The sequence below is a fragment of the Bufo bufo genome, chromosome 6 (genome assembly GCF_905171765.1).
Source record: "Bufo bufo chromosome 6, aBufBuf1.1, whole genome shotgun sequence".
Taxonomy (NCBI): domain Eukaryota; kingdom Metazoa; phylum Chordata; class Amphibia; order Anura; family Bufonidae; genus Bufo; species Bufo bufo.
Window position 1 is genome coordinate 329,991,290 of NC_053394.1, and position 72,089 is coordinate 330,063,378.

Consider the following 72,089-nt stretch of genomic DNA (forward strand, 5'->3'; position numbering starts at 1 on the left):
CTAATTTATTAAGAGGAAGATGCTTCTTAATAAATTAGGCACATATCTGGCAGTCTGTGCACCAGAAACTTAAAGGGGTTGTTTCACTTCAGCAAATAGCATTTATTATGTAGGGAAAGTTAATACAAGCCACTTACCAATGTATTATTATCCATATTGCCTCCTTTTTCCTATAGTCTAAAAATAAATCACATTGTTAATTTTTTTACAAATCTCGTTGAATCCTGGTGAATGATTCCTCCTATTGTTCCTTACTCCAAATAACACATACGCTATAATTGAAGAGAATATCCGAGTTTTTATATTTTACCACTTGTTTTTTACAAGGAGCTGGCACAGACTGGCCAGTTTTAGGAGTAAGTTATATTAAATTAAGCCCTTCCCTTCCCACTAAGCCCCACCCCTTTAGAAAAGTGTAAAGAACCTCTAAAAGTTGCAAATTATGGTGGCGCAAATATGGCGTGCACAATAATTTGCGACTTTTACACCACAATAGTGGCGTAAAGACATTCATGACTGTCCCCTATTGTATTACTGTATGTCTATTACACAGAGGCAGCGAGTTTATCCATCCACACAGTTCACAAACGTAAGCTGATAAAAAATGCAAAAGCAATGCTATCATGTAATTATGGCCATTAATTATTCATCTGCAATGTAAATAAAAAGTGAATCTTCTCATTATACCAGTCTTCCAGTACCTACTTTCTGATTACTTTGTGATACTGATGATTTATTCTCTTGATTCTCATGCATTCATGGGCCCCTTTCTCTGCGATAGCTCATCATGGAGCACTCTTTAATGTCTCTCTTATAAACCACTAGAAATTGTAGCCGATAAAATTCTTTAGCACAGTCACTTAAAGGGGTTCTCTAGGTTATTTTTCTATGTAGGAAGATTCCAGGGAGCCTGATAAAATAATAAATACATTTAAAAGGGTATTTTCGGTCTTTAGATGATGACCTATCTTCAGGATAGGTCATCAAAATCAGATTGGTAGGGGTCCAAAACCCAGCCACCCCATCGATCAGCTGTTTTTGGCAGCTGCTGATGCTGGAAACAACACAGTGGATGGAGCTGTAAGCAGAGACCTCTGTCCACTGTGAAGTAGACATGCTAGGTTACTGCAGCTCAGCTCTTGTTCCATCCCCCACTGATCCAGTACTGATAATTGATCCTGAGAATAGCTCATCAATATATTAAGACTGAATAATCTCTATAAACTTACCTTCCCAGCCTCCTCTGATCCACTGCTGCCGCTCTTTCTTCTGTTGCCAGTGACATCCCATATGCTGCTGCAGCCAGTCATTTGTCACAGGAACAGGGGAAGGGAAAACATCAAATACACACCACAACGAATACAGGGGAAGGGAAAACACCAAATACACACCACAACGAATAGGCAACAATCTAGGCCTCAAAAGCTAAGGAAGAGGGATAGTGACCTCCTAGTAATCTCTAGTCCTTTCCCTAACTTCTGCCAGTTTGAGCAGATCCTGATGGTGGAAATACTCATACACCGGATACCTAAAGCCCTGCTAAAACTGATGAGCCCTAGGAAAGGTAGCAGGGGATGAGACAGCTAGTTCCTTCCAGAATGAAGGAAACTGCGTCTCCCTGAGGCTTAGAAACAACACACACCAGATAATAAGAAACAGCGAAGGCAACAAGTACTTAGCTTAGAGATGTATGGAGAAGCAGGAGATCCAAGACAAACCAGCACTAGCAACTCTAAGTAGAAACTATCAACCGCATGGTCAGCAGTGTGAGGCGGATCTAAATAGAGCCTCATCACTGATAACGAGCGGCACCTGAGGAGAGGTGAGATCCTGCCAAACAACAACATACATAGAGGAAAACAGAGAAACCTGTCAGATAGCCTCACGTGCAGCAAGTCTATCTGATCTTCTCACCTCTCTCACAGGAGGGACCGTGAAATCACTGCTCCCAGGGTGATACGGTATGAGACTGCTGAAGCCAGTGATTGGCTGCAGCAGTGTACAGTACGTCACCACTGCAACTAAAACAATACATCACAGGTTGAAGTCTAGAGTACAGGATGACAACCCCTTTAGACGTAATCTAATAGGCAGCGGGAAGCAGGGCTGCACAGTCACCCCTGACTCCTTCCAACTGGTGTACAGTTTACTTCATGCAGGACGAGACTGCTAAATGGTTCTCCACTTATACGTATTAAATACAATAATAAACTGTGTTTCACCCTACATATGAAAATGAAGATCATTATAACCTGTTTGGTATAACCGGTTAATTATACCCTTGACTATAATTCTACAAAATCCATGACTTTGTACAAAAGAACTGATGGGTGGTCACACCAAATATTGATTGGATTTAGGTTTCTCTTTGGTTCTATCACTTTTGCATTTTGTAAATTAAAGGAGTTGTCAGATCGGCGGGGTCTGACTCCCGGCACCCCCGGTGATCAGCTGTTTGAAGAGGAGGCAGCTATCCACTGCCTCTTCATTACACTGCCCGTCACCTTGGAAGCTCGGTATAATAAGTACTTACTCCATTCACTTGAATAGATTGAGAACTTGTAACTGCACTATGCCACTGCTGCAAGGGAGACGAGGGGCAATATAATGAAGAGGAAGCAGCGCTCACATGGAGCACCACCTCCTCCACCACTCCTTTAACACTACTATTTTTGAAAGCATTCCTAATTTGATTTTTTTTCCCACACATGCCTAAAACTTTTACACAGTACTGTATCTATTTATTTATCTATCATATCTATCTATCTATCTATCTATCTATCTATCTATCTATCTATGCTGTTGTATTGTGTTTGCTTTTTCTTTTGTATTTTCAGTCATGGCAACACGCACCTGCACATTCATTTCATATTACAGCATATGCCAACTGTGTCTACAATTTTTGCAGTATGCATATGGAGGTGTGGCTGCCTTCATGTTGGTCGTACACTCCTAACAACCCTATATTTTCCACGGGCTGATTTTAATTAATACAGTGTACATAGCTGAAGCCTAAGTTCCTTGTAAGTAGTGGGTGCAATGACAGGGTGCGGCGATTGCGCTGCGCCCCCCCCCCCCCCCGCCATTGCACCCCTCAGATACCGCGTTCATACCTTATTGCGGCATCTGGCGTCAATATTACAGTGTAAAATACAAAAAATAAATAAATAATAATAATATCATACTTACCCTCATACATCTTCATTGAAGATCTAGTGTGAAATCTCGTGCGGCCTGTGATGACATCTTCACGTCAGCCAGCATGGTGATGTCATATGTCACCGCGCACTGGATTTTGCGTGGAATCTTCAATCATGATGGCTGCGGACAGCTCTTCATGCTCAAACTGATGAGGTAAGTATGACTTTTTTAAAAGTTTTTTTTACCGCCATTCAGAGAAAATTAATTCGTCACCATGAAGCAAGAGGAAACTCGTCTTTGACGCGAATTTAATTTTCCCTGAAATTCGGATCAAAGTTCACTTTGATTTGCTCAACACTAATTGGCACAAATGATTTTGATCAAAATGTATTTGCTGAATACCTCATGTTCATTGATATAGTGAATATAGCATTAGTTCACATGTTCTGTTTGGAGATTGCTGTTGCATTGTGTTTGCTATTATCTATCTATCTATCTATCTATCTATCTATCTATCTATCTATCTATCTACAGTGCTGCCCATAATTTTTCATACCCCTGTCAAATTTTGACTTAAAGTTACTTTTATTCAACTAGCAAGTAATTTTTTGACGGGAAATGACATAGGTTTCTCCCGTAAAGATAATAAGACAATGTACAAGAGGCATTATTGTGGGAAAAAAAAAAACTTTCTCAGCTTTTATTTACATTTGAACAAAAAGTGTCCAGTCCAAAATTATTCATACCCTTCACAAACTGTCACAGTCTGTGGGAAAATCAAAAGTTCTATACTATTCCAAATAGTCCAAGCTGTTCTAAAGCATCCTAATTACCCTGATTAATTGGGAACAGCTGTTTTAATCAACTCAGCAGGTGAAAAACAGCAGCTCTCTGCAGTTGGTTTATGGACAGTCATGGTGCAGTACGCAGCCCTGCAGGGTATTGCGATGTGAGGTCACGGTTACTTAGGCAAATGAGGGTTGCTCTGGGTTACTCACAGTTTGTAGGGGGACCCTGGGCAGGCGTACAGCAGTGATAGAGAGGCTGGCACAGGGGTCCTCTGGGGCACTCTCTGTATATAGGGACCAGGCCTGATAGTGGGTGAGGTGCCCTGGATGTTGCAGATGTTTAATGTGCCGGGGGCAAGGTCCCTTTAAGGTTCGTGACGCCAGTGCCTGTAACGGTGGCACACCGATTGGTAGTGGTAATAAGTGAGGAACACGTTGTTGTGATGAACCAAAACTTTCTTTACTGGAAGCATTTAACTTTATACAGTCTTTTGTAAGTTCCAGGTACAGCAGCAGTAATAAGCAGGCTTTATATATGTATATGGCAGGCACAATGTTCTTGCAAGTTACACAGAGGGTAAAACACAATCACAGACCAGGCTGCACTTTTCCTGAGAAATCCTGTGCACTATTCCTCAGAACTCCTGGCTGTCTTTATCCCAAGGCCCGTATGCCCTAATGCTGGCTTTATCCTTGGTAGCAAACTTCCTCAGGTATATATCCTTGCCTTAGGTAAAATCCTTCTGCCCTTCAGCTCTCTTGTCTAGCTGGAATACTGGCTCTGCTCTGCTTGGTTATGGGGACTTGGTTTCTCAGGAGGCAACTCTTCCCCTGGTGACAAATCTTCTGAGCTAACTCTGGCTCAATATCCTCAGGCTGGCTGGTCCACTCTCCCTGGGCTGTCTAGTTGCATGTCAGAAGGTCCCTTTAGCTGTTGCCTAGCTAAAGTCCTCACTACTTCTGACTCCACACTACTTTCCCTGAACAGGATCTGACTATTTATATTAGGGGTTCCCTAGCTCCCTCTACTGTCTAGGAGGTAGAACTACACCCTAACAGGCCTGATACTCAGATAAACAGGGAAAATGAACATAAATAACATGAATAAAATGACATTATGCATATTAAACACAATGGCCCTGTTCCACAGGAGGTGGAGTACAACGTGGCCCAATTGACCCTTTTGTAGTGCCCACATTTACCTAGTGGGACACTACAATGGCTAAGACAAAGGAGCTCAGTGAGGACCTGCGGCTGCGCATTGTGGCTGCTCACAAGTCAGGAAAGGGCTACAAGGCCATTTCTAAGTGTTTTCAAGTTCCAGTGGCTACAGTGCAAAGTATTATAAAAAAAAATGCAAGATGTTCCGCACTGTGGAAAATCTCAGAGGAGGTGGTCGGAAGCCAAAAGTGACACCTGTGCTGGCCAGGAGGATAGTTAGAGAGGTGAAAAAGAATCCAAGGATCACCACCAAGGCCATTCTGGTGAATCTGGGCTCTGCTGGTGGCAATGTCTCAAGGCAGACAATCCAACGGATACTGCACACTGCTGGGTTCAACGGATGCAGACCAAGGAGGACGCCACTTCTCCAGATAAGGCACACAAAAGCTTGCTTGGCCTTTGTAAAAGCTCATCTGGACAAAGAAGAAGACTTCTGGTCTCCTGTGTTATGGTCAGATGAAACGAAAATTTAATTGTTTGGTCTCAATGATGTTTCCTTCATTTGGCGTAAAAAAGGAGAAGCCTTCAACCCAAAGAACACCATCCCCACTGTCAAACATGGTGGAGGGAACCTAATGCTTTGGACCAGGGAACCTAATCACAGTAAATGGCACCATGAAAAAAGAGAAATACATGAGGATTCTCAACGAGAACATCAAGCAGTCTGCAGAGAAACTTGGCCTTGGGCACCAGTGGACATTGTAGCATGACAATGACCCAAAGCACACAGCAAAAGTGGTGAAGAAATGGTTAGCAGACAACAACATTAACGTTTTGGAGTGGCCCAGCCAGAGTCCAGACTTGAATCCAATTGAGAATCTGTGGAGGGCGCTAAAGATCAGGGTGATGGCAAGAAGACCCTCCAACCTGAAAGATTTGGAGCTCATTGCTAAAGATGAATGGGCAAAAATACCTGTGGAGACATGCAAAAAGCTGGTCTGCAATTATAGGAAGCGTTTGATTGCTGTAATAGCCAATAAAGGCTTTTCTATTGATTATTAAGAAGGGTATGAATAATTTTGTATTGGACACTTTTTGCTTAAATGGAAATAAAAGCTGAGAAAGTTTATTTTTTTCCCACAATAATGCCTCTTGTACATCGTCTTATTATCTTTTGGGAGACACCTATGTCATTTCCCGTCAAAAAATTACTTGCTGGTTGAATAAATGTAAATAAGTCAAAATTTGCCAGAGGTATGAATAATTATGGGCAGCACTGTATCTCATATCTATCTATCTCATATCTATCTATCTATCTATCTATCTATCTATCTATCTATCTATCTATCTATCTATCTATCTATCTACCTCTACCTATTTTTCTATCGCTGCATTATATTTACATTTATGTATAGCCAAGTAATGATATACATTGAAGTATCTAAATGGATTGCCATTTTCTAAACCTTTTGTTGCAGCCTCCTGCTTTGATCAATGTACAACTTCATCCATAGATGTAAAATCGTGAAAATACAGTACAACCCCTACACAAATAGCAGACATAAAACTGCTGCAAGGTTTGGAAACAGTGCAATGTTCTTAATGCTAAATAGGTCACATGGAGGATATACATTCCTCCAGATTTCATTTCTATGTAAATTCACTTTCTAAACCAAATTGAACCTGCATGTTACAATCTGATTTGTTTATGTATTTCATCACATAAAGAACTCATTATTCTGAGGTCTGCTCTATATTGTATATTGCACATTGCCTTCCTGCCAGATATGCAAACATATTACTAAGTAAATTCCAGGAACAGAAAAAGATACTGCATCAAGAAACAGAAATCTGATTTGTATCTTTGGAATAACTTCACTTTTATGTTCTTAGATTTCTAGATGGCTGTAGAAGCTATAATATTAAATAATGACTTTCGGTAGAATTCGGGATAGTACTTATACAGCTTTATACTGGTTGACGACAAAGGCTGGAGAGCTGTAACTTTGATCTAGAAGAACTTCTACCACTGTGACCTGTATTAGATATGATTGGGAATAATGAGGCACAGTTCTCTGACTGCCAGGGACAAACTCTCTCTCTCTCTTCTGGCATCTTTCCGCCCTCTTTTAAACATTTTAGTATAAACCCAATGCTAAAAAAACAATCCGTGCCGCTAACTACAGACCTGTCTCTAACTTCCACCTCATCTCTAAACTCCACGTCTGGTCTACTCTCACCTAATAAGCTACCTTTCTGCACATGTAACACCCCAGAGTTGTGTTACTACACCCCCCTCTACCCCGCTACTATCTTCTAAGAGCCTTTATACTGTCATCAGATATGATTTTGCTCATGTCTTCCACAAATGCGCATATAAATCTATGTTAAATGCAATTGTTCATGTAATTAGCCTGGTTACCAGCAGGTGGCAGCAACTCATTGGCAGTTACAGTTTAGTGTATCTAAGCTGGAATGGATTATTCCAGCTTAGCTCCCCCTCTGTGGAGAGGTGGGCTGGACCCACATCCTGCAGTATGGGTGGAGAAGGAAGTTAGTGGGAATGTTAGTGGAGAAGGCTGTGTGATAGTGTTCAGGAGAACCTCTTAGGGAGGACAACAAGGAAATAGTCTTGGCTGAGACATGTCCATATATATCCCAGTTAGAGCACCTTCAGCTCTTTTTGATGAAGAGAGCAGAAGCTGTTGACTATGCCCTTCTAGAAGAGAGATGTTGACTATGCCCTTCTAGAAGAGAAAAACCTAAATCCTGCCCACCAAGAAATTTGCAACGTGAGCCAAGGGAGTGAAGACTCCTCCCCACAGTCTCCACCCTCTCTTCCTGCATCCAGAATGACTGAGGGGCAAAGGAAGATGGCGCTCCCCAAAACTCTTGTTGTTGCCTAGATTCATTCTTGTCTTGACTACTGTGTAACTCATTACTAATCTGTCTTCCCCTCAATAAACTCTCCCCCCCTTCAGTCTGCACTAAATGCTCATCTATCTGTCCACCCGCTACAGCAATGCCTTTAAAAATACTTCATAGAAATGTATTCTTATTGTTAACTGCTTGTTAGGTGGGCGGCGGCGGGGGCTATTTTATGCAAGCTCAGTGCACCAGCACTGCATCTGAGCTTTTGTGACATTCAAATCCAAGCTTGAAATACTGCACTAATAATCTGGTTTTAAAAAAACACCCTTTTTTGGCAATATACAACATCTGGTGCATTTGCAGGATTAGTCAGTGTGCAATTTAAGCTAGAAATACAGCCATAATTTTCAGAGTTTTTACAAACACCCTTTTTTTTTGCAAAATACACTATTTTACAGATCTGCACGTGTAAAATTCAAGCATTATATACAGCTTTCATATTCTGTTACTAAAAAAACACACTTTTTTGGCAATATCCAACATCTGGATTAGTCAGTGTGCAATTTAAGCTAGAAATACAGCCATAATTTTCTGGGTTTTTAAAATTTAAGGGTTATATACTGCTGTCATATTCAGTTATTAAACGAACACCCGTTTTGGCCAAAAAAGTTAATTTTGCAGCCTTTGCTGCATATGTCACAGTTATTTAAAAAACAGCCATTTAGTGCAAAAATCTTAAATTTTGGCCTAGTCTGTATCAGGAACGTGTGACATACACCCTTTAGATACTGTGGTTATATTCAGTTATTTGAATAACCACCATTTTGGGCCAAAAACTTAATTTTGCAGCCTTTGCTGCATATTTCATTGTGAGATACACCCTTTAGATACTGTGGTTCTATACAGATATTTGCAAAACAGCCATTTTGTGCAAAAAACTTAAATTGCGGCCTAGTCTGGATCAGTCCGTGTAAAATACACCCTTTAGATACTGTGGTTATTTTCTTCTATTAATAAAACACCCTTTTTGGGCAAAATACACAATTTTACAGTCCTAGCTGCACACTTTAGATACTGTGGTTATATTCAGTTATTTTGAAAACAGCCATTTTGTGCAAGAAGCTTAAATTCCGGCCTAGTCTGGATCAGTACGTGTGAGATACACACTTTAGATACTGTGGTTCTATTCAATAATTTAAAAAACAGCCATTTTGGGCAAAAAACTTAAATTGCGGCCTAGTCTGGATCTGTACGTGTGAGATACACACTTTAGATACTGTGGTTATATTCTTTTATTAATAAAACACCCTTTTTGGGCAAAATACACAATTTTTCAGCCCATGCTGCATCAGCACATGTGAAATTCAAGGGTTATATACTGCTGTCATATTCAGTTATTAAACAAACACCCATTTTGGGTAAAAAACTTTAATTGCAGCCTAGTCTGCATCTGTAAGTGTGAGATATACCCTTTACATACTGTGGTTATATTCTTCTATTAATCAAACACTCTTTTTGGGCCAAATCCACAATTTTACAGCACTTGCTGCATCCAAACGTGTGAAATTCAAGGTTTATATACTGCTGATATATACTGTTATTAAATAAACACCCATTTTGGGCCCAAAAAAATTATTGCAGCCTAGTCTGGCTCAGTACGTGTGAGATACACCCTTTACGTACTGTGGTTCTATTCAGTTATTTGAAAAACAGCCATTTTGGGCAAAAAAATTTAAATTCCGGCCTAGTCTGGATCAGGGCGTGTGAGATACACGCTTTTGATACTGTGGTTATATTCAGTTATTTGAAAAAAAATAATTTTGGGCAAAAATCTTTAATTGTGGCCTAGTCTGCATTTGTACGTGTGATATACACCCTTTAGATACTGTGGTTATATTCTTCTATTAATAAAACACCCTTTTTTGGGCAAAATACACAATTTTACAGCCCTTGCTGCATCTGAATGTGTGAAATTCAAGGGTTATATACTGCTGTCATATTCTGTTATTAAACAAACACCCATTTGGGGCCAAAAACTTCATTTTGCAACCTTTGCTGCATGTCATTGTGAGATACACCCTTTACATCAGGAATGCACAACCTGCGACCCGCGGGCTGCATGCGGCCCCCAGAGCCATGGTTTGCAGCCCCCGACCTGCTAGGCAGAAACACAGCTGATCCTGCAATCAGCTGTGTTTCTGCACAGAGCACCACACAGAAGCGCTTTATTAACACCCTTTTTGGGCAAAATACACAATTTTACAGCCCTTGCTGCATCCGAACGTGGGAAATTCAAGCGTTATATACTGCTGTCATATTCTGTTATTAAACAAACACCCATTTTGGGCCAAAAACGTTATTTTGCAGCCTTTTCTGCATATATCGGGCGGGCGGTGATTGGAATCCGGTGCCTGCTCAAATCATTGAGCAGGCACCTTGGCTCAATGCACCGGGGGGTCCTGTGCCCCCCCCCCCCCATGTCGGCGATCGCAGCAAACAGCAGGTCAATTCAGACCTGCGGTTTGCTGCGTTTCAGGGTTATTCGGGTCTCTGGGTTATTCGGGTCTCCACCAATCACCATCCTGTGATCCTGAGAGGTGATGGTGACACCACCTCTCAGGTTCGCTCTCATTGGTCGGCTGCAGGGGCGGGAGGTTCAAATTACCGCAGCGCTCCTGTCCTCCTCCTTTTGTGTCCGGGGAGCCGAGGAGAGTTGAGCGGTGCACGTCAGATCGCTGCACGGATCTCCAGCCAGCACCCCAGCACCCCCATCTGTGCCCCAGCACCCCCATCTGTGCCCCAGCACCCAGGTAATTAGGGAAAGGCTAGGGACAGGTTAGATTAGGCAGGGATATTTTAGGGAAAGTTAGTGAGAAGAAAAAAAATCGGGTATCTGGGGTCCACAGCACAGCTGTGTGACCCTAAACCCCGAAAAGGGGCTGCAGCTTGGGTGCAAGCAGTTTTTTTGTGCGTACGCTGACTCTGGCAGGCACTCTTAGCGTCCAGCCACTGTTAGCGCATCGCACACCCCACCGCTGATCAACTTCAGACGGTTGATCAGCGATTTTAATTTTTAATTGTAATTTTTTTTCAAATTTTTTGCCCTTTTTTTAGCTATTTTTTTTTTGTTTTGTCTGTTAGGTTTACGGTGAGTTCGCGAACACCCGTGCCCCCACACACACGCACACCAAATAAAGTTTTTCACGCACGCACACACACACGCACACACACCCCTATGGCCCGCCGGATGTTTTCGGCCGAGGAGGCATGCGCCCAGCTTGCCTCCGAGTCCGAGAGTCCCAGTGAGGACGAGGATGACCCCACTTTCCTTTTGTCATCCGCGTCCTCCTCATCATCTAACGATGATGATGAGCCCCTAAGGCGACGGAGACGCCACCAGGCGGAGCAAGGGGACCGCCATGCTAGGGACCCTGTGGCCCACCCTAGTATAAGCAGCTCTGGGGCTCGTACTAGTTTTCCGGCCCACCAGTTAAATCCACCGGAGCCCCCTGCCGGTGAACTTGTCTGGTATACCCCAGAGCGTTATGAGCCCGTGATTCTTGATTTTGTAGGCCAACCAGGAATCCAGATTTCCACAGTGGGCTTCACTGAATACGACAATTTTAGTCTTTTTTTCAGTGACCACATTGTAAATCTGATAGTGGAGCAGACGAATCTGTGCGCCCAACAGTTTATTGCTCAACATCCGGGCTCCCAGTGGCTGGACTCCGGTCAGTGCAGCCGAGATGAGGACATTTTGGGGCCTCGTGCTGCACATGGGCCTAGTCAAGAAACCTAGTGTCAGGCATTACTGGAGTGGGGATGTCCTCTACCAGACCCCACTTTAAAGTACGGCCATGACACGCTCCCGGTTTGAGGCCATCCGGAAATGCCTGCATTATGCAGATAATACAGCATGCCCCCCCCAAGGTGATCCTGCCTATGACTGCCTGTACAAAATCAGGCCGGTCATCGATCACTTTCGGGCCAAATTTGTACAGGCCTATGTACCTGGAAGGGAGGTCGCGGTTGATGAGTCTCTCATTGCTTTCAAGGGGAGATTCCTTTTCCGCCAGTATGTTCCCTCTAAGCGGGCGAGGTATGGCGTGAAGCTGTACAAACTTTGTCAGAGTACCTCAGGGTACACTTACAAGTTTCGTGTGTACAAGGGGCGAGATTCCCGTATTCAACCCCCAGAATGTCCCCCCACTCTGAGTGTTAGCGGGAAACTTGTGTGGGACCTTATGCACCCACTGCTAGATAAGGGTTACCACCTGTATGTGGATAACTTTTATACTAGTATCCCCTTGTTCCAGTCCCTCGCCGCCAGATCCACGTCCGCTTGTGGGACCGTGCGGAAAAATCAACTCGGCCTCCCTACCCACTCCCTCAGGTACTTATTCCAAGGAGTGAGACCCGTGCCCTTACCAGTGGAAACCTGTTGCTGGTCAGATATAAGGACAAGAGGGATGTCCTTGTACTGTCCACAATTCATAGCAACGGCATCACCCCTGTCCCTGTGTGAGGTACCGCGGCAACGGTCCTCAAGCCTGATTGCATCGTCGACTACAATCGGTATATGGGAGGAGTTGATCTATCTGATAACGCCATGCGCAAAACCTGTACATGGTACAAAAAAGTTGCGGTCTACTTGGTGTAGGTTGCCTTGTACAACTCTTTTGTGCTGTCCCGGAGCGCTGGCAACACAGGGACATTCCTTAAGTTCTATGAGGCAGTCCTCAAGGCCCTGATCTTTTCGGACCTGGAAAGAGCAGGCCGGAGTACCTCAAGAACTGGAGGCGCCCTGATCGTCCATGGCCAACACTTTCCAGGTGTGGTCCCCCATACTGGAAAGAATGGACGGACCCAAAAAAGGTGCAGAGTGTGTCACAGGAGGGGGATACGGAAGGACACCACTACTCAGTGTGACACGTGCCCCGATCATCCGGGCCTCTGCATTATTGGTTGCTTCAGGGAGTACCACACTTCCATGGAGTACTAAATTAATATCCCAATTTAGCCACTGACAATCGGATAAAAAAACTGGTTCTCAGACTTGAGACACTAAAACGAAAAAGATATTTTTTTAAAAATATTATTTAGTAAAAGTAAAATAAATAAAAAAAGTAGACATATTAGGTATCGCGCGTCCGTAAGAATCTGCTCTATAAAAATACCCCCCCTAACTCCTCAGGTGAACACAGTAAAAAAAAAAAAAAAAACGGTGCAAAAAAAAGGTATTTTTTTGTCACCTTACATCACAAAAATTGTAATAGCAAGCGATCAAAAAGTCATATGCCCCCCCAAAATAGTGCCAATAAAACCATCCTCTCATCCCACAAAAAATTAGCCCCTACTTAAGATAATCGGCTAAAAACTAAAAAAAAAATTACTCTTAGACTATGGAGATACTAAAATATATATATTTTTGTTTATAAAAAGATAATATAGTGTAAAACATAAATAAATAAAAAAAAGTAGACATATTAGGTATCGCCGCTTCTGTAAGAATCTGCTCAATAAAAATACCCTCCTTAACCCCTCAGATGAACACTGTAAAAAAATTATTTAAAAAACGGTGATTAAAAAAGCAATTTTTTGGCAAATTTTCCATTTTAACCCATTTTTTTCAATAACAAAGCAAGGGTTAACAGCCAAACAAAACTTAATATTTATTACCCTCATACTGCTTTTTACAGAAACACCCCATATGTGGTCATAAACTGCTGTATGACCAAACGGCAGGGCGTAGAAGGAAAGGAACACCGTATGGTTTCTGGAAGGCAGATTTTGATGGCCTTTTTTATTTGCCACCATGGCCCATTTGAAGCCCCCCTGATGCACCCCTAGAGTAAAAACTCCATAAAAGCGACCCCATCTAAGAAACTACATCCCTCAAGATATTCAAAACTAATTTTACAAACTTTGTTAACCCTTTAGATGTTGCACAAGAGTTATTGGCCATTGGAGATGAAATTTCAGAATTTCTATTTTAGGTAACCTTGCCTATAGATAAACCAAAAATCATATTTACCCTAAAAATAGTCCCAACAAAACTGACACCTTATCCCATAGTTTCCAAAATGGGGTCATTTTATGGAGTTTCTACTCTAGGGGTGCATCAGGGGGGCTTCAAATGGGACATGGTGTAAATAAACCAGTCTAGCAAAGTCTGCCTTCCAAAAACCATACGGCGCACCTTTCTCTCTACACCCTACTGTGTGCCCGTACAGTAGTTTACGCCACATATTGGGTGTTTATGCTAACTACAGAATAGGGGCAATAAATATAGCATTTTGTTTGTCTGTTAACCCTTGCTTTGTTACTGGAAAAAATGGATTAAAATGAAATTTGAGAATTTAAATTTTTGGGCAAATTTTCCATCTCCATTTGCTAATAACTCTTGTGCAACACCTAAAGGGTTAACAAAGTTTGTAAAATCAGTTTTGAATACCTTGAGGGGTGTAGTTTCTTAGATGGGGTCACTTTTATGGATTTTTTACTCTAGGGGTGCATCAGGGGGGCTTCAAATGGGACATGGTGTAAATAAACCAGCGCAGAGCTCACAGCCTGGGAGGTTATTTTCTCCCAGGCTGTGAGCTCTGCAATGCGATTGGCCAGCGCTACAGCAGAACAAGGGCAGACTCCGCCTACCATAAGTTAGTGAACGGAGATACCGGAGAGCATAGCAGGAGAATGGAGCGCCGCCCAGGGATTATAGTAAGTGCAGGGAGATCCCCGGGCGCCGCTCTCCATGTCTGTATAGTTAGTTCATAGTGTAATAATCGGTGAAAGGTCCTCTTTAAGGAGTTAAACAAAAAACAGTTTTGGGCAAAAAAGTAAATTTTGCAGCCTGTGCTGCATATGTCATTGTGAGATACACACTCTAGATACTGTGGTTATATTCAGTTATTTTGAAAACAGCCATTTTGTGCACACAACTTAAATTCCGGCCTACTCTGGATCAGTACGTGTGAGACTCACTTTAGATACTTTTGTTGTATTCGATAATTTGAAAAACAGCAATTTTTGGCAAAAAACTTTAATTGCGGCCTAGTCTGTATCAGGGCGTGTGAGATACACCCTTTAGATACTGTGGTTATATTCAGTTATTTGAATAAAACACATTGCGGGCAAAACACTTTAATTGCGGCCTAGTCTGCATCTGTACGTGTGAGATACAACCTTTATATACTGTCGTTCTATTCTGCTATTAATTAAACACCGAATTAGGGCAAGATCCTAAATTTGAGAAATATGAGAGCGTCAAATAAGGGACGTGGCCCAGGTCGTGGTGCTGCTGGTGGAGCTCCTGTTGCTCCTGTGACAGTACCCCCCTTTCTACGAGGGGCCCCTGGACCCTCAAGACCAGGCCTCTCCGGATGGGAGCTATGAAAAGCCCGAATGAGTCTGTCCGCTTTTATCTCTGATGCTGGAACCCACATTCTCTCTTCGGAACCATAACCCTTCCAGTGCACCAGGTACTGAAGATAGCGGCGAACATATCGTGAATTAACAATCTTTTCTACCTGAAACTCAAGACTGCCATCAACAACCACCGGAGGAGGCGGTAGTGGCAATGGTTCAGGAGGTTCTACATATCTCTTAAGCAGAGATCTGTGGAAGACATTATGGATCCTTAGAGTCTGAGGTAGCTCCAGATGAAAAGCCACCGGGTTAATGACCTTAATTACCCTATAAGGACCAATAAATCTCGGACCTAATTTCCACGAGGGAACCTTCAACTTGATATTTCTGGTAGACAACCACACCAAGTCATTCACCCCAAGGTCCGGACCTTCAGAGCGCTATCAGCCGCACGTTTGTATCTACCACCAATTCTCTTCAAACTTTCTTGCACACTCTGCCACACTGAAGAAAGTCAAGACGCAAATCGTTCCTCCTCGGGAATCCCAGACGGCCCCCCCTCACTAAACGTACAAAACTGAGGTTGGAAACCATACGCACCAAAAAATGGTGACTTATCGGTGGATTCTTGACGACGATTATTAATGGCAAACTCGGCTAACGGTAAATAAGATGACCATTCCTCCTGATTTTCGGAAACAAAGCATCTCAAATATGTCTCTAGGTTTTGATTAGTACGTTCAGTCTGACCGTTGGAATGTGGATGGAAAGATGAAGAAAACGACAGATGAACCCCTAAACGAGAACAAAAAGCTTTCCAAAATTTAGAAACGAATTGGGTACCACGATCCGAAACAATATCGGAAGGGACCCCGTGAAGCTTCACGATGTGGTCAATAAAAACCTGAGCCAGTGTGTTAGCATTAGGCAATGCGGCAAGAGCAATAAAGTGCACCATTTTACTGAATCTGTCAACAACTACAAGAATAACAGTCTTCCCCGCTGATACTGGTAGATCCGTAATGAAATCCATTGACAGGTGCGTCCAAGGCCTGTTGGGGATGGCCAGAGGTAAAAGACGCCCTGCCGGACGAGTATGATCTACCTTAGAACGAGCACAAGTAGCACATGCAGACACAAAATTCAACACCTCCTGGCTCCATTTAGGCCACCAGAACCGACGAGACACTAACTCAGAGGTTGCCCTACTACCTGGGTGTCCTGCCAGTGTGGAGTTATGGTGTTCTTTTAGTATCTCCAGTCGTAAATTTTCTGGCACAAACAGTTTACCCGAGGGGCAGAAGGCCGGGGCGTCCCCCTGAGCTTCCAACACCCTCCCCTCCAAACCTGAGTATAATGCAGAGACCACCACCCCCTTTTGAAAAATGGGCTCTGGTACCTCAACATCACCCCCTCCAGGAAAACTTCGAGACAATGCATCCGCCTTAGTATTTTTTGCCCCCGGGCGATAGGTTATTACAAAATTAAACCTAGTAAAAAATAACGACCACCGAGCCTGTCTAGGGGTGAGACGTTTAGCAGACTCCAGATATAATAAGTTTTTGTGATCAGTAATCACCGTGACGGGATGAACCGCCCCCCTCCAAAAAATGACGCCACTCCTCAAAAGCCAACTTAATAGCCAAAAGTTCCCTGTTGCCAATATCATAGTTCCTTTCTGCAGTAGACAATTTCTTCGAAAAGAAAGCACACGGACGCCATTCACCAGGGGACGGGCCCTGAGATAGTACCGCTCCCACCCCCACCTCTGATGCGTCAACCTCTACAATAAAAGTAAGCGAGACATCTGGCTGTACGAGAATAGGGGCCGAGGTGAATCTCTCCTTCAGAGATGCAAAGGCAGTTTTGGCTGCATGTGACCATTTGGAAAAATCGGATCCCTTACGGGTCATGTCCGTCAGTGGTTTGACCACCAAGGAATAGTTCTTTATAAACTTTCTATAAAAATTGGCAAACCCCAGGAAGCGTTGCAATGCCTTCAGGTTCTCAGGCAGATCCCAGACTTTCTCTGGATCCATGCGGAAACCTGAATCTGACAACACATACCCCAGAAATGGCAGTTCTTTTACGGCGAACACACATTTTTCTAACTTAGCAAACAATTTGTTGGCCCTTAATATCTGCAGCACTTGTCTCACATGGATCTTATGTGTATCCAGATCCGGGGAATAGACCAGGATGTCATCAAGATATATCACAACAAATCTCCCGATAAGGTGACTAAAAATATCGTTGACAAAATGTTGGAATACCTCTGAGATCCATTTTGGAGAACCATTTAGCACCAGCAACCTGATTAAAGAGGTCGGGAATGAGAGGAAGAGGATAGGGATCTCGGATAGTTATCCGGTTTAATTCCCGGAAATCCAGGCAAGGACGTAGGCCCCCATCTTTCTTTTTAACGAAAAAGAACCCTGCAGCCACAGGTGAAGAAGAGGGTCTGATGTGTCCCTTAGCCAAACTGTCCGAAATATAATCTTTCATAGCCTTCCTCTCCGGGCCGGAAAGATTGTATAACCGGGTTTTAGGTAGTTTGGCCCCAGGTAGTAGATTAATCGGGCAATCATATGGACAACCCTTCTCAGAGAACACATCCATAAAATCCGACAGAAAGGCAGGTAAAGATGTTACAGAGAGTGTAGAGCACCTACTACTCAAGCAGTTGTCCTTACAATGTTCACTCCACTCCACAATCTCCCCGGCCTGCCAATCCACCACTGGATTGTGAGTCACCAGCCAGGGAAGCCCCAATACCATAGGAGCCGGAAGACCGTCCAGGACATAACACGAGATATGCTCTTTATGGAGGTCCCCTACCTGCAGATGGATATTATGAATGATCTGAGTTAACTCTTTCTGAGTAAGAGGGGAGGAGTCGATGGCAAAAACAGGAATAGTTCTGCGTATCGGTTCTGGAGTAAAACCCAGAGCCTGAGCAAACCATGAATCCACCAAGTTGATCCCCGCCCCACTGTCCAAAAAGACGGAACAGATCTCAGTCTTATTGCCCGCCTCAACGGTAGCGGACAACAAAAACTGAGACATGCGTATGGAGGAAACGAATACGCCCAGACTGTTATCCTCCGCACAATCTGGGGACTCTAGTTTTCCCGGCGGCTACTTTGTTTGTGGTCTCTTGGGTTCTGAGGGACAAACCTTTACAAAATGACTTTTCCCCCCACAATGAAAACAAACCTCTGACCTACAGCGGAACTTAGGAGGATTCACGCATCTAGTGGCGCCCCCCTATTTGCATTGGTTCGACTGGATCATAACAAACCGATCCCTGCCCTATAGAGGCCTCCGTAAAATTTAATAGTCTCTCCCTGAGTCGTCTGTCGATTCTTATGGACAGAGACATAGCAGCCTCCAGAGACCCAGGGACCTCGTATACCGCCAGCGCATCTTTTAATTTTTCAGACAACCCCTGGCAGAACTGACTCCTAATGGCCGAGTCGTTCCATAACGTATCAGTAGCCCACCTACGGAATTCGGAACAATATAGTTCAGCAGACCGGTTCTCTTGCCGAAGTCTACGTAGCTTAGACTCAGCCAGTGAGACCCTGTCCGGGTCATCATATACGAGACCCAGGGCTTCAAAAAACTCCTCCACTGATCGTAAGGCCAGAGAGTCTGATGGTAGGGAGAAAGCCCAAGCCTGCGGATCTCCTTGCAGGAGAGAAATTACAATACCCACCCGTTGTTCCTCACCACCGGAGGATCTAGGGCGTAACCTGAAGAACAATTTGCAAGCTTCTCTGAAGGTTACAAATTGGTCTCTCCCTCCTGAGAACCTATCAGGTAAAGCCACTTTTGGCTCAGGAGTACCTTGGTTTCCCGTAGCAACGGTGGAACCCAAGGATGGCTGCTGCTGCTGCAGCACTGTTGGTTTTAATCCTGCCACTTCAAGGGATAATCCCTGAAATTGTTTCGCCAAAACCGTAACCGGATCCATAGTGAAACAGAAAAAGCAAAACAGCAAGCAAAAAAAATAAAAATAAAAAATAAATGTCACATTTTTTTTTTAATATTATTTTTTTTAAAAGGCCAGATATACTGTCACGACCGCTACCCCAGCAGCAGTCGTGTCGACGGAGGGGAAGGGGGACCCTTATCTACGGATGGGAATAGTATGGCCACCCCTGACTAACCCTAAGCTGGCACCTGTCTGCCCTGATACCCTAGACGGGGTGTGAACCCGTGCGGCGAGCAGGATGCCTAAACCCTCAGTCACCCTAAAGCCTAGAGTGGGGAAAGGCCGATGGGAGCACTAGTCACCATCACTCATGTCTAGGAGAACAGCAGGGGAAGACAGCAACAAACAAACTATATTAGAGATAGACTTATCCAGTCACGAGCAGAGAAGGCGATCCCAATCACGACAGTCAACGCCGGACAAGAGCTCCACAGCAACACCATCAAACGATCTCCTTCAAAGGTCAGAATAGAACTGGAAGTAAGGACTATATCTGGCAATGACTGCAAGTGAAAGTGAAACTAATATAGTAGCTGGGAGTGGCAGACAGGACTCACCTGAGAAGGATGCCTACAAACTCCCAGTCAGGACAAAAAGGTTCACAAGGCAAAACCCAGATAACATACCCTGAACCACGGAGCAAACTCACAAGCTATCGCGAGTAGCAAGTCGCTGCGACCTTCTCCTCCCAGACCTGTCTGGATCAGTCACAGTCGTGACAACGCACAAGTGAAACCCCCTTCCTCAGGTGCAAGTAGGCAACAGAACCTGCAGCGGTATTTGGTCGGGCCTAATGCGGCTCTACAGATGCTGAGGCCAGAACAAGTACAGGCGATAGTAGATTGGGTTGCTGACGGTGCCTCCAGTTCCTTCACATTGTCTCCCACCCAGTCTCCTGCTGAAAGATCAGAGTTGGCACCTGCAGCCCATGTCCATCAGTCTTTCACCTCACCCCCTTGCAGTCTGAGCCCCAAGTCATGCAGCAGTCTCTTCTGCTTTTTGATGACTCTGTTAGCAGGGTTTCCCAGGGCCATCCACCTATCCTTGCCCCAGAAGTGGAAGAGATTGAGTGCACCGATGCCCAACCACTTATGTTTCAAGATGAGTACATGGGAGGACCATCGCAGCACGTCTCGGATGATGATGACACAGGTGCCAACTGCTAGGGCTTTTGAAAGTGTGCAGACCGACAAGGAGGGCAGGGGTGAAGACTGGGTGGAAGATGATGTGGAGGACGATGAGGTCCTCGACCCCACATGGAATCAAGGTCAAGTGACCTATGTAGTTCGGAGGAAGAGGCGGTGGTCGCACAGAGCCACCAGCACAGCAGAAGAGGGAGCAGGGTGCAAAAGCGGAGCGGCCGTCCCCTAGACAGTACGCCTGCTACTGCCCACCGCAGCAAGGGACTGAGCACACCAAAGCCAGCTCCAAGGAGTTCCCTGGCGTGGTAGTTCTTCAGACAATGTGCTGATGACAAGACACGAGTGGTTTCACCTCACCCCCTTGCAGTCTGAGCCCCAAGTCATGCAGCAGTCTCTTCTGCTTTTTGATGACTCTGTTAGCAGGGTTTCCCAGGGCCATCCACCTATCCTTGCCCCAGAAGTGGAAGAGATTGAGTGCACCGATGCCCAACCACTTATGTTTCAAGATGAGTACATGGGAGGACCATCGCAGCACGTCTCGGATGATGATGACACAGGTGCCAACTGCTAGGGCTTTTGAAAGTGTGCAGACCGACAAGGAGGGCAGGGGTGAAGACTGGGTGGAAGATGATGTGGAGGACGATGAGGTCCTCGACCCCACATGGAATCAAGGTCAAGTGACCTATGTAGTTCGGAGGAAGAGGCGGTGGTCGCACAGAGCCACCAGCACAGCAGAAGAGGGAGCAGGGTGCAAAAGCGGAGCGGCCATCCCCTAGACAGTACGCCTGCTACTGCCCACCGCAGCAAGGGACTGAGCACACCAAAGCCAGCTCCAAGGAGTTCCCTGGCGTGGTAGTTCTTCAGACAATGTGCTGATGACGAGACACGAGTGGTTTGCAAGCTGTGCTATCAGAGCCTGAAGCGAGGCATAAACGTTCTCAACCTGAGCACAACCTGCATGACCAGGCATTTAAGTGCTAAGCACGAGCTGCAGTGGAGTAGACACCTCAAAAACAAAGAAAGGTCTCTGGCTCCGCCTGCTTCCTCTTCTGCTGCAGTCTCGGCCTCTTCATCCACCTCTGGAGTGACAGTGCCACCTACCACCCCGTAAACAGAGGATCTGCCAGCAACACCACCACCTGGGTCACCAAGCATCTCCACAATGTCCCACAGAAGCGTTCAACTCTCCATCTCCCAAACGCTGGAGAGGAAGAAGAAGTACCCCCCTACCCACCGGCGATCCCTAGCCCTGAATGCCAGCATTTCTAAATTACTGGCCTTTGAAATGCTGTCATTCTGTCTGGTGGAGACAGAGAGTTTAAAAAGCCTTATGGCTACTTTTCCAGGAGAGCCATCCCTTCCCTGCACAACCAAGTGGGGGACAAAATCAGGTGTGCACTGCCATCTGTGGCAAGGTGCACCTCACTATGGATATGTGGACCAGTAAGCACGGTCAGGGACGTTATAGCTCCATAACAGCACACTGGGTAAATGCAGTGGCGGCTGTGCCTGAGGTGGATAGCAGTTTGGCGCATGTCCTTCCATCACCAAGGATTGCAGGACGCTTCAGTTTGCCTCCTGTTGCTTCCTCTTCCTACTCCGCTTCCTCATCCTCTACTGGCTCCTCATCCGGTCAGCGTAACACCTTCACCACCAACTTCAGCACAGCCAGGGGTAAATGACAGCAGGCAGTTTTAAAACGTATCTGTTTGGGGGACAAACCCCACACCGCACAGGAGCTGTGGACGGGCCTTGAACAACAGACCGATGAGTGGTTGGTGCCAGTGAGCCTCAAGCCCGGCCTGGTGGTGTGCAATAATGGGCGAAATCTCGTAGCAGCTCTGGGACTAGCCGGTTTGACGCACATCCCTTGCCTGGCGCATGTGCTGAATTTGGTGGTGCAGAGGTTCCTTAAAAATTACACTGATATATCAGAGCTGCTGCATAAAGTGCGGGCAGTCTGTGAGCGCTTTCAGCGTTCTCACCCTGCTGCTGCTCGCCCGTCAGCGCTGCAGCGTAATTTCGGCCTTCCCACTCACCACCTCATATGCGACGTGCCCACAAGGTGGAACTCCACCTTGCACATGCTGGCCAGACTGTGCGAGCAGCAGCAGTGGAGTTTCAGCTGCAGCACGCACGGGTGAGTCGCTCTGCGGAACAGCACCACTTCACCACCAATGACTGGGCCTCCATGTGAGACCTGTGTTCCTTGTTGCGCTGTTTCGAGTACTCCACCAACATGGCCAGTGCCGATAACACCGTTCTCAGCGTTACAATCCCACTTCTATGCATCCTTGAAAAAACGCTGCTGGCGATGATGGAAGAGGATGTGGCACAGGAGGAGGAAGAGGGATCATTTCGTATGGTTTCTGGTCAGTCATTCACAAGTGGCTCCAAGGGTGGGTTCCTGCACCCACAAATGCCAGGTACACAATTGTCCTGCCAGGCCACAGTTCTGGAGAATGACGAGGTGAAGGATGAGGAGGAGGAGATGGAGGAGGAGGAGGAACCTTATTCACAGCAGGATGGCACCCAGACCAGCTTATGGCCAACACTGGTGCGTGGCTGGGGGGATACAGAGGACACAGACAATACACCTCCCACAGAGGACAGTTTTTCCTTGCCTCTGGGCAGCCTGGCACACATGAGCGATTACATGCTGCAGTGTCTCCTCAACGACCCCTGATTTGCCCACATTCTAACTTGTGATGATTACTGGGTGGCCACGCTGCTGGATCCCCGTTACAAGAACAACGTATCGTTGTTAATTCCGTCACTGGAGCGTCGTCGTAAGATGCGCGACTAGAAGCGCACGCTAGTAGACGCGCTGCTAGTGGCATTCCCACCTGAGAGCGGGGGCACAGTGGAAGCACAAGTTGAAGGCAGAGGACGAGGAAGAGGTCGCCAACGCAGCTGGGGCACCGCCAGCACCTCAGAAGGCAGGGTTAGCATGGCCGACATGTGGAAAGCTTTGTCAGCACGCCACAACAACCAGCACCACCAGCTGATATGGAACGTCTTAGCAGGAGGCAGCATTTCAGCAACATGGTGGAGCAGTATGTGTGCACACGCCTACACGTACTGAATGACTGGTCTGCCCCCTTCAACTTCTGGGTCTCCAAATTGGGCACATGGCCTGAGCTTGCCCTTTACGCCTTGGAGGTGCTGACCTGCCCTGCAGCCAGTGTATTATCTGAACGTGTGTTTAGCACGACAGGGGGCGTCACCATAGACAACCGCAGCCGCCTGTCCACAGCCAATGTGGACAAGCTCACGTTCATTAAAATGAACCAGGCATGGATACCACAGGACTTGTCCGTACCTTATGCAGAATAGACATGTATATCGCCTTAACCAGCCATTGTTATACTACAGCGCAATTGCATTTTGGATATTTCACACTCTTTTGGAGTGTACCCTAATAAAAAAAATATATAAAAATTAAACCAAAAACCAGTGTTGGCTACGTCGTCCTCCTCCACCGCTGCTTCCACCTACACCGCTACATCCACCGCCTCCTGAAACTCCTACTCCATATGGAACTCCACCTCATAAATCAATTTTTTTTTATTTGTACGTATTTTATTTTATTTTATGTAATTTCACTACTTTATCTGTTACATTTTTGGGTGAGATTCACAAATTTTTGGACGTGATGTACCACTGCTATACCTAGCAGAAAAAAAGGAAAAGGAGCTCATGATACCAAAATATATTGTTTATTAAAGCATGATTAAAAATGACATGAGTAAAGCCAATAAATAAATGGTGCCATAGACATGATGAAAAATAGGAGCGGAGGACAGAAAAAGAAACGCCACCCTGGGAGAACAAGCACACGGATCAAAAAAGCATGGTACAATGTATAAAGAAGAGACATGGGAAACAATGCAGAGTCAATGCTCTAAACCATGTACTGGGTATTACTAAAATAAAGTACCAGGTGAGATACATGTCAACCGCATGAACACCTCTGTATATAAATCATTGGTATGCAAACAGACAGTAGACAATGAAGTGATGCTGTAGACCAATGAGCAATGAAAAGTAAGAATAATAATGATGATGGTAAAACAGAGGGGAACAACAGGAGACAGGGACTCACCAAACAAAGAGCCGTGTGCGAGGAAAAACCAGGGTGGCGCTACCCCAACGCGCGTTTCGGCGTACCTTCGTCAGGGGGTAGCGCCATCACTGTGAATTGAGCATAAAAAGGCTCCCACAGCCAATAGGAGAGCCGGTACTCACTCATCCCCCGGTGTGTATGGGTAAGGGCGCGCAAAAATCCAGAAGAGCACCGAGTCCAGCCACCCCACGGCCGGCGTCCCGCCGGCATGCCCACACCATGTGATGAAATCACATGATCGGGCGGCTCCTACGTCAGGACGCACGGACGTGAGGCGCCGGAGGCGGCTCTGGATGACGCGCGCACACGTCACACAGGGGGAGGAGAGTCGGGAGGCCACCACAAAACCGTAATCAAAACGGGATGAATACTGCAGCATGAGGGATCGCATCTATATACGTCAATGTAACACAACTTATGTTGGACATGAATATACATGTATAAAGTAGAAGGAAAGGATCATAAATACAATCATGTATATAAACATATATGCATCACACATCAATGGATCCAATATACAAATGAATGGGCATGATTAAAACAGGCATAATGGAAATTAAGACACTAGTTAAGATCATGATAATAATTAAGGACATGATTGAGACATAGTATAGATAGATATATAAAACAGCAATATGAGTAAATAAATATATCTAATAAATATGAAATTAATAAATATATACACACCTAGTCATAAAAGACAGTGAATGGATAATAATGCTGAAAAAACGCAGAGTGTACACAACATGTCCACGTAAACTGATGATAAGGTGAGTGGTATGTAAATATAGTGTAAATTGGTAGAAAAAAAGGGGGAGAGATGGGGGATGGCAAGTCCCTCAAGAGTGCTGGGATGAAAAATAATAATGAAAATAGAAATGAAAAAGTAAAGAGAAATAAATGTGAGTAGATGGGGAGGAAAAAAAATAATAATAGAGAAAATAATAATGATACTGAAAAGATAAACGGTTTGTATATTGGATCCATTGATGTGTGATGCATATATGTTTATATACATGATTGTATTTATGATCCTTTCCTTCTACTTTATACATGTATATTCATGTCCAACATAAGTTGTGTTACATTGACGTATATAGATGCGATCCCTCATGCTGCAGTATTCGTCCCGTTTTGATTACGGTTTTGTGGTGGCCTCCCGACTCTCCTCCCCCTGTGTGACGTGTGCGCGCGTCATCCAGAGCCGCCTCCGGCGCCTCACGTCCGCGCGTCCTGACGTCGGAGCCGCCCGATCATGTGATTTTTCATCACATGGTGTGGGCATGCCGGCGGGACGCCGGCTGTGGGGTGGCTGGACTCGGTGCTCTTCTGGATTTTCGCGCGCCCTTACCCATACACACCGGGGGATGAGTGAGTACCGGCTCTCCTATTGGCTGTGGGAGCCTTTTTATGCTCAATTCACATTGATGGCGCTACCCCCTGACGAAGGTACGCCGAATCGCGCGTTGGGGTAGCGCCACCCTGGTTTTTCCTCGCACACGGCTCTTTGTTTGGTGAGTCCCTGTCTCCTGTTGTTCCCCTCTGTTTTACCATCATCATTATTATTCTTACTTTTCATTGCTCATTGGTCTACAGCATCACTTTATTGTCTACTGTCTGTTTGCATACCAATGATTTATATACAGAGGTGTTCATGCGGTTGACATGTGTCTCACCTGGTACTTTATTTTAGTAATACCCAGTACATGGTTTAGAGCAGGGGTGCACAACCTGCGGCCCAGGGGCCACATGCGGCCCTTGATACTATTCTGTGCGGCCCCCAACCATCTGGTAACAGACATGTATGCCTATGTCTTGTGGCTGCTCACATTCATTTTTCATGTATTTCTCCCATTAGATGGGAGTCCTGGAAGTGTAACTAGACAATAATGGTATATAAATGTGTGTTCAATATGCCATAAGTACAATATTTCAGTTGTTAATGCACCTTTAAATTTTAATTTCGGGCCTCGTCATTGGTTCAGTCTGGCAATGTGGCCCCCAACCTGGAAACGTTGTGCACCCCTGGTTTAGAGCATTGACTCTGCATTGTTTCCCATGTCTCTTCTTTATACATTGTACCATGCTTTTTTGATCCGTGTGCTTGTTCTCCCAGGGTGGCGTTTCTTTTTCTGTCCTCCGCTCCTATTTTTCATCATGTCTATGGCACCATTTATTTATTGGCTTTACTCATGTCATTTTTAATCATGCTTTAATAAACAATATATTTTGGTATCATGAGCTCCTTTTCCTTTTTTTCTGCTATTTAACTCGGGAGCTTTTTACCGAGTCCTATCTTTGTGTGTCCCCTCCCTGGGGTTTACATTGGGTGGATATCGTCCCCCCGCCCCTCTTTTGGGACACCTTGGGTTATTTTTTGTTTCACTGCTATACCTAGTAGACATGTTAAAAAAATTCACAAATTTGTCATTAACATTTTCGGGTGAAATTCACCAATTTTTGGGTGCGATATACCCCGCCTGTACTTAGTAGACATGTAAAAACATTTCACTAATTTGTCTCTTACATTTTCGGGTGAAATTCAACAATTTTTGCGTGTGATGTACCACTGCTATACCTAGTACACAGGTAAAAAAAATAACAAATTTGTCTGTTACATTTTTAGGTGAAATTCACCAATTTTTGGGTGTAATATACCCCTCCTCTACCTAGTTGACAGCTTAATAAATTTCAATAATTTTTCTTTAACATTTTCGGAAGACAATAAACAATTTTTTTCTGTCATAGACCCCTGCTCTACCAAGTAGACAGGTTAATAAATTTCAGTAATTTTTCTGTTACATTCTTGGGTTGACATTTTACAATTTTGGACATGAATAAACCCCTGCTCTGCATAGGAGACAGGGAATAAAATTTCAGAAATTCTTCTTTAATTGATGCACGCCACCTCCTTTCATTCAATGCTTAAACTTTAACAAGTTGTCCCACATTTGCGCTTCAATAATTTGTCCCACATTTGCGCTTCAATAATTTGTACCACATTTGCGCTTCAATAATTCGTCCCACATTTGTGCTTTACTAATTTGTCCCACATTTGCGCTTCAATAATTTGTCCCACATTTGCGCTTTACTAATTTGTACAACATTTGCGATTTACAAATTTGTACAACATGTGTGTTTAGCACGACTGGAGGGGGTTATCACAGGTTATACTTCCCAATGTTTTGGGGTGTACCCTAATTAAAAAAAATAAAAATAAATTTAAAACCAAAAAAACTGTGTAGGCTACCCCCACCTCCTCCACAACCGCTTCCACCTACTACCGCCACATCCACCGCCTCCTCAACCTCCTACTCCATATGGACCTCGTCCTCCTATCCACTTTTGTTTGCAGAGCACTTGCCATGCTCTTAACCACATTTTGATGCCATTTGCAGCCCTCTAGCCCTTTCCATGACATTTTTACAGCCATTTTAGTGCTCAAAAGTTCGGGTCCCCTTTGACTTCAATGGGGTTCGGGGTCAAGTTCGGGTCCCGAACTCGAACTTTTTCTGAAGTTCGGCCGAACCCGTCGAACCCGAACATCTAGATGTCCGCTCAACTCTACCTATGACTTCTGATTTTCTGATTATAAATCTGACATCCCTCATGTCTCATTAAAGGGGCTATCCAATGAGTACGGTAAAAAATGAAATCGGACATCATATAGCACATGGCAATCTCTTCATAACAAAGCTAGAACCAGCCTTGTACCTCACATGGATCCAGAGATCTCCCCATTCATTGCTCTGCTAGATTTATATCAAGCTGACAGCCTAAGGGGAGTGTCTTTTCTGCTGCAGCTGAGGGGGCGTGTCTATGATCTCCCTATCACAGCTCAGGAGGCAGTTGAAGGGTGAAACTTAGCATCTGAGGTCTTCTCAGTGAGCCGGAACAAGAAATAAAAAATAAATAAAAAAAACAGTATGTGGCGCTATACAGATACATTTTATTGAATAACTCAGTGGCTATGCTAAATTATAAAAGTAATCAGATCCAGGTGCTGGTTTAAAAACTGTAGAATATTTTTTGTCGGACAAACCCTTTAATGTTTTGTTAGCTGTTTTTTTTTTTACATAGACCCACCAGACATATAAATCTTTACAGATTACATGTTTACTCTCTAATGAATCTATATTAATTTTTTAGACCTATGAAGACCTATGTTTTCTTTTTATCAACCTATGACTTTTCACTATAAATCTCTCTGTCATGTCTCTTTAACTTTTTGTGAGCTGTTTTTTTTTTTTTTTTTTACATAGAGCCACCTGATTTTCTAGCATCCCAGCAGCAAATGTAAATCTTCACAGACTGTTTTCTCTCTGAGGAATCTATATTCATTGTATTAGGGTAGTTTCAATCTATGTTTTTATCCCAAACCACTGTATTTTTTATTATCTTTTGGCATTTTGGCCAATAGGAATTAAACCTCCCAGATTTCTCTATGGGGAAAAATTGCCTGGAAAAAAACACAATGAAAACATTGGGGGCCATTTATCAAACATCTGCATTTTATGTCTGTCTTTCGTATCCCATTCAGCAGGAGCATATTCTTAAGATGCAAGCCTCATCATAAATTAGGCATAGCCCCTAGCTAGAGTAGATTCCAATCGACCAATCGTCATTAACACCAGTGAATATGCAGGGGCCTATGGCACCCCCAGCCACCCACCCACCTTGCCCCTGCCACTACCCAGTGGCAAAGTTGGCATAGAAACACTACATGTGCCTAAATTTAGGCATTTAAAGATAAATGAAGGACAGGAGGCAGCGCCTCATGTGTGGTGTTGTATCATAAGATAATAAAATAATAGTAAGTTACTCTTACCGGACAATGTTGTGAGAAGTCACAACATCTATATGTAGCCTATGCTGATTTTCCCAATCAGCGTGCGGGGTGCCTGTGCTGCGGCCTAGGTTCCAGCTCGTGCTATGAGAGCATTCGTCGGGATGAGATATTCCGTACAGGAGAAGAAAAAAACTGAACCTTTGTGATGGCGCTGTCAGCAGGAGTCGGAAGCAGGTAAGTATTGATAAAACAATACTATTTATTTACAGTCGACGCGTTTCAAGGGCGGAGAACCCCCTTCATCAGGACAATATACAACATGTTGTATATTGTCCTGATGAAGGGGGCTCTCCGCCCCTGAGACGCGTCGACTATAAATAAATAGTATTGTTTTATCAATACTTACCTGGTTCCGAATCCTGCTGACAGCGCCATCACAAAGGTTCCGTTTTTTTCTTCCCCTGTACAGATAAATTTAGGCATTGTGCTGTTCAAAAAGCTGTAAACTGCAAGCATAGAAGGTCATAATAAATGTGACATTGTGTGACTAAAAGACACCACCCCAAAAACGCTTGTAAAAAATTTAATGTATTTCATGGCATTTTTTACAAGCCAAAAAAGGCACTACAAATTCTAATGTGGCAACACCCTCAGAGTTTCTTGGTTTAAGGCACATTTTTATTCAGTATCAAATATGTGACTTATGTTTTTGGATTGTAAAATGCTTCTAAAGCGATGCGCCATATCAGAATTTGCCACAAGATGCACCAACAACTATCTAAAATTGCGACAAGCTAGGACTAGGCAAAAAGTAGGTGGAAAAGTTGTCTATAAAAAGTTGTAACTAGGAAGTCGTAAATGAAACCAAATTGTGGCATACAGTATACATTATATTTGACACAGCAAGCATTCGCCTCCAATTGTGGCTCAAATCAAGACAATTTCCACGTGAAGTGAAATTGCTATATCTCCCCCATAGACGCTACTAGATTGTTGCTCACAAGAAAACCTTGAAGTCAAATTGTATACCCCAGCAGAATCAAACTATATAGAGAAAGAGAAAAATGATCCCAGTGCAATATGTGCTCATTTCTATGTCAAGATTACACTGATATTAGAATCTGGACAATATAGAGTAGCAACTCATGTTCCAATGAGTAAGGGAGAATCATAGACCTTGACTGTAGAAAGTCTCATTCACAGTACAGTTAATAGATACTCTATCTCATGTGTTATTTTTGAGAAAAATTTTGAGAAAAATTCCTTTTGATACAAAAGACATTTACACTCACCTAAAGAATTATTAGGAACACCTGATCTATTTCTCATTAATGCAATTATTTAGTCAACCAATCACATGGCAGTTGCTTCAATGCATTTAGGGGGGTGGTCCTGGTCAAGACAATCTCCTGAACTCCAAACTGAATGTCAGATTGGGAAAGAAAGGTGATTTAAGCAATTTTGAGCGTGGCATGGTTGTTGGTGCCAGACGGGCCGGTCTGAGTATTTCACAATCTGCTCAGTTACTGGGATTTTCACGTACAACCATTTCTAAGGTTTACAAAGAATGGTGTGAAAAGGGAAAAACATCCAGTATGCGGCAGTCCTGTGGGCAAAAATGCCTTGTGGATGCTAGAGATCAGAGGAGAATGGGCCGACTGATTCAAGCTGATAAAAGAGCAACGTTAACTGAAATAACCACTCGTTACAACCGAGGTATGCAGCAAAGCATTTGTGAAACCACAACATGCACAACCTTGAGGTGGATAGGCCACAACAGCAGAAGACCCCACCGGGTACCACTCATCTCCACTACAAATAGGAAAAAGAGGCTACAATTTGCACGAGCTCACCAAAATTGGACTGTTGAAGACTGGAAAAATGTTGCCTGGTCTGATGAGTCTCGATTTCTGTTGAGACATTCAAATGGTAAAGTCCGAATTTGGCGTAAACAGAACGAGAACATGTATCCATCCTCTGATGGCTACTTCCAGCAGGATAATGTCACAAAGCTCGAATCATTTTAAATTGGTTTCTTGAACATGACAATGAGTTCACTGTACTAAAATGGCCCCCACAGTCACCAGATCTCAACCCAATAGAGCATCTTTGGGATGTGCTGGAATGGGAGCTTCGTGCCCTGGATGTGCATCCCTCAAATCTCCATCAACTGCAAGATGCTATCAATATGGGCCAACATTTCTAAAGAATGCTATCAGCACCTTGTTGAATCAATGCCACGTAGAATTAAGGCAGTTCTGAAGGCAAAAGGGGGTCCAACACCGTATTAGTATGGTGTTCCTAATAATTCTTTAGGTGAGTGTAGGTGTAACAATCTTTAACTTGGGATACTCATAACACGCCACACAGTTGCAGCAACCTTTTACTTGAAGTTCAATGGCTTATGAACTTTGTCTAGCTTTTTGGACATTTTAACAGCGAAAACAGAGCGCACTACCTCATACTCACCTGCTCCCCACAGCTCAATGCCATCTCGCTGTGATCTTGACTTCTTTCACTGGTCTTCTGGTCCCCATCTTGTAAACTTCTGGACAGATGTTGTCATGTGCACTGCTGCAGCCAATGATTGGCCTCAGTGGTGATGTTTCACCAAGTAGAACATCACTGCTGGATCATATGCCACTTAGGGACAAAGCACCACTGAGGCCAGTGGATAGATAATGACATGGATGGTTAAAAATGTCCAAAAATCTGGACCACCCCTTTAAGTGTCAATTTAAAGTTTGCTACTACGGTATATCAAAATTTTAAGTATCAAGTTAATGATTGTTACATCTGTACAGGAGAACAGATCTCTTGAACTTGATGTCCAAAAGTTTGACGATCCTCTGTAGTTAGAACTGGTGGCAGTGAGACATGGAGTCTTTTGAACCTTTCTTCTTCACTGTTGATGCTGTTAAGTCAAGAAAGTCTTAACAGCATTTTATCAAGGTCAATATAATCTGTAGGAGGATGGTTTAAATGGCTCCTACTCAATAAGACTACAGTCACAAGGACGGGGGGTCATTGCACAAGGACAGAACATTACTAAACAATTTATTATTAAAGGGGTTGTCTAGTTTAGAAGACCCAATTCCATATACCTTAGTGAATTCTGAGTTATTAGGAGAGAAGGGTCATCTGTTCAGGATCCTTATCTCTTGGCCAAATCATAGAGTCACTACAAACAGCATTTCTTGTTCTGGAGGACCTGTCCTGTATTACACAGACAAACCATGGATATGAACGGGCATTGTGTAAGACTTAATTCCCTCTGTGGGGGCACTACATAGAAATTGAAAGCTTACTGCCAGGTTTCCCCACACTTTACAGTAGATTTTTGGAGGGACACTTTGTGGTCATCTCCTTGTCAAGGCACCTTTCCAACATGTTGTGATTCTATTAAAGTGGAGAACCTCTTTACATAAAATTCCAGTACCATTGTTTTTTAAATCAATTATAGAATGACTGTATTTGTTTGTGTATTATATATGGTGGGGTTTTAGATTTTCATCAGGGGGAGTTAAAAAAAAATATTGAGCTGCTGGGTAAAAAACATGATTAATAACTGATGTATGTGAACACTAACACACAGAGTTGACCTCACCACAGAGCTACCATTCAGAACATCAGCTGTAGCCTGAGGCAGAGCAGGGGTTAAGCGAAAGATGGGGAAATGCTGAAAAGATGTCTTTCTACAAGCTAATAAAGGTTTTTTAAATGAGATATTGATCTTAACCGTGGGAGGCCAGGGCTCAGAGAGATAGAAATGCATTGGTCTGTCTGAACAGATTCAAACATTGCAACAATTACATTGAATTTGTGACTGTAGTCTGGGATCGGGGAGACTGTAAGCAGGATAATTCGGGTCCCTGTATAAACTGGTTGCTCTGATTATACGTCTCATTGTTTCATTACTTATGAATGTATTACATGTGTATATCCCTCATTTTGCTGAGGTGCTGTTGCAGTTTGGCAGCAAATTAGATCACACACACACACACACCTTAGCTCCTGTCAGGTTTTGTTGCTGAGGTGGGACTCAACATTAAACTGTCAGGTATGTGCCTACTATATAAAAATATCCTTATCTATTAGTATATTGTATGCCAACTATTGTAAACAGGGGGCCACCCAAGCCCTCTTCATGGCCACCCGCCGGGTACATGACAAGCCGATGGTCTCAGAATTAATTAATGCACCTGACCAGTAGCTGCAGGTGTCCTTCTGAATTCAACTATATCACCTTCCTCTGGACAGCTGAATACAGCGGTGGGGGTGAGCAGTATTTTCTACTGCACTGTTGTATTTTGTTCCCAGTTTGCCCCTGATTACAACTATCGCTGAATATAATGGCCTGTCAGGATACAGTAGCTTCAGATTTTAAATCTTATTTCCCATTTCTGAGCCACAGTGAAGTACAAACACAAGCAACCTAAATGTGAAAGTCAGTATCAATCTGCAGTGCATGCGGTTTGCTGGAAGATCCATTAATCAACATGAACATTTCACTGGTAATATGCTGTGATAGGTCACAGTGAACTGCCAATCAGAGCATCACATTGCAGGTAATTGGACTCAGCAGGCACTGTATTACAGAAGTGCATGCGCTCATTGACTGCATAGTAGTGCCTTTCTGTAGAGGACATACACTCAGTTGAAAACAGTGAATGACACAAAGAGTTCCTTTGGAAGTCCATGTGCCAGTGTATGGAGCCATCGTACTACACCTTATTACATTTGTTTCTCCTATAAGACTGCTAAAGAGAATATCACTGCAATATGGCATCTGATGGAACATTACACAATGTCATATGACTGTGACAGAAAAAAAAAAACCTCTGCATAACTCCATAAGAAATGGGTAATATGGGTTTGTAGATACAGTGACCATGTCCGGTCTACAGCTCCACTGTACCTTTAACATGGCAAATAATGATAACTTTCTGTTCATGCATTAGAAAGAAGAAGATGTCTGTAGCCCTGATGGCTGAGATTTGGAACGACTAGGCTTCACAAAGGATCTGCACATGAGTAGCCAAGAGCATTGTGAAGTTATGCCAAAATAATGTGTGTGGCAGCTCTACACTGCGTGCAGAATTATTAGGCAAATGAGTATTTTGACCACATCATCCTCTTTATGCATGTTGTCTTACTCCAAGCTGTATAGGCTCGAAAGCCTACTACCAATTAAGCATATTAGGTGATGTGCATCTCTGTAATGAGAAGGGGTGTGGTCTAATGACATCAACACCCTATATTAGGTGTGCATAATTATTAGGCAACTTCCTTTCCTTTGGCAAAATGGGTCAAAAGAAGGACTTGACAGGCTCAGAAAAGTCAAAAATAGTGAGATATCTTGCAGAGGGATGCAGCACTCTTAAAATTGCAAAGCTTCTGAAGCGTGATCATCGAACAATCAAGCGTTTCATTCAAAATAGTCAACAGGGTCGCAAGAAGCGTGTGGAAAAACCAAGGCGCAAAATAACTGCCCATGAACTGAGAAAAGTCAAGCGTGCAGCTGCCAAGATGCCACTTGCCACCAGTTTGGCCATATTTCAGAGCTGCAACATCACTGGAGTGCCCAAAAGCACAAGGTGTGCAATACTCAGAGACATGGCCAAGTAAGAAAGGCTGAAAGACGACCACCACTGAACAAGACACACGAGCTGAAACGTCAAGACTGGGCCAAGAAATATCTCAAGACTGATTTTTCTAAGGTTTTATGGACTGATGAAATGAGAGTGAGTCTTGATGGGCCAGATGGATGGGCCCGTGGCTGGATTGGTAAAGGGCAGAGAGCTCCAGTCCGACTCAGATGCCAGCAAGGTGGAGGTGGAGTACTGGTTTGGGCTGGTATCATCAAAGATGAGCTTGTGGGGCCTTTTCGGGTTGAGGATGGAGTCAAGCTCAACTCCCAGTCCTACTGCCAGTTTCTGGAAGACACCTTCTTCAAGCAGTGGTACAGGAAGAAGTCTGCATCCTTCAAGAAAAACATGATTTTCATGCAGGACAATGCTCCATCACACGCGTCCAAGTACTCCACAGCGTGGCTTGCAAGAAAGGGTATAAAAGAAGAAAATCTAATGACATGGCCTCCTTGTTCACCTGATCTGAACCCCATTGAGAACCTGTGGTCCATCATCAAATGTGAGATTTACAAGGAGGGAAAACAGTACACCTCTCTGAACAGTGTCTGGGAGGCTGTGGTTGCTGCTGCATGCAATGTTGATGGTGAACAGATCAAAACACTGACAGAATCCATGGATGGCAGGCTTTTGAGTGTCCTTGCAAAGAAAGGTGGCTATATTGGTCACTGATTTGTTTTTGTTTTGTTTTTGAATGTCAGAAATGTATATTTGTGAATGTTGAGATGTTATATTGGTTTCACTGGTAAAAATAAATAATTGAAATGGGTATATATTTGTTTTTTGTTAAGTTGCCTAATAATTATGCACAGTAATAGTCACCTGCACACACAGATATCCCCCTAAAATAGCTAAAACTAAAAACAAACTAAAAACTACTTCCAAAAATATTCAGCTTTGATATTAATGAGTTTTTTGGGTTCATTGAGAACATGGTTGTTGTTCAATAATAAAATTAATCCTCAAAAATACAACTTGCCTAATAATTCTGCACTCCCTGTATATTAGAGGGGGTTATCTGATAGGAAGCATTTATATGCAATTTACTTTTTGACTGTTATGTATGTATATAAATTAGGCTCTGTGACTTTTTGGGCTTACCTGCAGAACATTTATGGGACTTTTTATATTTTTACACCACTCAATCCAGTTTTGCAAAGTCAGTGGGAAAGAAGGTCTGGTTAGCTCTCTTAATTAGTTTCACTCCAGATTTTAAAAAATTGCATAAAAAGTGGCAGTGCATTTCTAAATAAAAGTGTTAGGTTTAAAAATGAGCAAAATTTTAAAAAAAGTTCTCCAACCCAGACTCAAAAAGCAAAACTGACTTCAAGTATTACAGTCATGATACATTTCCCACTATGCTTTTGTGAATATCCCCTTTAATTCACAAAGAAAACTCTTTTAAATAATTTACAATTCATATTATCTCAGCTATAACTTGCTTTGTATGTAGATCAGGTCTACAGCAATCACCCTCAGGAGAAGTCCCTATGGTCTTAAGGGTGTATTAGACAGCCCGATTCTGCTGGCGATTGTCGGGAAGAAAGCTTTCCTTCCGGGCAATTGCCTGTTTGCTAGCAGAGGAGACTGCAGCAATCTCCTCCTCAGTATAGGGTGGAGCAATCGTTATGCCATCGTTCTTCCCTATACTGAATCTGCAGTCTGCAAACAATAATTTTTAAACATGTCAAAAGATTTGAATAACACGATGGACGGCAGTATTACATTGCCAGAAGATCGCTAACGAGCATTACTACAAATGCTTGTTAGTGATCATATGGCAGAAAATCTGCCCATCTAATAAAGGCTTTATTTATACATTGCAGCTCTGGTGCCTTTTTTTTTTATCAGGACTGGAACCTGTAGAGAGTATAAGTAAAACTTTTATGACTCTCCTCTCTTTTAGGGTAAATTGCCAGCTAAACAAATTCTTGTAAAACTGCAAACATAATGATGGAAATGTTGGGTCTCAATGCAAAATCTGTAACAGGACTCCCGCCTACCTGTCATGGATGAGATTTTCAGATAGCTGGAACCTATAAATAAACGAGCGACTGGCTTGATCCCAAACTAAGGAGCTTGTAGGTGAGCCCTATAAAACCATAAGAGCTCTCCCTGACTGCTATGCACATACAAGGGTCTCGATGGTAGATGATTGCATGCCCACGTACCTAAGCCTGTGTGACATATGAAAAACCTATAATAGTAAGGGGACACGACCACCGGCTCCCTGCACTTAACCCGGAGGGAGTCAGGGTCACCTAGAATCAAGCCAGCAAGCAAACACAATAAAGTAAAAGGACTTATCTGAGCAAACAGCAGACGCAGCCTCCAGCAGTGAACACTTCATCCAGGAAGTAGTATAAACCGCAAAGTGAGGCAGTATGGGAGGGAATATAAAGAAAGACGATTATGTCTAAATAAGTGACACCTGGCAGAAGGAAAGGAGATGAGAAAGTGAAACCAAAACAAAGAACATCATATAAGAGGTAGAGAAGAACGTCTGCCAGAGCTTCTCGCAGAACTGGCGGTGACACTACCATATGCTATTCCTAATACTGATGTCTTGTAGTGTGGCGGACAGGCTTTTGGGCTTCCTTAGGCACCAGGTGTTATCTTCTGCCTCTATAATGCCTATATCTATGACTGTTTGATCTTATATTGCAACTATAGGAAGATTGCATTTATTCGGGACAAGGTAGGTGCTCCTATAAAATCATCTCCCTTCAACCCCAATTATTTACCTAATGAAATTATAAATATTCTAGAAAAAAGCTCCTTTAAAATGAGCACAATGTTTGTGACCTAATTTTCTCTTTAAAATGCTCAGTTAGGACGCAATGGAAATTCATAGAAAGTGAAAGTAATCGGGAAATCACTTGGCTAGAAGCTGATCTGCTTCTCCTAGGAGTTGCTAAAATGTTTGCTTTTATTTAAGGAGATTGTCAATAACTCTTTTATGGATGATTAAGAGAACTAAGAGGAAATACAATACCGTCTACACTGCGTGAGTTTTGTGCTAAAGGCCAGTGGCTAATAGGCTGTGTCTTCAATAAAGCCGATTACTCCAAACCTGGGTGCCTTTTGGTTTCATACTTAACTCAATAAATGCTGGATAAAGTGATCTATAAACACATACAACTACTTAAATTTGGGCTTTTCGTTTGTGTGTCTTAAATGTCAAACATAGCTAGTTTTGTATTTAGGATGCTGCAAATAATCTGTACTGTCTGATCATAGCCACAATTTGCAACATTTATGAGGACATGGTAAGGAAACCAGAAGTGCTGGATGACAACAAATACGACTTTGTGGCCTAAATTGGGTTTTTCTGGATTGTTATATTTCCTGTTTTAGAGTCTAAGGAACAAGCTTTGCGGCCACCCCAGTGGAAGCTGTAAAGCTATATTCTTGGTCTCCCACTGAATATAATTTTGACAAAAGTTGGACCACTTAAGAATTTTTATTAGCAAGTAAACTATTGTTTATATTGCAGGTATTTTCATAGTTGTCAGAAAAAAATGTTTTGTTGAGTTTTGTAGAGTTTCTTTTATTTAGATACACAGTAACAGATTGTAAGGCTTGAAGAATATCTAAACTTTTATGAAATTTTATTTCCAAATAAAACATTTTTGCTCAGCTGAGTGGAGTGGGTATAAAAGTTTATTTACTCTTTAAAAATACATCTGTCCATCCAGTTCAGCTTATTATCCTGCAACGTTGATTTAGAGGAAGGCAAGAACCCCATGAGGTAGCAGGAGATTCTTTTGGGTAAAAAAAAAATCCTTCCAGACTCCAATCAGGCAATCAGAATAAGTCCCTGGATCAATGAATAGAGATGTCGCGAACATAAAATTTTCCGCTCGCAAACGGCGAACGCGAATTTCCGCAAATGTTCGCGAACGGGCGAACCGGGCGAACCGCCATAGACTTCAATATGCAGGCGAATTTTAAAAACCCACAGGGACTCTTTCTGGCCACAATAGTGATGGAAAAGTTGTTTCAAGGGGACTAACACCTGGACTGTGGCATGCCGGAGGGGGATCCATGGCAAAACTCCCATGGAAAATTACGTAGTTGACGCAGAGTCGGGTTTTAATCCATAAGGGCATAAATCACCTAACATTCCTAAATTGTTTGGAATAACGTGCTTTAAAACATCCAGTGTGTGTATACGATCAGGTATGATGTTGTATCGATCAGGTAGTGTAAGGGTTACGCCTGATTCACAGTGACAGACCAAACTCTGACAGACCAAACTCCCCGTTTAACGCACCGCAAACAGTCCATTTGCACAACCGCAAACTCCCCATTTGCACAAGGTTGGCTACCAAGCTAGCCATGTCCCGTTCCTTGTCCTCACTGATGTCATTTAAGGTCTCTTCCTCCACCCAGCCACGTACAACACCAAGGGTCCCCGAAAGGTGACAACAATCCCCCTGGGACGCCTGCTGTGGTTGGTCTTCCACCTCCTCAAAGCCACCTTCCTCCTCTGACTCCTCTTCTTCAGACTCCTCTCTCTGCGTTGCCGCAGGTCCAGCAATCGACGACGACAAGGCTGCTTCTGGTGGTGATGGTGACCACAACTCTTCCTCTTCATGCTCATCTACGGCCTGATCCAGCACTCTTCGCAGGGCACGCTCCAGAAAAAACACATATGGGATGAGGTCGATGATGTTGCCTTGGGTTTGACTGACCAGGTTTGTCACCTCCGCAAAAGGACGCATGAGCCTACAGCCATTGTGCATGAGCGTTCAGTAACGCAGCCAAAAAATACCCAGCTCCGCAGAGGCTGTCCTCTTTTTTTTTTTATAAAAAAAATCTGTTCTTACCAGTTTAATCTCTGTTTTGTCCCCTATCAGGGGCCGGTGTATGGAATAGATTTTTTTTGTGAACCTGGAGATAGAAAAAGATGGTTGGTCGGTCCTCTTACTTCCAATTTGGGGCACTGCGCGTGCGCCGTGCAATGTGCTGTGCCACCCTATATGAGTGGTGTGTTAAGTAGTACTATTCTTATCAGTTTAATCCCTGTTACGTCCCCTATCAGGGGACGTGTATCGAATAGATTTTAGACAACCGCAAAGAGTTGTCAATAGTTGACACACTCATAACATAAATTTTATTCCTCTATGCGTCAATCTTGGTGTAGTGATGACTGTGCTCGTGCGCACGTTTGGGAGATTGCAGGCGATGGCGGTTTTTCAAAGCCTATGGTCGTGCTGAGGTAGTTCAGTGACAGTTAAGTGACCCAGAAAACAATGATTCTGCAGTGTGGGCCCATTGTTGACCTTGTAGGCTTTAATGATCACCTTAGATGATCACAAAGAAAATTTATGTTTTTTCTATGCAAAATTATCCAGCCGATCGCTTTTGGTCTGTTCACAATGAAGCAACGACCTTATCATCTGGGGTGTGCCAACATTGCCAACACACTCATAGAGGTGATCGCTTCATTGTGATACGCAAGCCCCTTCACCACAACAAGGTAACGATCACGAAGGGGAATTGACACATGTATGTGCCTTTTTTTTGTTTTGTTTTTGCAGCCACAGTGCAGCACCAGAGGCCAGAAAAATTAGGCATGTACACATGCCTGAAAAAGTAGGTATTGTTGCAGCCGCTTTTTTGACCTAGGCGACTTCCCTTCTCAGTGACAATACCTCCTGCTGCGCTGAAGGTCCTTTCTGACAGGACACTTAAAGCAGGGCAGGCCAGAAGTTCTATCGCAAATTGGGATAGCTCAGGCCACAGGTCAAGCCTGCACACCCAGTAGTCAAGGGGTTCATCGCTCCTCAGAGTGTCGATATCTGCAGTTAAGGCGAGGTAGACTGCTACCTGTCGGTCGAGTCGTTCTCTGAGGGTGGACCCCGAAGGGCTGTGGCGATGCGTAGGACTTAAAAAGCTCTGCATGTCCCCCATCAAGGTTGGATGCCGAGCTACTCATGTCCTGTTCCTCATCCTCACTGATCTCATTGAAGGTCTGTGATAGGTGACAACGAGCACCCTGGGATGCCTGCTGTGGTTGGTCTTCCTCCTCCTCAAAGTCACATTCCTCCTCTGACTCCTCTTCCTCAGACTCCTCTTCCAGCGTTGCCGCAGGTCCAGCAAGCGATGATGATAAGGCTGTTTCTGGTGGTGATGGTGACCACAACTCTTCCTCTTGCTCTTCACGCTCATCTACGGCCTGATCCAGCACTCTTCGCAGGGCACGCTCCAGGAAGAAAACAAATGGGATGATGTCGCTGATGGTGCCTTCGGTGCGACTGAATAGGTTTGTCATCTCCTCAAAAGGACGTATGAGCCTACAGGCATTGCGCATGAGCGTCCAGTAACGTGGCAAAAAAATACCCAGCTCTGCAGAGGCTGTCCTAGCACCCCGGTCATACAAATACTCGTTGACGGTTTTTTCTTGTTGGAGCAGGTGGTCGAACATTAGGAGTGTTGAATTCCAACATGTCGGGCTGTCGAAAATCAAGCGCCTCACTGGCATGTTGTTTCGCCGCTGAATATCGGAAAAGTGCGCCATGGCCGTGTAGGAACGCCTGAAATGGCCACACACCTTCCTGGCCTGCTTGAGGACATCCTGTAAGCCTGGGTACTTATACAGAAAGCGCTGTACGATCTGATTCAACACATGTGCCATGCACGGCACATGTGTCAACTTGCCCAAATTCAATGCCGCCGACAAATTGCTTCCGTTGTCACACACCACTTTTCCGATCTCCAGTCTGCTTTCAGGCAAGCCAAAGAAATTTGGCCGGGTACCTTCCACTGCGGTGTCCCAATAGCTACAAATTTTTTGAAGGCCTCAGATTCCACCAGCTTGTATGGTAAAAGCTGGCGGGCTAAGAGTTCAGACAAGCCAGCTGTCAGACGCCGGGCAAGGGGGTGACTCTGTGACATTGGCTTCTTACGCTCAAACATTTCCTTGACAGACACCTGACTGTGGGCAGATGAGCAGGAACTGCTGAAGGTGAGAGGCGGAGTGGCGGGTGGTTGAGAGGGGGCAAGGAGGACAGAAGTGGTTGACGTGGCTGAAGATGCTGGACAAGGAGGAGGATAGTGGCTTTGAGTTTCTGTGCTGCTTGTACTCATTATGTGTTGATCCCATAGGCATTTGTGATGTGAGATCATGTGCCTTCGCAAAGCAGTTGTACCTAGGTGGGTGTTGGACTTCCCACGACTCAGTTTCTTTTGGCACAGGTTGCAAATGGCATCGCTGTTATCAGAGGCAGACACAAAAAATAAATGTCACACTGCTGAGCTTTGCAATGACGGCATTCTGGTGGTGGCAACAGCATGCAATGATTGCCGTGCTGTCTGTCTGACCACGGGTGCCGATACATGCTGTCTGACTGTGCCACTAGCTCCTTGCGACAACCTCCCCCTGCTTCCAACTAGTTTCCTCCTCCTCTCTGTCTCCCCATCTGAACTATCCCCCTGTTCTTCTTCTCTTCGAGCAGGCACCCACGTGACATCCACGGACACATCGTCATCATCAACTGCTTCACTTGTATCTGACAACTCAGCAAAGGAAGCAGCAGCAGGTACAACATCAACATCATCACACCGTACGTCCATGTGTGTAATGCTGCCTGACTGAGACATATCCCTGTTATCTACATCCTCTGGCAATAATGGTTGCGCATCACTCATTTCTTCCAACTGATGTGTAAATAACTCCTCTGACAGATCAAGCGAAGCGACTGTGGTGCTAGTGTTGGTGGTGGCGGCGGGCGGGCGAGTGGTAACTTGAGAGGTGCCCGAAGCTGAGCTGGAGGAGGATGGTGCGTCAAGGTTCCGAGCGGAAGCTGAAGAAGATTGGGTGTCCTGTGTAAGCCAGTCAACTATGTCCTCAGAACTTTTCGAGTTCAGGGTACGTGGTCTCTGAACACTGGGCATTATTATAGGGCCAAAGGAAATCACAGCACCATGACCACAACGGCCCCTGCGGGGTGGCCTGCCTCTGCCTGTCTTTTTTTTCTAGATTAGTGGTACTATGCGTGCAAGGTACTGTGCCACCCGATATGAGTGGTGGGCAGTGGGCACAGTACAGTCTGTGGGCCTGACACTCAATGGCAGGCAACTGCAATTATATTACAGGGAAAAAATGAAATGACTTTTTTATCTGCAAGGTACTGTGCCACCCGATATGAGTGGTGTGCACTGGCAGTGGGCACAGTACAGTTTGTGGGCCTGACACACACTGGCAGGCAACTGCAATTATATTAAAGGGTAAAAATTAAATTACTTTTTTATCTGCAAGGTACTGTGCCACCCGATATGAGTGGTGGGCAGTGGGCACAGTACAGTCTGCGGGCCTGACACTCACTGGCAGGCAACTGCAATTATATTACAGAGAAAATTTTTAATTACTTTTTTATCTGCAAGGTACTGTGCCACCCGATATGAGTGGTGGGCACTGGGCACAGTACAGTCTGTGGTCCTGACACTCACTGGCAGGCAACTGCAATTATATTACAGAGAAAAAATGAAATTACTTTTTTATCTGCAAGGTACTGTACCACCCGATATGAGTGGTGGGCAGTGGGCACAGAATAGTCTGCGGCCCTGACACTTACTGGCAGGCAACTGCAATTATATTACAGGGAAAAATTTAATTACTTTTTTATCTGCAAGGTACTGTGCGACCCGATATGAGTGGTGGGCACTGGCAGTGGGCACAGTACAGTCTGTGGACCTGACACACACTGGCAGGCAACTGCAATTATATTACAGAGAAAAAATGTAATTACTTTCTTATCTGCAAGGTACTGTGCCACCCGATATGAGTGGTGGGCAGTGGGCACAGTACAGTCTGTGGGCCTGACACTCACTGGCAGGTAACTGCAATTATATTACAGAGAAAAAATTAATGACTTTTTTATCTGCAAGGTACTGTGCCACCCGATATGAGTGGTGGGCACTGGCAGTGGGCACAGTACAGTCTGTGGGCCTGACACACACTGGCAGGCAACTGCAATTATATTAAAGGGTAAAAATTTAATGACTTTTTTTATCTGCAAGGTACTGTGCCACCCGATATGAGTGGTGGGCACTGGCAGTGGGCACAGTACAGTCTGTGGGCCTGACACACACTGGCAGGCAACTGCAATTATATTAAAGGGTAAAAATTTAATGACTTTTTTTATCTGCAAGGTACTGTGCCACCCGATATGAGTGGTGGGCAGTGGGCACAGTACAGTCAGTGGGACTGACACACACTGGCAGGCAACTGCAATTATATTACAGGGAAAAATTCAATTACTTTTTTATCTGCAAGATACTGTGCCACCCGATATGTGTGGTGGGCACTGGCAGTGGGCACAGTACAGTCTGTGGGCCTGACACACACTGGCAGGCAACTGCAATTATATTAAAGGGTAAAAATTAAATGACTTTTTTATCTGCAAGGTACTGTGCCACCCGATATGAGTGGTGGGCAGTGGGCACAGTACAGTCAGTGGGACTGACACACACTGGCAGGCAACTGCAATTATATTACAGGGAAAAATTCAATTACTTTTTTATCTGCAAGATACTGTGCCACCCGATATGTGTGGTGGGCACTGGCAGTGGGCACAGTATAGTCTGTGGGCCTGACACACACTGGCAGGCAACTGCAATTATATTAAAGGGTAAAAATTAAATGACTTTTTTACCTGCAAGGTACTGTGCCACCTGATATGAGTGGTGGGCACTGGCAGTGGGCACAGTACAGTCTGTGGGCCGGACACACACTGGCAGGCAACTGCAATTATATTACAGAGAAAAAATGTAATTACTTTTTTATCTGCAAGGTACTGTGCCACCTGATATGAGTGGTGGGCAGTGGGCACAGTACAGTCTGTGGTCCTGACACTCACTGGCAGGCAACTGCAATTATATTACAGAGAAAAAATGAAATTACTTTTTTATCTGCAAGGTACTGTACCACCCGATATGAGTGGTGGGCAGTGGGCACAGTATAGTCTGCGGGCCTGACACTTACTGGCAGGCAACTGCAATTATATTACAGAGAAAAAATTAAAATACTTTTTTATCTGCAAGGTACTGTGCCACCAGATATGAGTAGTGGGCACTGGCAGTGGGCACAGTACAATCAGTGGGCCTGACACTCACTGGCAGGCAACTGCAATTATATTACAGGGAAAAATTTAATTACTTTTTTATCTGCAAGGTACTGTGCCACCCGATATGAGTGGTGGGCACTGGCAGTGGGCACAGTACAGTCTGTGGGCCTGACACTCACTGGCAGGCAACTGCAATTATACTACAGAGAAAAAATTAAAATACTTTTTTATCTGCAAGGTACTGTGCCACCCGATATGAGTGGTGGGCACTGGCAGTGGGCACAGTACAGTCTGTGGGCCTGACACACACTGGCAGGCAACTGCAATTATATTAAAGGGTAAAAATGTAATGACTTTTTTTATCTGCAAGGTACTGTGCCACCCGATATGAGTGGTGGGCAGTGGGCACAGTACAGTCAGTGGGACTGACACACACTGGCAGGCAACTGCAATTATATTACAGGGAAAAATTCAATTACTTTTTTATCTGCAAGATACTGTGCCACCCGATATGTGTGGTGGGCACTGGCAGTGGGCACAGTACAGTCTGTGGGCCTGACACACACTGGCAGGCAACTGCAATTATATTAAAGGGTAAAAATTAAATGACTTTTTTATCTGCAAGGTACTGTGCCACCCGATATGAGTGGTGGGCAGTGGGCACAGTACAGTCAGTGGGACTGACACACACTGGCAGGCAACTGCAATTATATTACAGGGAAAAATTCAATTACTTTTTTATCTGCAAGATACTGTGCCACCCGATATGTGTGGTGGGCACTGGCAGTGGGCACAGTATAGTCTGTGGGCCTGACACACACTGGCAGGCAACTGCAATTATATTAAAGGGTAAAAATTAAATGACTTTTTTACCTGCAAGGTACTGTGCCACCTGATATGAGTGGTGGGCACTGGCAGTGGGCACAGTACAGTCTGTGGGCCGGACACACACTGGCAGGCAACTGCAATTATATTACAGAGAAAAAATGTAATTACTTTTTTATCTGCAAGGTACTGTGCCACCTGATATGAGTGGTGGGCAGTGGGCACAGTACAGTCTGTGGTCCTGACACTCACTGGCAGGCAACTGCAATTATATTACAGAGAAAAAATGAAATTACTTTTTTATCTGCAAGGTACTGTACCACCCGATATGAGTGGTGGGCAGTGGGCACAGTATAGTCTGCGGGCCTGACACTTACTGGCAGGCAACTGCAATTATATTACAGAGAAAAAATTAAAATACTTTTTTATCTGCAAGGTACTGTGCCACCAGATATGAGTAGTGGGCACTGGCAGTGGGCACAGTACAATCAGTGGGCCTGACACTCACTGGCAGGCAACTGCAATTATATTACAGGGAAAAATTTAATTACTTTTTTATCTGCAAGGTACTGTGCCACCCGATATGAGTGGTGGGCACTGGCAGTGGGCACAGTACAGTCTGTGGGCCTGACACTCACTGGCAGGCAACTGCAATTATACTACAGAGAAAAAATTAAAATACTTTTTTATCTGCAAGGTACTGTGCCACCCGATATGAGTGGTGGGCAGTGGGCACAGTACAGTCTGTGGGCCTGACACACACTGGCAGGCAACTGCAATTATATTACAGAGAAACATTTTTATGACTTTTTTATCTGCAAGGTACTGTGCCACCCGATATGAGTCGTGGGCCCTGGCAGTGGGCACAGTACAGTCTGTGGACCTGACACACACTGGCAGGCAACTGCAATTATATTACAGAGATAAAATGTAATTACTTTCTTATCTGCAAGGTACTGTGCCACCCGATATGAGTGGTGGGCAGTGGGCACAGTACAGTCTGTGGGCCTGACACTCACTGGCAGGCAACTGCAATTATATTACAGAGAAAAAATTAATGACTTTTTTATCTGCAAGGTACTGTGCCACCCGATATGAGTGGTGGGCACTGGCAGTGGGCACAGTACAGTCTGTGGGCCGGACACACACTGGCAGGCAACTGCAATTATATTACAGAGAAAAAATGTAATTACTTTTTTATCTGCAAGGTACTGTGCCACCTGATATGAGTGGTGGGCAGTGGGCACAGTACAGTCTGTGGTCCTGACACTCACTGGCAGGCAACTGCAATTATATTACAGAGAAAAAATTTAATTACTTTTTTATCTGCAAGGTACTGTGCCACCCGATATGAGTGGTGGGCACTGGCAGTGGGCACAGTACAGTCAGTGGGCCTGACACACACTGGCAGGCAACTGCAATTATATTACAGAGAAAAAATTAAATTATTTTTTATCTGCAAGGTGCTGTGCCACCCGATATGAGTGGTGGGCAGTGGGCACAGGACAGTCTGTGGGCCTGTCACTCACGGGCAGGCAACTGCAATATATATATATTTAAAAAAAAAAGGGCTTTTTGGGGTGCTGTCAGGATGCTGTCCTTACAGCAGATGAGTCTTTGAGGACTGGAGTGGACACAGAACACTAGCCTAGCTAATGATGTCCCTATTAAGCAGCAGCATTCTCCCTGCTCTAACTAACACTGCAGCTTCAGAATGAATCTAAGATGGATGCTGTCCTTGCTTTTTGATAGGAGGTGGGAGGGTCTGGGAGGAAGGGTATGCTGATTGGCTGGAATGTGTCTGCTGACTGCGAGGTACAGGGTCAAAGTTTGCTCAATGATGACGTATAGGGGGCGGACCGAACCTCGCATCTGTTCGCCCGCCACGGCGAACGTAAACAAGCGGTGTTCGCCGGGAACTGTTCGGGACATCTCTACCAATGAACAATCTCCATAAATCCAGCAAATATTGTGCAAATTATTATTATATTCAAGAACTACACCTCTTGAACTCTTTTAGTGAGTTCACCATCACCATCTCCTCAGGCAGAGAGTTTCAGTAAAGAATCCTCTTCTGCGTTATAAGATTATATTATATTGATAATTACTATGGGTGCTGTAGTCTACCTTTCCATTTATTACTTTACTTTCCCACCTCTGAACCTGCTGTAGCTTTACTATGCCTTTATATTTTTTATTATTGTTTTATTTTACATTAATACATTTTTGTGGTCATTTATTATTTGTTGTATGTCACTTTTTGACTTATTTAGGTTGCAGATTTTGTTGTAAAGGTGTTTTGCGACAAAATCTGTGACTCTACCTGCTCACGCCACTTTTGCAAAGTGGCGGAAAAAATAAATCTGCACAGATCACTTATTGGTGTTATATTTTCACAAAAAGTGGCCTTGATTTCACCAGTTTTTATGCACTGAATACTAAATAAAGGTTATGGATTTTAAATCTTTTTTGGACTCCACTTTTTCTGAATGTATTCAGCCCTGATGCTGCTTTTTCTGATCCTTCTTGCTACTATCTTTACTTAATGGGATTGTCTTGTGAAGAAAAATCCTTTCTCATTCTGGCATACAGTACATAGTACAAACTGATAGATAACTGTATTATATGTGGTTGGGTCAAGTCCATCAGGGTTTTCTAGCTTTTTATACGTTTTTAAATTATCTACCTTCCCCAATGGACCTGTGGAGTTAAGCACAGTAATCTGCAACCAGCCACTCAGTTCTGGCTCGTTTGGTCCACCACTGGTATCGCTATGCTCCACTCCCAACATGTAAACTTCTACCACAGGTAGTGCATTATTGCCAAAGTAAATTGTCAATACCGGTGTGCAGTGTGTTTGTAGAAGAGGAGGGACATTTAATTTTGCTTCTTTTTATTTATAGGCCTCATAATAAAATGTCTGGAAAACTGACGAGTGGAAAATGAAAGATTCAGGCCTTGTAATCCAGGTTTGTGGTTAGAAGCAGCAGTAGCAGCACCAGCTATAGTAGCAGTAGTACTAATAGGCCACAGTTCTTCCTGGCTACAAATAGGTGTCACATTATTATTGAGGACAAAGTAGATAATATTATGGACTGGATGGCTCACTCCTCCTCTCAGTCACAACAAAAAGATGTGGATGTGCTTGGAGCCAGGGGTCACAGCATTCCTCCTGTTCCTCATCCTTTCAACCCCAGAGAAGCCTTTTAGTTGCATCCTCTCTGTCTTCATTGCCTCTTCCTAGTGGGGTGCATAATTTTTCCAAGAAGAGGCAACAAAACTCCATGTGTTATGGAAGATATTCAAGATAGTCTCCCTGACGACTTGGTGAGAACAGTCAGTGTTTGGACTGCCTTGAGGAAGATGTTCAGGCGGAGTCAGGGGACCCCATTCATATATGTGTTGATATTGGTGGTGGCAGTAGTGGCACTTGTAGCCATGGTAGTGTCAGTAGGGGGAGTGGTAGCAGGGAATCTGGAAGGGGACAAAGGAGCCCACAGTGACATATCACAGTCTCGTACAAGTGGTGTGGAAGGTGAGGATGATGATGATTGTGTGTTAGACAGGACCTGGGTGCCGAATCAGGGTGCTGAGGAGGAGGTAACATTAGAGAAAGAGGATGGTGGCCATGCCGACAGCAGTAAAGATCAGAGACAGCGTACAGCCTGAAACTTCAAAAAAACTACCAGGGCTAGATCTGTTTCTATTATGGTCAACTTGGGAAATTGTGATGCCACTGTGGATGCAGGTTCAAAATCTGACACACTAGGCCAAGCTCAGCTGCCACTGCCTTGGCAGTTTTTCTCCACAATGCAAGAAAACAAAAGCATTGCCATGTGCAAGATCTCCTGGAGTAAAATAAGCTGTGGGCAAACACAAATGTAAGCACCATGGTTCTATTGCAGCACACGAAGCGTCATCACCAGTTACTGTGCAACAAGAGTATCTTCCTTCTCTCAGTCTCCATTGTGGCAGCCATGGTGCAACTATGTAGAGTACAGGGTTCTTGTCATCGTCATCATCGTTACAGCTTCTCCCGTTCACACTCCTCCTCAGCTCTACCATCAGCCATCAATAATGGAGTGTGTGGCCAGGAAATAACTCTGCACACAAAGCAATCCGTTGGTGCGCAAGCTTGACTCACAACTGGCCAAGTTGCTGGTGGTGCAGTCGTTACCATACTACATAGTGGATTATGCTGCCTAGCTTGAAGATACATTGAAGAGCCTTTTACTGTTATGTGGCAGAGAATGTATGCTGCGCCTTGTAATTGTTGCCATGCGGCAACGTGCACACCACCATGGACACCTGTAGCAGCTGTTATAGGCAGGGATAGTACATGTCTTTTACAGCCCACTGGGTCAATGCTTTTCACGGTAATCGTGAGTAGTGATGAGCGGCAGGGGCAATATTCGAATTCGCAATATTTCGCGAATATTTGGGCGAATATTTGCCATATATTCGAAAATTCGCGAATTCATGATCTCCAGGCATTATTTTCTTGATTGCATGAACTAGTATTTTTAAAAAAATCTAATATTCGCGATTACGAATATATTTAGCGATATTCTAAATATTCGCGAATTCTCGAAGTGCCGATATTCGCGATTAAAATTCGCAATTCGAATATTCGTGATCAACACTAATCGTGAGGCAGCACCACAGCAACAATGCAAGGTCCTTTTGATAGCTCCACGTTTGTGTTCACCTGGTTCTCACACCAGACACGTATCTGCCTCCTCCACTTCCTCCTGCCACTTCACTTACTCCACTTTCCTTCCACTTCCCTTACTCCTCCATGGAAAACCTCCTATCCTCCTGCCAACAGAAGCAGAGCAGAGTGTTGTACCCACTCTCCCTCTTATCAAATGTGTAAAGTGAAGTGTTGCCATTCCATGTTACAGCTGATCAGCCTGGGTGAGGGTAGCCACACAGCTGATCACATGCTAAAATGCATCAAAAAGAAAATATTCCACTAGCTGTCTCCCTACCAACTCCAAATGGGCAAGGTGGTCAGCGACAATGACAGGAACATTGTGGTCATGCTGCATTTAAAAAAAAATAACACATGCTCCCTGCATCTTATTTGGCAAGGAACACCCTCCTGGATTTGCACCGCTTGATCCTTGACATTCCAACTCGCTGGAATTCCACCTTGCATACTCTAGAGCAGTGTTTCCCAACCAGTGTGCCTCCAGCTGTTGCAAAACTACAACTCCCAGCATGCCCGGACAGCCTTTGGCTGTGCAGGTATGCTGGGAGTTGTAGTTTTGCAACAGCTGGAGGCACACTGGTTGGGAAACACTGCTCTAGAGCATCTATATGAGCAATGTACAGTGGTCAATGATTTAGTCATGTGCCGTGGCCCCGAAGGAGTGGAGCAAAGGATGGGAGGGGTAGTGGCTCTGGCTGCAACAGTTATTCAAAGTGGCAATCCTTACACCAATGCTCCCTAGGGCTGGGCAGTGACAGGAGGGTGTACCTTAATGATTATTGGGGTGCCTTGGTGTTATAGGTATTTTACAAGTGCAAGGCAGGAGATGTAGGTGCTGTAGCGGGAGAATAGTGATGGAATCAGTAACCAGGCCAGTTGTAGAAAATAGATACGGTAAGTCTATTTTTACTAAAGCACAGAATGGGAGCCATCCAACGGTAACACATAGTTCCAAACAATTCAGTGTAAGTCTTTCCAGAACCATGTCAAAGTGTGGAAGGATGTATAAGCAATGTCCCTCTTACAGCAGTAAAGTCTCTTTCAGTCTTAAACAGCGAATACCTTACTGACTGACTCCAATGCTCAGCCATACAGATTATGGACCTTCTAGTTCTTTCTTCCTCTTTTTTCCGGGAGCACTGTAAAGTTGGGATGGCTTTCTTGATGCAAAGCACCAAGAAGTGAGCATATGTAGTTCCTCTCACATCCTAAGCTAACCCACTACTACTTTGAACTTGGGTCAGACCTAAATCCACCACCCAGCTTCATACAGGGGCAGAGTCAGGATTGTTAACCCTGACTGATCCATACAAAGTTATACTGGTTATACAACGTATCAGATAATAGTATACATCAAGAAACTATTTGGAAGTACCCTATTGTGGTGTACTGCACATCCACCAAACCACCTTGGCAGGGAGCATGTGTTATTTCAAGGTTAGGCAGGTGCAGCTCATCAGAAATGGCTGTCGTGCATGCAGGCCATTCAAACAGGCCACCAGAAATGTCATTATTGATAACTGTGGCATCAACGATGCATTCCCCCGATATTTATCTTAGAGAAAATGCTCAAGCTGATGCAACAAGGGATGGTGGAAAAAGAACAGCCTATACATCTTGCTGACCATCCTGTAGCTATTGGGAACCCATAAGGAGAATGTCCCATGGAGGAGGAAGTGGATGATGAGGATCTACCACTGGAGGAGGAGGAGGAGTAGTCGCTTGTGCTGGAGGACGAGGATGTTAATGAAGCTGACAACAACACTGGCCATGATGACCAAGCATATCAATGGGAGGCAGAGCCGGAAAGAACTGGATCCTTGGGCACACTAGCAAAAATGGAAATCTGTACTCTTGCTTGCTTACGTAATGACAGGCATATCCTTACCATCAAGCAATCTGATGACTACTGGATAGCCATGCTTTTAAACCCTTAATATCAAAATGGTGGAATGTTTTCCTTTTTCTGAAAGGGAGGCCAAGTCACTTTATTACCATGATACACTGTGTACGCAGCCTGATGCAGCTTGTCACTGTCTGCCTGCCTACCATAATGTTCTGTACCATATGACTGCTGCCATCAAACCAGCTTTCTGCCCACCTACCATCATGTTCCGTACTGTATAGCTTCTGCTGCCTCCATCATGCCTGTGCTGCTGTTTGCCTGCCTACTATCATGGTGGTGCAGCGCCACCACCACTGCTACTTCTTGCTGCTAATCCTCTTCTGCTACTTCCATTACCCCTACTGCCACTACCATTACCACTACACAGCTGTCACTACTATTACTACCCCTAAACAGATGCACACGCATCTACTGTCTTGTCTGTGAAATGCTGTGTTGTTACTGTTGCTGCTACTATTAGGGCCATATGCCACTATTATCCTACCCTTTCCACATACACACTGTACTACTATTGCTTTCGATTAAAAGGGAGAATTTTTCCAGGCTTGTTCAGAACAAGTGATACAGAACTAGTGATGCTGCTGATACTGTGGGGACGCAGGTTCAAAACATGCCAGAACTAGCCCAAGCTCAGCTGCCACTATGTCCCACTGTCTCCCATCTGACAGTTTTTCTCCACAGTGCCAGAGGACAACAGCATAGCCATGTGCAAGATCTGCTGGAGTAAAATAAGATGTGGACATTTAAACACAAATGGGGAGAGGAAAGAACAAAATTTGTGAAAACCCCCTGTCACGGCTGAGGATGGGGGAAATCCTCAGCCGTGCGATGCCAGATGATGTTATGGCTGCTCGGCCAGGACAACAGGATTAGGGAGCAGGTCACCTACTACAGCGTCCCTAACCTGACCCTAACTCCAATCTGCATGGGCCGACCTTAAAGGTAGGAGGACCCATGCGCAGGAACCTAGGAGCCCTGACTTACCCTCCGTCCGGTCCCTGGGCTAAGGAGCAGGGTAAGACAACCCACTCCTCCTAGGCACGGAGGAGCAGGAGTCTCAATGGCCAAGCTGCTGGAAAAGGGGGGACATAAACAGCTCTATGGATATGGCAGGTGAACAAGGAGTTCCACCTACCTGCCACAGCCTTGCTGACTGGATCCCTGTGCTGGCAGGGTGCAGAACACAACGCATCCCCACACAGGGACCCAGATCCATAGCTGCACAAAATCACAAGGAAACATCAAATAGACATCACACATAACTAGACATAAACTTAAATGTGACATTATGGTTATGACCACAGGGGTGGCTCTCACTGGCAGGTATAAAACACAGGAGGCTGCTACAGCTAAGCATGGCTGAAGCAACCTGCAGCCCTGGGAAAACAGTGAGGCTATATAGGCCAAGAAGCCACACCCCACAGTCGGACACACCCAGTGAGACACACACACACTGGGAAGGGAGTTAACCCTTCCAGCACCAAAGAAGGGAAACACACACTTAAAAGGAGAAGTGTCCAAACAACACACACACTGTGGCTGTTTGCCGCAGGCAACGACATGGTTGGCACACATGTCCTGGGAGTCAGCCCGAAGGCCGGGACACTGCCACCACATGTACACACAATGACCAAACGTTGCCACAGGCAACCACAGTGAGGGGAAGATGTAAGTGCACACCACACATAACACAGAGTGTACACAGACATACATACACACACACCTAACAGAAAGAATGCTAGGTGCAACCGCATGCACAACATAGCAAGCTGCCACAATACAGCTCAGAGTGCTATGCTGCCACATACATACCGTTGCCAGCGGCAACCACAGGTGAGGCAAATACCACAGCCCTCACCTGTGATTGACAATCAAACTAAACCGCTGACAACCGCATGCAGTTGAGGAGTCACGGTCATAGCCATGGCCGTGACACCCCCCAAAAAAACAAAGAACGAACAGATATAAAAAAGACGTAAGAGACCTCAAAATGTCATATACCAATTTTCCGGCCAATTGTAGCATACACCGTATTTAATTCATGTAGAATTGATTCGGACACTCATAAAACTTTTTAAAAAATTTGACAAATCAGACACAAAACTAATTTAACCACTTCAGCCCCCAGTGCTTAAACACCCTGAAAGACCAGGCCACTTTTTACACTTCTGACCTACACTACTTTCACCATTTATTGCTCGGTCATGCAACTTACCACCAAAATGAATTTTACCTCCTTTTCTTCTCACTAATAGAGCTTTCATTTGGTGGTATTTCTTTGCTGCTGACATTTTTACTTTTTTTGTTATTAATCGAAATTTAACGATTTTTTTTGCAAAAAAATGACATTTTTCACTTTCAGTTGTCAAATTTTGCAAAAAAAACTACATCCATATATAAATTTTGCTCTAAATTTATTGTTCTACATGTCTTTGATAAAAAAAAAATGTTTGGGTAAAAAAAAATGGTTTGGGTAAAAGTTATAGCGTTTACAAACTATGGTACAAAAATGTGAATTTCCGCTTTTTGAAGCAGCTCTGACTTTCTGAGCACCTGTCATGTTTCCTGAGGTTCTACAATGCCCAGACAGTACAAACACCCCACAAATGACCCCATTTCGGAAAGTAGACACCCTAAGGTATTCACTGATGGGCATAGTGAGTTCATAGAACTTTTTATTTTTTGTCACAAGTTAGCGGAAAATTATGATTTTTTTTATTTTTATTACAAAGTCTCATATTCCACTAACTTGTGACAAAAAATAAAAACTTCCATGAACTCACTATGCCCATCAGCGAATACCTTGGTGTCTCTTCTTTCCAAAATGGGGTCACTTGTGGGGTAGTTATACTGCCCTGGCATTCTAGGGGCCCAAATGTGTGGTAAGGAGTTTGAAATCAAATTCAGTAAAAAATGACCTGTGAAATCCGAAAGGTGCTCTTTGGAATGTGGGCCCCTTTGCCCACCTAGGCTGCAAAAAAGTGTCACACATCTGGTATCCCCGTACTCAGGAGAAGTTGAGGAATGTGTTTTGGGGTGTCTTTTTACATATACCCATGCTGGGTGAGAGAAATATCTTGGTCAAATGCCAACTTTGTATAAAAAAATGGGAAAAGTTGTCTTTTGCCAAGATATTTCTCTCACCCAGTATGGGTATATATAAAATGACACCCCAAAACACATTCCCCACCTTCTCCTGAGTACGGAGATACCAGATGTGTGACACTTTTTTGCAGCCTAGGTGGGCAAAGGGGCCCATATTCCAAAGAGCACCTTTCGGATTTCACAGGTCATTTTTTACAGAATTTGATTTCAAACTCCTTACCACACATTTGGGCCCCTAGAATGCCAGGGCAGTATAACTACCCCACAAGTGACCCCATTTTGGAAAGAAGACACCCCAAGGTATTCCGTGAGGGGCATGGCGAGTTCCTAGAATTTTTTATTTTTTGTCACAAGTTAGTGGAAAATGATGATTTTTTTTTTTTTTTTTTTTTTTCATACAAAGTCTCATCTTCCACTAACTTGTGACAAAAAATAAAAACTTCCATGAACTCACTATGCCCATCAGCGAATACCTTGGGGTCTCTTCTTTCCAAAATGGGGTCACTTGTGGGGTAGTTATACTGCCCTGGCATTCTAGGGGCCCAAATGTGTGGTAAGGAGTTTGAAATCAAATTCAGTAAAAAATGACCTGTGAAATCCGAAAGGTGCTCTTTGGAATGTGGGCCCCTTTGCCCACCTAGGCTGCAAAAAAGTGTCACACATCTGGTATCCCCGTACTCAGGAGAAGTTGAGGAATGTGTTTTGGGGTGTCTTTTTACATATACCCATGCTGGGTGAGATAAATATCTTGGTCAAATGCCAACTTTGTATAAAAAAATGGGAAAAGTTGTCTTTTGCCAAGATATTTCTCTCACCCAGTATGGGTATATATAAAATGACACCCCAAAACACATTCCCCACCTTCTCTTGAGTACGGAGATACCAGATGTGTGACACTTTTTTGCAGCCTAGGTGGGCAAAGGGGCCCATATTCCAAAGAGCACCTTTCGGATTTCATAGGTCATTTTTTACAGAATTTGATTTCAAACTCCTTACCACACATTTGGGCCCCTAGAATGCCAGGGCAGTATAACTACCCCACAAGTGACCCCATTTTGGAAAGAAGACACCCCAAGGTATTCCGTGAGGGGCATGGCGAGTTCCTAGAATTTTTTATTTTTTGTCACAAGTTAGTGGAAAATGATGTTTTTTTTTTTTTGTTTTTTTTTTCATACAAAGTCTCATATTCCACTAACTTGTGACAAAAAATAAAAACTTCCATGAACTCACTATGCCCATCAGCGAATACCTTGGGGTCTCTTCTTTCCAAAATGGGGTCACTTGTGGGGTAGTTATACTGCCCTGGCATTCTAGGGGCCCAAATGTGTGGTAAGGAGTTTGAAATCAAATTCAGTAAAAAATGACCTGTGAAATCCGAAAGGTGCTCTTTGGAATGTGGGCCCCTTTGCCCACCTAGGCTGCAAAAAAGTGTCACACATCTGGTATCCCCGTACTCAGGAGAAGTTGAGGAATGTGTTTTGGGGTGTCTTTTTACATATACCCATGCTGGGTGAGAGAAATATCTTGGTCAAATGCCAACTTTGTATAAAAAAATTGGAAAAGTTGTCTTTTGCCAAGATATTTCTCTCACCCAGTATGGGTATATATAAAATGACACCCCAAAACACATTCCCCACCTTCTCTTGAGTACGGAGATACCAGATGTGTGACACTTTTTTGCAGCCTAGGTGGGCAAAGGGGCCCATATTCCAAAGAGCACCTTTCGGATTTCACAGGTCATTTTTTACAGAATTTGATTTCAAACTCCTTACCACACATTTGGGCCCCTAGAATGCCAGGGCAGTATAACTACCCCACAAGTGACCCCATTTTGGAAAGAAGACACCCCAAGGTATTCCGTGAGGGGCATGGCGAGTTCCTAGAATTTTTTATTTTTTGTCACAAGTTAGTGGAAAATGATGTTTTTTTTTTTTGTTTTTTTTTCATACAAAGTCTCATATTCCACTAACTTGTGACAAAAAATAAAAACTTCCATGAACTCACTATGCCCATCAGCGAATACCTTGGGGTCTCTTCTTTCCAAAATGGGGTCACTTGTGGGGTAGTTATACTGCCCTGGCATTCTAGGGGCCCAAATGTGTGGTAAGGAGTTTGAAATCAAATTCAGTAAAAAATGACCTGTGAAATCCGAAAGGTGCTCTTTGGAATGTGGGCCCCTTTGCCCACCTAGGCTGCAAAAAAGTGTCACACATCTGGTATCCCCGTACTCAGGAGAAGTTGAGGAATGTGTTTTGGGGTGTCTTTTTACATATACCCATGCTGGGTGAGAGAAATATCTTGGTCAAATGCCAACTTTGTATAAAAAAATTGGAAAAGTTGTCTTTTGCCAAGATATTTCTCTCACCCAGCATGGGTATATGTAAAATGACACCCCAAAACACATTCCCCACCTTCTCCTCAGTACGGAGATACCAGATGTGTGACACTTTTTTGCAGCCTAGGTGGGCAAAGGGGCCCATATTCCAAAGAGCACCTTTCGGATTTCACAGGTCATTTTTTACAGAATTTGATTTCAAACTCCTTACCACACATTTGGGCCCCTAGAATGCCAGGGCAGTATAACTACCCCACAAGTGACCCCATTTTGGAAAGAAGAGACCCCAAGGTATTCGCTGATGGGCATAGTGAGTTCATGGAAATTTTTATTTTTTGTCACAAGTTAGTGGAATATGAGACTTTGTATGAAAAAAAAAAAAAAAAAAAATCATCATTTTCCACTAACTTGTGACAAAAAATAAAAAATTCGAGGAACTCGCCATGCCCCTCACGGAATACCTTGGGGTGTCTTCTTTCCAAAATGGGGTCACTTGTGGGGTAGTTATACTGCCCTGGCATTTTCCAGGGGCCCTAATGTCTGGTAAGTAGGTAAATGACCTGTGAAATCCGAAAGGTGCTCTTTGGAATGTGGGCCCCTTTGCCCACCTAGGCTGCAAAAAAGTGTCACACATCTGGTATCTCCGTACTCAGGAGAAGGTGGGGAATGTGTTTTGTGGTGTCATTTTACATATACCCATGCTGGGTGAGAGAAATATCTTGGCAAAAGACAACTTTTCCCATTTTTTTTATACTAAGTTGGCATTTGACCAAGATATTTATCTCACCCAGCATGGGTATATGTAAAATGACACCCCAAAACATATTCCCCAACTTCTGCTGAATACGGAGATACCACATGTGTGACACTTTTTTGCAGCCTAGGTGGGCAAAGGTGCCCAAATTCCTTTTAGGAGGGCATTTTTAGACATTTGGATACCAGACTTCTTCTCACGCTTTGGGGCCCCTAAAATGCCAGGGCAGTATAAATACCCCACATGTGACCCCATTTTGGAAAGAAGACACCCCAAGGTATTCAATGAGGGGCATGGCGAGTTCATTGAAAAAAAAAATTTTTGGCACAAGTTAGCGGAAATTGATTTTTTTGATTTTGTTCTCACAAAGTCTCCCTTTCCGCTAACTTGGGACAAAAATTTCAAACTTTCATGGACTCAATAAGCCCCTCAGCGAATACCTTGGGGTGTCTTCTTTCCAAAATGGTGTTATTTGTGGGGTGTTTGTACTGCCCTGGCATTTGAGGGTCTCCGCAATCATTACATGTATGCCCAGCATTAGGAGTTTCTGCTATTCTCCTTATATTGAGCATACGGGTAATGAGATTTTTTTTTTCCGTTCAGCCTCTGGGCTGAAAGAAAAAAATGAACGGCACAGATTTCTTCATTCGCATCGATCAATGTGGATGAAAAAATCTCTGCCAAAAAAAGAAAAAGGAGGGGAAAGGCGTCTGCCAGGACATAGGAGCTCCGCCCAACATCCATACCCACTTCAGCTCGTATGCCCTGGCAAACCAGATTTCTCCATTCACATCAATCGATGTGGATGAATAAATCATTGCCGGGAATTATTATTATTTTTTATATACAAAGTGTTTGCCAAAGTATATGAACACCGCCGCCTCCTCAGCTCATATGCCTCGGCAAACGTATCTTTTACTGCAGAGGAGAAATCTCGTCTTGCAGCGCCGCATACACCGACTTGCGTGTAATCTGACAGCAGCGCAATGCTTCTGTCCGAATGCACATCAGTGCTGCAGCTGGTCGATCGGTTGGTCCACCTGAAAGGTAAAAAAAACAAAACAAAAAAGAAAAGAAAAAACCAGGCCGCAAAGCAATAACTTTATTAACTGTTGAACAGAACATAGAAACTTTTTTTAAACTTTTTTAACTGAACGTTTAACTTTTTTACTTACCGGTATTTTTTTTTTGTTTAGTTTTTTTTACCTTTATAGAACAAACCTCTCCTTCCCCATGGGACAATTTGCAAAGCGCAAATCGCCCAAAGATGTGGCGAAGTACGTTATGCACTTTATCCCAGGTGAAAGGAGAGGTTTGCAGCAGCTGTGAGTGAATGGGCCCTAATAGCCCTGTGTGCCTGTCCTGGTGAGATGTGATCCCTATGCTAGGTGTACCTGTGTGTGGTACTTCCGGAAACACTCTCCATAGCATAGGGCAGGGTGGTCAGCACAGTCAGGACAGAAATAGCGGGTGTCACGCCTTATTCCACTCCTGCTACAGACACGACATCTTTTTCGGGGTGACGGTTGGGTTGAGGTACCAGGAACGACACTGGGGAAATGTCGCTCGTGTAGACGGCTAACTACACTGGTGGATGGGGCCACGGAACCTCCTGGGTAAAGGAGGTTCTCGATGATCTCTTCCTGGAATTTGAGGAAGGATCCTGTTCTCCCAGCCTTACTGTAGAGAACAAAACTATTGTAGAGCGCCAATTGAATTAAATATACAGACACCTTCTTATACCAGCGTCTGGTTCTGCGGGAAACTAAATACGGAGACAACATCTGGTCATTGAAGTCCACCCCTCCCATGAGCGCATTATAGTCGTGGACACAGAGGGGCTTTTCAATGACACGGGTTGCTCGCTCAATTTGGATTGTCGTGTCTGCGTGAATGGAGGAGAGCATGTAAACGTCACGCTTGTCTCTCCATTTCACCGCGAGCAGTTCTTCGTTACACAAGGCAGCCCTCTTCCCCCTTGCAAGACGGGTGGTTACAAGCCGTTGGGGGAAGCCCACGCGACTAGTTCGCGCGGTGCCACAGGCGCAAATCCGTTCTAGAAACAAATGCCTAAAGAGGGCCACACTTGTGTAGAAATTGTCCACATAAAGATGGTACCCCTTGCCGAATAAGGGTGACACCAAGTCCCAGACTGTCTTCCCACTGCTCCCCAGGTAGTCAGGGCAACCGACCGGCTCCAGGGTCTGATCTTTTCCCTCATAGATCCGAAATTTGTGGGTATAGCCTGTGGCCCTTTCACAGAGCTTATACAATTTGACCCCATACCGGGCACGCTTGCTTGGGATGTATTGTTTGAAGCCAAGGCGCCCGGTAAAATGTATTAGGGACTCGTCTACGCAGATGTTTTGCTCAGGGGTATACAAATCTGCAAATTTCAGGTTGAAATGGTCTATGAGGGGCCGAATTTTGTGGAGCCGGTCAAAAGCAGGGTGGCCTCTGGGACGGGAGGTGGTGTTGTCGCTAAAGTGCAGGAAACGCAGGATGGTCTCAAATCGTGTCCTGGACATAGCAGCAGAGAACATGGGCATGTGATGAATTGGGTGCGTTGACCAATATGACCGCAATTCATGCTTTTTTGTCAGGCCCATGTTGAGGAGAAGGCCCAAAAAAATTTTAAGTTCGGAAACTTGGACTGGTTTCCACCGGAAAGGCTGGGCATAATAGCTTCCCGGGTTAGCGGTTATAAATTGTGTGGCATACTGGTTGGTCTCTGCCACGACTAAGTCCAAGAGCTCCGCAGTCAAGAACAGCTCAAAAAATCCCAGGGCCGAACCGATTTGAGCCGTCTCAACCCGAACTCCAGACTGGGCGGTGAAAGGGGGAACTACTGGTGCGGCTGAAGTTGGTGACTGCCAATCAGGATTTGCCAGCACCTCAGGGACTCTAGGGGCTCTACGGGCCTGTCTGTGCGGTGGCTGCGACGGGGTAACTATTGCACGTGCCACCGTACCAGCTTCAACTGCCCTTCTGGTGCTCGCTACTTCACCAGGTTGTACGGCAGTGCTGGTACTAGGTCCAGGAAGGGCTGCGCTGCTGGTGTATGCCTCACCACGTGATCCGGCAGCGACAGCCCCACTCTGCTGCTCTTGAAGCGGATCCTGCGTAACCTGTGGTCTAGCGACATGGGGCCGGGTACGCCTGGTGCTGCCAGGGACCTCTACCTCCTCGTCCGAACTTTGGGTCAGAGAGCCACTGCTTTCCACAGGTTCATATTCTGACCCGCTAGATTCGTCAGATGAGGGTTCCCACTCCTCATCCGACTGGGTCAGAATCCTGTAGGCCTCTTCAGAAGAATACCCCCTGTTTGACATTTTGGACTACTAAATTTAGGGGTATTCCCTGAGACTACCCAAGAAAAAAAGCAAACCTGTCTTACAAAGGGGAGGCTAGCGAAGTACCGGAGGCCGCTGCGGTTGATAAAAAATATCAAAACTAATTTTTTGATCGCCGCAGTGCGTGTAAAATGAATGTGCAGTGATCAAAAAATATATATTTTTTGTCACTGCGGTGGGGCGGGCGTGGGTGAACGCACGTGTGTGCGACCGATCAGGCCTGATCGGGCAAACACTGCGTTTTGGGTGGAGGGCGAACTAAAGTGACACTAATACTATTATAGATCTGACCGTGATCAGTTTTGATCACTTACAGATACTATAAAAGTACAAATGCTGATTAGCGATACGCTAAACAGCGAATAAAAGTGACTGCGGTGCGGTGGGGTGGGCGCTAACTGACGCGAACTACCTAACCAAGGGGCCTAAACTATCCCTAAAACCTAACAGCCAATACCAGTGAAAAAAAAAAAGTGACAGTTTACACTGATCACTTTTTTTCCTTTCACTAGTGATTGACAGGGGCGATCAAAGGGGTGATCAAAGGGTTAATTGGGGTGCAGGTGGGTGATCTGGGGCTAAGGTGTAGTGTTGGTGCTACTCACAGTTCAGTCTGCTCCTGTGCTGGATCCAACCGACGAAAAGGACCAGCACAGGAGCAGACAAGCCATATAACAGATCATATTTACTAATATGATCTGTTATATGACTTTGGATTGGATTTTTTGAAAATCGCCAGCCTGCCAGCCAATGATCGTTGCTGGCAGGCTGGTGACGAAATACTTCTTTTAATTTTGCCGGCCCGCGATGCGCATGTGCGGGCCGGCTTTGAGCGAAATCTCGCGTCTCGCGAGATGACGCGTATATGCGTGACTCTGCGCAGCGCTGCCACCTCCGGAACGCAATCCTGCGTTAGGCGGTCCGGAGGTGGTTAAAGAGAATCTCTCATCTCTAATACTTACCTAAAAACAAAAGTTTGCAGTTTCATTATTTCATTATTTCTTCATGTTTACTATGTCTCTCCTTTATTTTTAGGTAAATATGGCTCATCATGACCAATGGTCAAACTTGAATGAGGCTCATTACAACGACCAGGTGACAGAATAGTTAGATTCCACTCCACCGGATTGAATTTTTGTTCCGCATCAGATCTGCATATTTTTCCATTCTGATGCGGACACATTCATTTCAATGGAGCCACAAAATATGCAGACAGCACACTGTGTGCAGTTCACATCGGTATGTCGGATCTGACGGCTGTTACTCTTGTAGGTAGGGACAAACATGGACAGTGAGCCCTAACCTAGAACCCAGCCTGCTTCCCCTACCTGCTTGCAGTGCAAGCTCTAGGTAGCCCTGGTTGACAGCCTCTACGTTACTAAGGTGCAGAGACAGACAAACACCTGGAGACAAACGACACAAAGACAGAAACATACATTCATGGATCAGAACCAGGAGGACAAAAACGAGAGACAGAGATTGGTCAAAAAACGAGCCAAGGTCAAAAACATGAGCAATCCAAATCAGCACAGGAAGTTAGCTAGCTAGTTAGCCCAATGAAAACTTTCCCTGTTACTGGAGTATGGCCAAGAAGGGGTTTAAATAAAGCACCAAGTTCCTGGAGCTGAACCTGATAGGTCATAACTTGGTGCTCTATTGGTGCGGCTGAGCAATCAACCCACTGCTAATCTTCTCCAGCAAATGCCCGCTGCAGTGAGAAACAGACATTGCATTCTGTTGCTAGAGATGCTGTCACGTAACCAGGGGGCATGGCTCAGCAGCGCATTTCTCCCGGCACGGCCGTGCCAAGGCTGAGGATCGCACTGCTGGAGCTCGTACAGGTAAGTTTATGAAACCACCCTTTAAAAAAGAACATGTCCTATTCTTGCTCATTTTGCGAACAAGAATAGAACAGTTCTATAGACATGAAAACAAATGGCGGCATGCACGCCGCCGATATCCGTGTTTACTGACTACAAAACACATATGGTTGTGTGCATGGGACCTTAGATGAACGCTAACATGGTTGTCAGTGGCACTGGTCAGACAGCTTCTTCATGTGTCAGTAACTAAAGGCATTAGAAGTCTGGAGCATGACGAGGCAAACTTATAAGAGAAAACTACTCACAGCTATTTCACAGTCATTATTTCTGGCCGGAGGGGCATTTTAATGCTGCAGGCAATAAAAACATCCAGCAAGGGTGAGGCCACATGGTGTGGCTGAATGCACACAGACAACTGCCACAGAAAGTAGTGTAATAGACATATAATTTACCTGCAAACTGTCAAAATTCACCACCTCATGCAGGACTGGTTTTGCCATGTGCATTCAGCTGCATCATGTGATTTCACTCTTAGAGAATCCATTTGTATGGTTCATCCTGGTTGGGTAGGGTGCAGGTCCATGGTGCAGGCCAGCCATGGGATCCACATGTAGATCACCACTAATCACTAGGCTGCACCTGTACCTGCTACTTGAAACAATAACGATTACAGGCACAGCCCATCAGATAGCGGTAATCTCCATGTGGATCCAGAGGCCCCTCTACACCATGTATGGGCACACATCTTAGTGATTGAGTGTAGAGTTGAGCGAACACCTGGATGTTCGGGTTCGAGAAGTTCGTCCCGAACCCCATTGAAGTCAATGGGGACCCGAACTGTAAAACAGCCCAGGAAAGAGCTAGAGGGCTGCAAAAGGCAGCAACATGTAGGTAAATCCCCTGCAAACAAATGTGGATAGGGAAATGAATTAAAATAAAAATTAAAAAAATAAAAATGACCCAATATCAATTGGACAGAGGTCCCATAGCAGAGAATCTGGCTTCACGTCAGCAGAGAATCAGTCTCTTCATGCCATAGCAAAGAATCTGGCTTCATGTCAGCACAGAATCAGTCTCTTCATGCCATAGCAGAGAATCAGGCTTCACGTCACCCACCACTGGAACAGGCCACTGTCACACATTTAGGCCCCGGCACCCAGACAGAGGAGAGCGGTCCCGTAACAGAGAATCTGGCCTTATGTCAGCGCAGAATCTGTCTTCATGTCATAGCAGAGAATCAGGCTTCACGTCACCCACCACTGGAACAGGCCAATGTCACACATTTAGGCCCCGGCACCCAGACAGAGGAGAGAGGTCCTGTAACAGAGAATCTGGCCTTATGTCAGCGCAGAATCAGTCTTCATGTCATAGCAGAGAATCAGGCTTCACGTCACCCACCACTGGAACAGGCCACTGTCACACATTTAGGCCCCGGCACCCAGACAGAGGAGAGAGGTCCTGTAACTGTCATGACCCGGGTTGTATTCGAACCGGGATCTTCCTGGTCTCTTAAACCATAGCCTTACCTGTTGTGCTACAGAAGAGATGTAGACTTTGGGAATGTCCTTACTGTGTTCAACACTACATCATACTCTCTAGCTCCACCTGCTGCCAGCTGTGGACAATTCTCAATCTGGACAGCCTTTAAATAGGAAGTGAGGACATCACTCAGTGCCCGTTTATTTGGATTTCTTCCCTGGGTGTTTTGACTTCAGTGATCTTCCTTGTATTGAACTCCTGCCTGATATCCCGACTATTCTACAGCCTGCTGATTTTGTACCTTGCCGCCAGATCGTGAATGACCTTAGCCTGCCTGACTCTTCTCCGGATTTTGATTGTGAACTATTTGCCTGACGACGCTTTGCCTGGATCTCAAGCACACTACTTCCACTTCGGACACTACCTTTTGCAGGTACCTTACATAATAAACGGGCCACAATGGCAGTGGACCCTGCTGAGATTGTTAAGGCGATTACACGTCAGGGACAATTGATCGGAGCTCATGAACAGCATCTTTCTTCCCTGGACGCCAAGTTAGATGAACTTTGCACCATGCTCAAATCTTGTTTGCCTGGTTCCTCTGCAACGGTTCAGACTCCGGATCCTACTCCTGCTACGGTCCAACCCGCCTCTTCTGTACCACCAAAACTTCCCTTGCCTGACAAGTTTGGTGGTGATACTGAGGACTGCAGAGGCTTTTTAAATGTTTGCCGTTTGCATTTCCGCAACAACCCTGCGACTTTTAGCACTCTGTCTGCCAAAGTGACTTTTGTAATTTCCTTGTTAAAGGGGAAGGCCCTGGCCTGGGTCTCTCCTTATTTGGAACGCAACGATCCTGTACTCCAAGATGCTGAAAAATTTCTGGCCTCTCTCCAGATTGTATTTGACAAGCCAGGTAGAGTTTCTGCAGCTGAGTACTCCCTCTTGGACGTACAACAAGACACCAGATCTGTGGCACAGTATGCTATTGAGTTCCGTACCCTTGCTGCTGAAACAAATTGGGACTCAAGGGCATTACGTGCAGCCTTCCGAAAAGGTCTTACGGATCGCATCAAGGACGAATTAGTCTATAAAGATCTCCCAGAAGACCTTGAGAAATTCATAGAGCTGTGTGTTCGTCTGGATGTCCGTTACCATGAAAGGTGCCAAGAGAGACTTAGAACCCGCAAGTTTCCTAGGCCAGTTTACCGTTTGGCCCCTAACTTCCAAGCACCACCTCAGCCAGAACCTGAAACCTCTGTTGAACCCCAGACACCTGTGGAACCCATGGAGGTGAGCCGTCTCCACCTAACTGAGTCAGAGAAACAAAGGAGGCGTTCATTGGGCCTATGCCTGTACTGCGGACTTAAAGGACATTTAGTATCTGTCTGCCCCTCCCGTCCAGTAAAAGGCAGGGTCTAACCAGTGTTGGAGGAGCTGGCTTAGACCTTACAGGTAGATCCTCCAAGACCAAGATTACTGTTCTGACTACTATCCATTTATCTTCTAAGCTTGTTTTCTGTGAGGCTTTTGTGGATTCCGGAGCTGCGGGTATATTCTTGGACTACACTTTTGCAAGAAAGAACAACATCCCGTTTGTTCCTAAGTCTAGACCCCTGAACATTACCACCCTGAATGGACAGCCCTTGGGAGATGGTATTGTGAAATTCGAGACTACGGCAATCACCCTGCAGGTAGGCCTCCTCCACAAAGAGGAAGTTGTCTTGTCTCTTATTGATTCTCCGCTTCTGCCTATCATCCTTGGTTACCCATGGTTACAACTTCACAACCCCTCTTTTGATTGGGAAAATGGAGAACTAACCTCCTGGGGATCGTCCTGTCGCCTTCGCTGTTTGTCTCAACCCAAAAGACTTTCTGCTTGCATGTTGGCTCCTGTGACTATCCCACCTACCTTGCCTCGTGAATACCATGACTTTGCAGACGTATTTTGCAAACAAAAGGCAGAGGTGTTACCCCCACATCGTCCTTTTGACTGTACAATTAAATTGATTCCCGGAGCACCTCTTCCCAAAGGAAAGACCTACCCCCTGTCTCTGCCCGAACAAAACTCTATGGAGGAATACGTAAGAGACAACTTGGAAAGAGGTTTTATCCGACCCTCTTCTTCTCCAGTAGGGGCAGGTTTCTTCTTCGTTGAAAAGAAAGATGGGGGCCTTCGACCATGCATAGACTATCGGGGGTTAAATCAAATCACCGTAAAGGACTCCTACCCTTTGCCACTCATTCTTGAACTATTTGATCTACTTAAGGGGGCTGTTATATTCTCCAAGCTAGACCTACGAGGGGCTTATAACCTGATTCGAATTAATGAGGGGGACGAGTGGAAGACAGCATTCAACACTCGTAATGGACACTTTGAATATTTGGTCATGCCATTTGGCTTGTGTAATGCACCTGCTGTCTTTCAACGTTTCATGAATGAAATTTTTCATGATTTCAGCAACCATTTTGTGATCTTCTACTTGGACGACATTTTAATCTTTTCCAAGACTCTTCCAGAGCACATCTCGCATGTGAAACAGGTATTACAACGGCTTAGAGAAAACCATCTTTATGCAAAGATCGAGAAATGCAGTTTCCATCAAAGCTGTATTCCTTTCCTTGGGTACATCATAAGTGCTGACGGTTTCCAAATGGACCCTCAAAAACTTTCCGCTGTCTTGCAATGGCCCCAACCGACCACTTTAAGAGGACTCCAAAGCTTTTTAGGATTTGCAAATTACTACAGACGCTTCATTAAGAGTTTTGCCTCCATTGCGGCACCCCTTACTGCCATGACTAAGAAGGGTACAAATTGCAAGGCGTGGTCTTCAGAAGCAAAATCAGCTTTCCAGCGATTAAAGGACATGTTCAGTAAAGCTCCAATTCTTCAGCATCCAAATCCTGACCTCCAGTACATTGTTGAGGTTGATGCCTCTGAGGTTGGAGCAGGTGCCGTACTCTCCCAGAGACAGCCAAAGTCTGGTAGAATCCATCCAGTAGCTTTTTTCTCTAGAAAGTTTTCTCCGGCAGAGATGAATTATGATGTTGGGAATCGAGAACTACTGGCCATCAAATTGGCATTGTCTGAATGGCGACATCTTCTGGAAGGGGCTTCCAAACCTTTTACTATCCTCACTGACCATAAAAACCTACTGTATCTTCAGACTGCTAGATGTCTGAACTCACGTCAGGCTCGATGGGCTCTGTTTTTCTCCCGTTTAAATTTTGTCCTTTCTTACGTTCCAGGGCATAGAAACAAAAAAGCCGATGCTTTTTCCAGACAGTTCGCTTCCTCTGAAGAAGATCAACCAGCCGAGCAGTATATAATCCCACCTCACAAAATTGTCGCACAGATCTCTACGGCCCTTTCCCAACAGCTACAAGAAACCCAGAATCGTGTTCCCCAGGGCTTGAAGATACCACCAGGTCGCCTGTACGTAGCCCCTAGTCTCAGAAAACCTATACTCCTCTGGGCACATAATGGCGTGTTATCCGGTCATCCTGGTGTCACCATCACTCTTAAGACCTTGCAGCGTCATGTCTGGTGGCCTCGTATGAAAAAGGATGTTACTGACTATGTGGCTGCCTGCCCAACTTGTGCTGCTAATAAAGTACCCCGCACATTACCTGCTGGACTGTTACATCCACTTCCGGCACCTCGCCAGCCTTGGACCCATTTGACCTTGGACTTCATTGTAGACTTACCAAAGTCCGAGGGCATGAATGCTATATGGGTCACAGTGGATCGCTTTTCCAAAATGTCTCATTTTGTGCCGATTCCGGGATTACCTACAGCGAAAGCACTGTCCACTCTTTTCCTTTCCCATATTGTAAGACATCATGGCATACCTACCAATGTCATCTCAGACCGCGGATCCCAGTTCGTTTCCCGATTCTGGAGAGCGTTCTGCAAGAAACTGGGAGTAACGCTCTCACTCTACCTCACATCACCCTCAAACTGATGGTCAAACCGAACGCATGAACCAGACCCTAGAAACCTACCTTCGACATTATGTCAATGCCTTACACTCCAACTGGTCTGAGTATTTGCCTTTAGCTGAGTTCGCCCTAAATTCCCGTTGGCACAGTGCTCTTCATACCACACCATTCTACGCAGCCCTAGGCTATCACCCTCAGACTTTTCCCCTACTTCAGCCTTCTTCTGGTGTACCAGCAGCAGATCAGCGGGTGAAAAATATTCTACTACATTGGAAGAAGATTCGTTTATTACTACGGAAATCAGCAGGCAAGTACAGGCTTTTTTCCAACAGACGAAGACGCCATATACCTCCATATGTGGTGGGGGACAGAGTTTGGCTATCAACCAAGTATGTGAGACTGAAACAACCTTCTACCAAATTGGGCCCTCGATTCATTGGTCCTTACAGGATCATTGCTCGAGTTGGACCAGTTTCCTTTCGCTTAAGATTACCTTCTTCTCTCCGGATACATCCCGTGTTCCACGTTTCACTCCTCAAAAAAGCTATTTTCAACCGCTACTCCAGATCACAACAGCTACCTCCTCCTGTTCTTGTTGATGGACAAAATGAGTTTGAAGTCTCCAAGATTCTTGATTCCAGAAGACAGGGCCGTGGCCTTCGGTATCTGGTTCATTGGAAGGGGTATCCTGTCACAGACCGCTCCTGGGTTCCAGCCAAAGATCTGCATGCCCCTTCTCTTATACGAGACTTCCATACCTCGTTTCCCACTAAGCCCCGCTAGGCCCCCGGAGGGGTCCATTGGGGAGGGGGCCCTGTCATGACCCGGGTTGTATTTGAACCGGGATCTTCCTGGTCTCTTAAACCATAGCCTTACCTGTTGTGCTACAGAAGAGATCTAGACTTTGGGAATGTCCTTACTGTGTTCAACACTACATCATACTCTCTAGCTCCACCTGCTGCCAGCTGTGGACAATTCTCAATCTGGACAGCCTTTAAATAGGAAGTGAGGACATCACTCAGTGCCCATTTATTTGGATTTCTTCCCTGGGTGTTTTGACTTCAGTGATCTTCCTTGTATTGAACTCCTGCCTGATATCCCGACTATTCTACAGCCTGCTGATTTTGTACCTTGCCGCCAGATCGTGAATGACCTTAGCCTGCCTGACTCTTCTCCGGATTTTGATTGAGAACTATTTGCCTGACGACGCTTTGCCTGGATCTCAAGCACACTACTTCCACTTCGGACACTACCTTTTGCAGGTACCTTACAGTAACAGAGAATCTGGCCTTATGTCAGCACAGAATCTGTCTTCATGTCATAGCAGAGAATCAGGCATCACGTCACCCACCACTGGAACAGGCCACTGTCACTCATTTAGGCCCAGGCACCCAGGCAGAGGAGAGAGGTCCCGTAACAGAGAATCTGGCCTTATGTCAGCGCAGAATCAGTCTTCATGTCATAGCAGAGAATCAGGCTTCACGTCACCCACCACTGGAACAGGCCACTGTCACACATTTAGGCCCCGGCAGCCAGACAGAGGAGAGCGGTCCCGTAACAGAGAATCTGGCCTTATGTCAGCACAGAATCTGTCTTCATGTCATAGCAGAGAATCAGGCTTCACGTCACCCACCACTGGAACAGGCCACTGTCACACATTTAGGCCCCGGCACCCAGACAGAGGAGAGAGGTCCTGTAACAGAGAATCTGGCCTTATGTCAGCGCAGAATCAGTCTTCATGTCATAGCAGAGAATCAGGCTTCACGTCACCCACCACTGGAACAGGCCACTGTCACACATTTAGGCCCCGGCACCCAGACAGAGGAGAGAGGTCTTGTAACAGAGAATCTGGCCTTATGTCAGCACAGAATCTGTCTTCATGTCATAGCAGAGAATCAGGCATCACGTCACCCACCACTGGAACAGGCCACTGTCACACATTTAGACCCAGGCACCCAGGCAGAGGAGAGAGGTCCCGTAACAGAGAATCTGGCCTTATGTCAGCGCAGAATCTGTCGGGGACTGTAATGCCCGTCACAACAAAAGTGTCACTTGGTGTGCTGTCGTCCCCCCTTATTTATGGGGAAGTTGGTATATGTCATCTTTATAAATTGTCATGTAATGTAATGTTATGTATTTCCCTGTTACTGTGAAACTTGCATGTACAGGCCTGCTAGGGGTGTCATTCCAGCTTCTAGTCACTAGAGGGAGCTAGAGAGCCCTAGTTTATATAAGGCCCAGACAGGGAAGCAAAGGTCAGAAGTTTCTAGAGTGTGCTGAAGTTTCTAGAGGCTGAGGAAGCTGAGGGAGAGACAGAGGCATGTCAAGGAAAGCAAGAGGTACTCAAGATAACAGAGGAGGTACTTTATAAAGCTAAAACCAAGGATATAAGCCAGAGTTAAGGTATTGGGCCTTGGAGAAGATTTTCTATGTCCCAGGATCAGTCAGGAATAGAGTGCAAGCTCCTGTACTGCAAGTCCTGTGTCTCACACTCTGAAGTCACCTTGCTTAATCTGTATTGCCTGCATCGACCGTATTGAGAAATCAACTGTATGCAAAGGAACTGTGCTTCCGTTAATGTCTCTATGAAAACTACTAAAGTTGGAGTTCTGTTTTAACATCACGGTGTTCCTCATTTATTCCTGCTATCAGCAAACGGCGTGCCACCGTTTAATTGGCACTGGCGTCACGAACATTTTCCTACCATCACCTGCCTATGCAGAGAGTCAGCCGTCTCAGGTTAGTGTTT